The 69,868-nt window shown below is 40.6% G+C and overlaps 6 protein-coding genes across 8 annotated transcripts; 3 read left to right on the top strand and 3 right to left on the bottom strand.

Annotated features, from left to right (window-relative positions):
- Window positions 1-488: 488 nt before the first annotated feature.
- dkk3b (dickkopf WNT signaling pathway inhibitor 3b) lies at window positions 489-5,401 on the bottom strand. The gene is made up of 7 exons (XM_028408381.1): window positions 5,132-5,401; window positions 4,285-4,404; window positions 4,074-4,154; window positions 2,118-2,210; window positions 1,525-1,669; window positions 768-918; window positions 489-688 (listed from the first exon to the last, which is right to left on the bottom strand). Exons 1-7 carry the CDS (start codon window positions 5,297-5,299, stop codon window positions 664-666), a joined length of 783 nt encoding a protein of 260 aa, XP_028264182.1. The 5' UTR covers window positions 5,300-5,401; the 3' UTR covers window positions 489-663.
- A 4,086-nt stretch (window positions 5,402-9,487) lies between these two features.
- n4bp1 (nedd4 binding protein 1) lies at window positions 9,488-24,997 on the top strand. The gene is made up of 12 exons (XM_028407750.1): window positions 9,488-10,014; window positions 13,760-13,987; window positions 14,180-14,353; window positions 15,930-16,435; window positions 16,917-17,271; window positions 17,444-17,779; window positions 18,738-18,976; window positions 21,857-21,987; window positions 22,124-22,220; window positions 22,640-22,747; window positions 23,699-23,800; window positions 23,922-24,997. The coding sequence occupies exons 1-12, from the start codon at window positions 9,703-9,705 to the stop codon at window positions 24,274-24,276; spliced, it is 2,943 nt and encodes a 980-aa protein (XP_028263551.1). The 5' UTR covers window positions 9,488-9,702; the 3' UTR covers window positions 24,277-24,997.
- Window positions 24,998-28,120: 3,123 nt separating this feature from the next.
- On the top strand, window positions 28,121-33,251 carry arpin (actin related protein 2/3 complex inhibitor). The gene is made up of 6 exons (XM_028407996.1): window positions 28,121-28,272; window positions 28,966-29,041; window positions 30,334-30,466; window positions 31,118-31,324; window positions 31,701-31,867; window positions 32,424-33,251. The coding sequence occupies exons 1-6, from the start codon at window positions 28,181-28,183 to the stop codon at window positions 32,430-32,432; spliced, it is 684 nt and encodes a 227-aa protein (XP_028263797.1). The 5' UTR covers window positions 28,121-28,180; the 3' UTR covers window positions 32,433-33,251.
- On the bottom strand, window positions 33,038-45,683 carry anpeplb (alanyl (membrane) aminopeptidase-like b). Of its 2 annotated transcripts, none has more exons than XM_028407994.1 (20): window positions 44,549-45,683; window positions 43,983-44,125; window positions 43,767-43,900; window positions 43,548-43,668; window positions 43,129-43,283; window positions 42,934-43,047; window positions 42,437-42,580; window positions 42,193-42,258; window positions 41,342-41,407; window positions 40,329-40,477; window positions 39,632-39,711; window positions 39,127-39,260; window positions 38,980-39,035; window positions 37,769-37,916; window positions 37,579-37,667; window positions 36,932-37,042; window positions 35,713-35,880; window positions 35,456-35,596; window positions 33,827-33,890; window positions 33,038-33,518 (listed from the first exon to the last, which is right to left on the bottom strand). In XM_028407994.1, exons 1-20 carry the CDS (start codon window positions 45,151-45,153, stop codon window positions 33,363-33,365), a joined length of 2,844 nt encoding a protein of 947 aa, XP_028263795.1. In that variant the 5' UTR covers window positions 45,154-45,683; the 3' UTR covers window positions 33,038-33,362. The 2 variants fall into 2 exon arrangements, with proteins under 2 accessions (XP_028263795.1, XP_028263796.1); XM_028407995.1 differs by lacking the exon at window positions 33,038-33,518 and adding an exon at window positions 33,609-33,620 and having other exon boundaries at window positions 33,814-33,890.
- Window positions 45,684-46,052: 369 nt separating this feature from the next.
- Window positions 46,053-50,560, bottom strand: LOC114437883 (uncharacterized). Of its 2 annotated transcripts, XM_028408819.1 has the most exons (4): window positions 50,445-50,540; window positions 50,292-50,346; window positions 48,696-49,332; window positions 46,053-48,563 (listed from the first exon to the last, which is right to left on the bottom strand). In XM_028408819.1, exons 3-4 carry the CDS (start codon window positions 49,257-49,259, stop codon window positions 47,976-47,978), a joined length of 1,152 nt encoding a protein of 383 aa, XP_028264620.1. In that variant the 5' UTR covers window positions 49,260-49,332; window positions 50,292-50,346; window positions 50,445-50,540; the 3' UTR covers window positions 46,053-47,975. The 2 variants fall into 2 exon arrangements, with proteins under 2 accessions (XP_028264620.1, XP_028264619.1); XM_028408818.1 differs by having other exon boundaries at window positions 50,267-50,560.
- A 1,328-nt stretch (window positions 50,561-51,888) lies between these two features.
- chka (choline kinase alpha) lies at window positions 51,889-66,241 on the top strand. Its single transcript, XM_028407844.1, has 12 exons — window positions 51,889-52,307; window positions 52,721-52,829; window positions 54,334-54,387; window positions 58,907-59,020; window positions 59,279-59,412; window positions 60,199-60,303; window positions 60,561-60,619; window positions 60,725-60,812; window positions 63,007-63,115; window positions 63,219-63,325; window positions 63,442-63,523; window positions 64,137-66,241. The coding sequence occupies exons 1-12, from the start codon at window positions 52,072-52,074 to the stop codon at window positions 64,194-64,196; spliced, it is 1,257 nt and encodes a 418-aa protein (XP_028263645.1). The 5' UTR covers window positions 51,889-52,071; the 3' UTR covers window positions 64,197-66,241.
- The last annotated feature ends 3,627 nt before the right edge of the window (window positions 66,242-69,868 follow it).

The following is a 69,868-nucleotide window of genomic DNA, read 5'->3' as shown; positions in this document are numbered from 1 at the left end:
CCTAGGAATGTAACCTGATTTTTGACACATTCCAGCTGCACGCAGCAGAGCAAACATGGCAACTTGTATGTACAAAAACCCAGAATGGCCCCATGTAAAAATGACAAGGACTTAACAGTAGATCATCAGAGGCTACACTCTGAGCTTTTTTGTCTTAATACAGTACATTCTAGATAAATACTTGAATATATAGCTCCTGAACATGCTAACATTTTAATTAAGGTTTACAACTATTACCTTTTATCTGCACATTACTGAAACCAAAAAAAAGATGTAAATATTAGAGGATAAGAAGTTTTTTTCTCCATCTGTAAATTGTGCATGACAAGATAAAGATTTCAAATACTAGAATACTAGAAACGTATTCCATGATATCATGAGTGGGTCTGTCTGTGTGTTATTCCTTGTAAACCAGACAAAAGTTTGCCCTCTAGTGTTCTTTGTGTTGTAGAGAGGTTAACCCTTACAACATTATGCTTGGTTCTCAGTCACAAAAACTAAAAACACGTCCTTTATTTTCATTGTAATATACATAATATGATATTAAGGCATAAATAATACAGCAAGTGCAAGTTCTGTCCTCAAGCCGTAGATTACAGGTGGATCGTCTTTGGTGGGTGATCAATTTGATATATCCTCCTGTGCAGCTCTCCACATCCAGCATCACTCCCCACACACTGATCCACGGCTGCAAGAGGACAAATTAATGTTTCATAGAAAAAAAAGAGAGAGACATCTTAACCTCATTTTACAGTGTATTTCCTCACCCATGAGGTTGGCACTGTAGGCCGTCCACACAGGGACAGTGGTCCCGGGGCCCCTCCTGGTCCCAGGCCAGCATGTCCATCAGCAGGTTAGGGTGGTTCAGACAGGACTCACCCTTCTCTGGTTTGGGGTTACATACCGGAAACAAAAGCTCTAATGGAAGCAGGGAAGAGAAAGATACATTAAAAAAATATTAACATGTTAGCCTGCTCTGCTATGCTGAGTCCCCCAAAGCAGTGTGTGCTGTTGTGGGCTGAGTTTAGAGTGTGGTTCTATATTATGAATCCTGTATGTGGTTTGACTGTATTTTTAACAAATCAGATTTATTATTATTTATTATGTACAAAAATATGTGGACAGCCAGTCACCATATGCATTTCCTGTTTCCGTTCTTCTGGTTTCCTGTCTGCTTTTTTAAAAAGCGTTTTTAAAGTCTCATGAGGGCCAGGACAATTGATAATTAGTCAATAACACAAGCAATCATCAGCTGTAGATTTAATAGACTGTAGCATTAAGATTTCCAGGTATTAAAATAAAAACAGACAAGCAGGACGCTACTGGGGCACATGTGCGTGTCCATTTATTTTTGGCCACATAGTATAATACAGAATTTTAACAGTAGTTGGAAAACTATTTAAATGGCTGAGTTATTATTTCCAGAAATATTTAACGTTACTGATATTACTAGAGGTCAGTAAGAAATATGTTTTCAGGGGGTCTTTTCAGTAAGTCGCTGTATTATTTTAGATTGGTGCTTACCCCGTTGAAAGGCACAGCAGAGGTTGGGCCTGCAGTCGCTCTGACCCTGACAGATTGTTCCCTCTGTTCCTTGGGTGGCGTTGACTGTACACTGGCCCCACACACACATCTGATCTGAGCAGCACTCTTCATCCTTAGTGCAGGGCTGCACAGCATGCAAAGACACATTATTGGGATACTGGCAGGTATAATTTCTTTCAGTGGCAGATGTTTGTGTTCATATGAAATTTTGTTCCATGTCACTTCATGAATGTCCATTCATTGACATGTGGCTTCAGGTTGATGCTAATCACATGGCATAGTGTTGGACAGAGAGAACTGCGGTTTGCAATTATATTTTATCACAATTTTAAATCAACTTTCAGACAAAACTGCCTTATCTTTTTATGTTTGGCTCCCACAAAGTCCCTAATACATTTGACATGCAATATACACAGACAAATATAATGGTAATTTTTATGCCCTGGAAATATTTATTCACATTATTCTGGTGAGATTAAGCTTTTTGAACAATTTTGTCGTGATCAGTTAGACTCCCAAAAAAGGAAAAACACCAGAAATCTCCTTTAAGGGAGCAGAGCAGTGACACCCACCATATCTGTTGGAATGCAGGGGAGGCACTTAGAGTTCTCAATCTCATACAGACAGTACTTCAGGTCACCACAGTCCTCATCCACCATGCATTCCTATGGGAGATATGAACAGTTACATGTATAGTTAGTAACAGAGCACCAATGTCTAATATTTAATTTTCTGTTACAGTGTGGCACCATTAAGACACACATTAACAGTTATTATACATTATTTCTAATGAACTGGCAGTGTTTATGAGGTTTCTGCCAGCCTGTTTGTGTCTCCATGGAAACTGTGTGATGGACAACATCAGTGACATTTGAATTATACAGAAGGGCAGGAGTCATTCTGTTCCCAGTTTTCAGAGGATTAACACATAATTGGCAAAAAAAAAACACACAAAAAAAGTCATACACAAAGGTAAATCATTTTCTTTTTAGAGTGTATCACCTCTACATACATCAAACTGCATCTTTGTGTTGGGACACAGATAGTGTTGCAGACTTTACTTAGAAGGATTTTTCTTTATGCTAATATTTGATTTTTAGTTTGAGTCTTTGCCAGTGGTCAGAGGAAACCCTGTCTGCCAAAAACAGCAGCAAACATTGTGGCTCTTTATCTTTGTGCTTGAAGCCTGTGGGAAATCAGCACAGAGTCAGAGCCAAGTCCCTGAAGCAGCACATCAGACCGACTGGATCTGCTAGTCATTAAGCTGTATGATGATAATGATGTATAGGTCATATGTTGCTCTAAAACCATTCATTCTGCATTAATGAAACCTTTATAGATGTGCACTACAAACACTCTCTTTGTGTCCTCGTTTAGCCTGCCTGTTGTTTCTAAACCATGGCACAACTAACTTCAGATGAATTTCAATATTTCATTCTGTTGGATAAAACGTAAAAATCATTGTCTTTGCTGCAAACAAATTGCATAAAATGATATTTTTCACCTGCCAAAAAGTGATTAAGGCCTCTAAAGAGTCCCTGAGTGGTTATTTCTGCCTCAAAATTGCTTGAATTCATTCCTGTCTGTGAGGATCCCCTGCCTATTTCACTGTTACCCTGTGCTTCTGGGTAAACCCAGATGAGGGCAGCAATGAGCTAACAAGACATTGAGTTAAAGAGCAAAATAAACAGTATTTAATCAGTGGAGTTTAGCTTACATTTTCAGTTTTTAATACTGAGATAATGAGAAACAAAACCTACATTAATGATATATTAAAAGACATATGTGAGGGGTGATTGATTTGCAGGTGGAAGGAGTAAAATATGTGTGTATATGTAGAAGTAAGCAACTTCAGATTCATCACAATGGTGTAAGAGCTCTCTGTTGTCCGCTTCCCACGCAGACTTTTCATAGTTGTTTCAGAGATCAGTGTGGTATGGCCCTGTGATAGTGTGGCCCCTTATCAGGTAGATGTCAGACCCCACTGATTCCCCATTAAAAATGTTCGATTAGTACACAACTGAATGTGTTACGTCCTGTAGAACTGTAGAAACTTACAGTCACACTGCAGTGATTTTAGAGGGGAAAGGGGAACATTACCCTGCCTGCACAGTCTAGCTTGCAGGCTTACTTGCTTCCTTTGGTATTTTTTTTCCAGCAGTGAGCTCCATTAACAAAACCACCATCTGTACAGCTGCCAGGAAAGCAAAAAGATCAAAACCACCATTGTAAAGTAAAATGGCAAAACAGGCTGCAAGCTGCAAAAATGACCTCAATCCAAAAGTCTCCTGTTGGCTGGAACTATGAAAAGTATACAGTAGGTCTCTCTGCTGGATGAGCTCATTCTTAAACGAGTTGAGACAATGCAGCCACAGTATGAGACAGAGCTCCACCTCTTTCTGTCTCTCCTTACAGTCGGTGAACAGATTACATTAAAATGATATCAACATCACATAATAGACCATTTTTACACTGCACACTGTCACATACAGCTTCATATCAGATACGAAAACAAATAAAGGACTCACATGATTCACGCTGTTCCACTGGCCAGAGATCTCCATGTGGACGTGTGACAGATGAGTCTCTCCTGTTTTATTATCGGTTTCCTGCACATGGCACAGAGGATGACGCAGGTCAAGGAAAGCTACGTTTTGTTCTCATGTGGAAATAAAGGTAAACAGTCTTTTGGTTCCTTGCACATACATCACATTCCTCAGAATGTATTTTTTCCCATACCTTGTCAGTTCTATCCAACAACTTAATCACTCTATCTCCAGTGTTTATCATCTTTGTGGTTGTGTTGTGGTAGTCAGTACGCAGATCCAATGAAGCTGATTTGGCACTCTCAGTCGTTATCTGTTGTATACATACACAAATAATATTATACATCTATTATCCACAAAGGATGGATATGGTAACAGACACTAATCTCCATTTCTTGGATGACATGAAGGGGAAAAAACTTAGACGTGAAGCCTCATAGAAGAAAAATAACAGATCTAGAAAAATTATAACTGGGGTTAATATTATGATTAGAAAGTAAAGTTTTAGCAGGAGGAGCCACAAGCTAGGATTTTTCATTAGTGAATATCCTGCACCTGGATAATAATGATTAATGAAATATATAAGAATATACAACAAAACATTGTAATTAGACCGCCAATGTTATCATTTATGCTCTTCAAAATAACTATAACACAAACTTGAAATTTATAAATTGTGACTTTATATTACATACAAATTTAACTATATTACAATCAAGTAAAAATACTTTAACAAGAATTTAAAAAAAATCACATTGGAGTTACAAATTAAAAGTCGTTTTTGGACTTAAGGCAGTGGTGCCTTTTATTCAACTGACTGAATAAGCCTTGATATCATGATGACTGAATGTGGGTCAGCCCTTACTAGACATGGAAACTATGTGTAGTGTTACAAGTCTCATGGTCAAAAGTAACCCGACCACCTAAACAGCCCAATCCTATCACATCCTATCTCACAGATACATGTCCTATCATGAACTCCTACTAAAGTCCTCACCACAACACCAGCTTTGTATAAATGGATAAAATATGACGCAGACCTGGTCCACTGCCTCCTCAAGTATGTGCTGGGTGTCCTCCATCAACTCCTCCACCTCTCGGAACATGTCGTTCAAACTGAGCGTACCCCGCTCCAAGGTGTCACGGATACGTTCTCCACCACCACTCGCCCAAAACAGGCACAAACTTAGCAGCATGATGCCGGACATCTTTCTTTCTTTCTCTTCCTCCTGTAATCGCTGCTGCTGACTGTGTGCGTCTGCGAGAATAGCGGAGCGCTGTGACGCACGGAGCGCGCACCGCTGCTCGCAGCTGGATCCGTTTTATTTGGAAAGTATGAGGTGTGTGTGTGTGTGTGTGTGGAACAGATCAGGTTTAATAGTGTGGAAACAATCCAAATGGCTTTTTGTGAAGTAAATTTCAAAATAAAACGGTTGTGGCGAAGCCTGTAAAAAGACATCAATGAGATTAATGCGCAGCATATAGTTACAACGGATGCCACGTGTGAGGCACGATAGAAAGGCTCATTTCAAATAAAAAGTCCAACATTGATTTTACAACATGTAACCTTGGCCTACATTCTAACATAGACATTTACTTTTGTATTTGATAAACTTTTTTATTCACATGATTTAAATTGAGATAGGTTGTACTTCCAACTAAAAACCAACAGATGGTACTATTTTACGCTCCTCTCTCTAAAGGCCAATTGGTAAAATAATAATAACCTTTACTTTCATAAAAGCGTCAAACTCGCGTCTCTATCTCTCTCTATCGACTTATCTGACGCTCACATCAAATCATTTTACACTGACTTCACATATTTACCTGTTAACTTTGATTTAACCCTCAGGCGCAATTGTGGACTTTTTTGTCTCTTTTTTTTGCCTCTTTACCTGGCCACCATTTTATCTGTTTTTTTTTTTGTAACAAAGACTCTCTCTAGACACATTTTAGAATTAAAATTTAAAATTTTCAAATACATCACCAGAACATGGTGAAACAAATTTACTACCCTTTTGTGTCATTTGTGGACAAAAACGTCCACTTCCAAAAAACTGCTATTAAAAACCTAACAGATTAATATTTTTTTCTGCTTTTTCTGCATAAATATGTTAAACAACTTCAGCCCTGCTCAAAACTACCAAACATTAAATCATTTTTAAGAATCTATATTTTCTAGATAACAAGTAAAATCTATTACTCCTGAAATAATGAAACAACAGCTCTGGTTGTAGGAGGACATTTTCTGACACAGATATTTAAATTTTATTCTTTAGTCGACAAATTCTGACGTTCTTTGGTGTTTTCTCTCCTCAGAGGATGTCCACTTGGACTTCGAGGGTCCCGCAGGAGAGGACATCGCCATGTACTTTAAGGATTAGAGGTCTTTGGCCGAGGCTCCACTAAGAGTGGTTTCGAGGGTGTCTGTGTAGAGCCAGACGCCAAAAGACCTCGCCTCGAGTGTGCAGAGGAGTCAGAGTCTGGTTGCACGACCAGGCGGTCCGAAAGGACCGCAGAGGAGGACTGCTGGTACTCTCCACCCTCTGGTTCAGGTCTCAGCTTTGCTCCAGCCAGGACCTGGGGGGGGACTACTGGTGTTCTACACCCTCAACTTCAGGCCTGAGCTGTACCCCAGCCAGGACCTGGGTGGAGGGGCAGGACTACTGGTATCCCACACCCCCCACTTCAGGTCTCAGCTGTGCCCCAGCCAGGATCTACCAGGAGGAGGACTACCAGTGTTCCGCACCCTCCACTGCAGGACTCAGTTCCTCCACAAACCTGTGGTGGGCACCTGCATGTTCCTAGCTGGTGGTAGGACAGCGACTCAGACTCAGACTGAGATCATCATGCTGGGACAGGAGGAACACCTGCTTATGATGAGATCACTTTTTTATTTTTAACATTTAACTTAAACAAAATGTTCATTCTACTAACTGTGTTTTATAGTCTCTCTCTCTCTCTCTCTCTCCCTCTCTGTTTCCAGGCAGCAGCAGCAGTTCAGTTCCATGCAGAGGATGAACAACCCTGATTCTGAGCAGCACTGCTTCACACTCACCTGCAGTAATGACTCACCTCTTCTTGAAACATCACCTCAGTGATTGGACTGCAGACCAGTAAAGATGTTTTCCTCTCACAGGTGTACTGTTGGTGGCTGGCACAAAAACACTCAGGACTCCCATGATTACAGAAGACCAGAAGAGAAGGATGGAGGACCACGGGACCAGCTGGAGAGGAGTGATGGCCTGTGTATCAGTGGGTAAGTAATCCCATCAGTAAGACCAGAGAAGAAGTAGTGAGAAGCTAAAGCTAACAGCACTGACTGTATGTTGATGATGTTTCTCACAGCATCAAAGCAGTCCACTGTGTAAATAGAGAATACGCCTCTATCCATGCCCTCTCCAGCCTCCAGCCACCAACAGGATGAAGAGTGTCCTGGGGTCACATGTGGTGGGTTATCAGGCTTTTCTTGCTCTTCAGATTTGTTCTTCCTGTAATTGTTCAGACTGTTTACAAACTAAATCACTACATTTGTGTGCAGGCTCCACAGACATGTGCTGTCCAGATGCTCCACAACAGCCAGGCGTCTGGACAACATCAAACGTTGGCTGGCACGATGGTGCAGTGGTTAGCACTGTGCCTCACAAGAAGAAGGTCAGTAAGCTATCTGCGGCCTCTTTCTGTGTGGAGTTTACATGCTCTCCACATGCCAGGTGGGTTTTCCTCTGGGTTCTCTGGTGTTCCCCCACAATCCTAAAATATGCACGTCAGGTTGATTGATAAAGAAACTGAAATTTAGGTAAATAAAACACTTGAATGCTACTCATGATGTCATCATTTCATTAGTCATGAAGGTAATCTTTTCAGTGCTATAAATGTTTTAATTGCTCATTATCAAATGAATGTATGTGCTGATCATCACCTTGAAGAGATCAAAAGACAGAACAACAAAGATAAAATATATAATATATACATATAATGTACATGTAATGTGTAAAGTTATTTTAGGCAGAATAAATAAAAATAAGAATAAGCAACAAGAAAAAAAAAACAAAACATGCAGTTCTTTTGCAGTAAAAGATCAGACTGACATCATCCAAAAAACTATATGGATGTTTGGGAAGACACTTTTTATGAATGGTCAAATGTGGCGATATTTACACCAAAGTGTCATTTGTAGACTATACCATGAACATGGTGTATGAGTGAGAGAATGCTATCTGGAAATGCACAGACAGTAGTTTGACTGCACAGATGTGTAATAAAAACAGCAGTGTCAACAGATCAGAAATACTTTAATAGCTTTACTGTTTCCATGTTAGAATTACATCTCCTGTAACATCAGTAAATTAGCAACAGATTTTGAGAGATTTAATGTCTGTCAAACAAGACATTTCACAGTAGTGGATCAGCTCTACTGTTGCTATGGAGAACTAACAACATCAATCTTCCATCTTGTAATACTTTATAGCCCCATGTTAGGAAATGGATGAAAATGAAATAAACGAAAATGAAAATAAAATGAACATAGTGGGTATCTTAATTATCTCAAAGCTGCATATAACTGGTAAGATCACTGTCTACTTCCTCTGTCAGTGTCCTTTCTGTTCCTTGTTTCCACACATTAGTTTATATACCACATTCTCATTAGCAAAGTCTCAGTGATCCAAGACTAAGCTAACTGCCAAACTGTGCTGAGCTGAGAGCAACGACTTCTCACAACCACAAGAGGGCAAAGCAGCACAAATCTCTTCTGCTGTAATATCTGCTGGACACTGTTTCATAACATTCAGCCACACATCAGCAGTTTGTAGGTATTCTCACATGCACCATCTCAACACCTATTATTAATCTTACTATAAATCTTTTTGACTTTTTGACCTCAATCAAGTGAAAACCAACAAAGGCAATTAAAAAATTAAACCCATGTGAATCATTTTGTTTTCTCCTTTTTGTCCTGCTACAAACAATTAAGTCATTTTTGTCAATGACAGCAAAATAGCAGTCTTTATCATTTGTTTTCTTACAGCTTGACATGGGTGACAAAGATACAAATAATTAAAACAACATTAAAAAATCATTTTAACATAAATATATATTTATAAATATATAGAGCTGCTTGGTATGCAGGCTACAACTGTTAACAGGTTAATGTACAGTCAGGTAGCAGCTCTGCTAATTAGCTAGTTGCAGGTGGCCTCAGAATTAATAAAAAGCAATGAGTTAAACTGTATTCTAATTACCGCCCATTTAATTTAGTTACTCGCAACTAATAACAGTAAAAAAATGTAAAATTTTGTATACAGGTCACTTTGTGTTTGTTTTCTCCCTTAACTGATACTAATCTTTGGACTTCTTTGAGCTGCACACTTACTCGTCGGTCTTTGATGACGCCATCACTGGGACTTTCCGGATACGTCATTCGGAGCTTCCGAGTTATTTAGCTAGCTATAGCAGTGAGTTAATGTCGTTAGGCGGTGTAAACGTTACTGCTTCACTCTGGGGCACATACTTAAAGAGAACATGAAAACGCCAAAGATTCCGAACAGTGTCAGAAGGTGTGAATACTGAGACGTCTTCGTCCGGACCATCGGTCAGCCCGAGACGCAGAATGTCAACAACGCGGCCCCTCCTCGGAATGAGGCGAGTCACCGAGCTAACGTGCCCGGAGCAGCCGACAAGCAGGCTCCCTGCGTCAGCCAGTAGGCAGCAGCAAGAGGCCCTCACCGTGGACGAATTTACGGTCCTAGAGGATAAGGAACAAGAGCTGAAATGTGCCAAGCCTCGAGTAGAGCAGGTTTTTAAAGTAACGTTCACCATTATTGGTCTGTTGGACCACACAGGACAGCCGCACGGCAGCAAAACATTACGACAGATATGGCTACAGCTCAGAGGAAACAGAGACGACGTATCAAAGGCAAAGGTGAGGTTGTCTAATACATTAACTTGCTTTTTTTTTTTTTTACAGATAAATAATTCACTGAGACCAATAGCCTTTTAAAACAAACAACGACTACATAACCGGCTGCACCTGTTACTGTTAGATGAACGTGTTTGTCCTGAGATGACATCAGTCTCTTCTGTGCACTCAATCAAACTTACCTAACATTGTGTCATACAGTACCGAGAGTAAATAACGTGTGAAATATGTTTGTGATATCTGGGTTTTCCTGGTCTGCACTTCAAGTTTGTTGAAGTTGGTTTAATAGCAGACATAAACACTTCCTTCCTAACCACTGCTGATTGCAACACAAACACTACATCACCCACTCCTTACTCTCATAAAACATTTTCTGAAAGTAACAACAGTCATAACATTACTAAAATATCATTACAGTATTTACATAGTGGTCTCCTGTCTGTTGGCACAAATGTCGTGACATTTTGGTGTGGTGCTGTCAGCATCAGACAGGTCATTATATAAGAAATCAGCCTTGTCTATGACATATGCCAGATGGGTCATTTCAGTTTCAGATTGATTTGAAGTTTGTCTGTACAGTCCTGTGAAACCAGGGTATGTTATAATCTTTACAGGGGAACATCAGTGTGGCCCTTTTTTGTCAGGCCACCAAATGTCATCATTATATGGAGGTTTAAAATGACAGAATATTTTTGTATGTTTAGAAATAATTGCATTAATAATTTGTATGGTCATTTAAGTCAAACAGCAGTTTACAAACAGAACCTGTTTGTGACGTTGAAGCTTTGCCTGTTGCAAGCAAAAGATATATATATAATAGACTACATTTAAATATTAAAAAGTAATCAAAATTAATACATGAAAGTTAGTTTCAAAAGGCTCAAATTCAGATTTTGTGTTTTTGTTTTGAGTCGACGTTCCTAACTCATGTTAAATATTCTTTGGCTTGAAAGTGCAATGGGATTTTTGGACAGGGGAATCTCCATGTAGAAAGTAATGTTGTTGCAACTAGGTCTATTCTTCTATAGAAAAAAAATATAATGTTTTATGTAGTCAATTATTTATGTCTGCATGTGTGTATACATACACCTAAGTTGAAGACCTGTCCTCATAATTAAGTTTCTCATATTATTTATTTGACAGGCTTCTCTGAGCACTGCATGATTTTAAATGAAAAAAAAAAAACTAATTCACAGACCCACCCAGTCCATTCCTAGTGACTCAATCTGTTTGAAAGTCATGTGAGCTTAACATGCGTACATAATAGCTGTCACCATCTGAATCAATCAGATTTTTTTTTTATTTCTGTGATTTCCCATTGAAGAAAATCTTTCACACTTCTGCAAAAATGTCTGCTGTCTTACGTGGACTGTAGCAGCTGCTCCAGGCTCTGCCAGTCAACCGAGAAAGTGAGGTGGAAATGGTAAATTCAGTCATCTTCTTAAGCTCATTGTAAGGATGAAAACAGCATAAATGGCTTTAAGGGTACTGTGTGTCCTCTAGTTTGGGAAATCACTACAGGTATTCCTATGACAAGTGACTCCTATGACTTCCTATGATTTGTTTCCCCTCCATAACCATGACATGTGATACTGATCAGAAGTCAATGAGGGTTGCTTGTATCCTGGTTGGTTTTTTTGTTGTGTTTTCCTGGTACAGTCTCACATTAGTCAGTCGGTCATTAGTCACCTATTGTAAAAATCTATTTTTAAATAAGTTTAGACAACAATGGGTTAAGGGAAAGAAATATTTTCTTGTTTGTGGTGGGGTTTTTGTTGAATTTAAAAAAGTACACAGTTTAGCTGTGAGTTTGTTTGCCCAGGTTTTAAGGTCATCTATTTTTTACGATAATAAAATAAATATAAAATTCAATGAAATTCAGTTCTGCTGACAAAACTACATTTAAAATGGAAATGATGTCCCTTGTGTTCTTGTTAACTCACTTACTATCAGCTGTTTTTATTAGGACTTGATCTTTGGTAGAAACTAGTATTAGTTTCATTCTCTTTTCCTCAGATACAAGTGTAACTGTGCATATTCTATCGTGGTGGCCAGCTTGTAGGTATATTCTGTGTTTAAATGAAATACAGCATGGATCAGTAACCAGTTCATCATTGTATTGTCTCGTCAGCAGAATTTTGTCTCTGATGTCCGTTTTGGTTGTTATAGATCTCACAGCAGCTGGTAAGTCTCTCTCTGACTTCTGAGGAGTACAGACGTGTTTCTGACTGCTTCCGTTGCTCTCTGCTGGCCCGTTTCTCTCGTTTTGTCTTGTGACTTTTTTTTCTCTTGAATACCCTGCTCTGCTATTCTTGGGATATTTTTTTGACATGGAGCCAATCAACTGGTCTTTCAGTGCATTGGACAACATTTTCCCACGAAGAAAAGTATCACCGGGAGAACCACTCTGCCCTGAGGGGACTTTCGCTGCGGGATATATCCGTGATGCCTGGGACTCCTGGCATCTGGTATGTCTTGATGCGCTGTCCCTAGAAGATGTGGAGGATCTATATATCTATTGGACATTGATAGCTGGAATACTACTGATAGGCCTGAGTATTGTCCTGCTGTATCGAAGAATTGGAAAAGGCTGGCAAATTGGCACAACCGCTAAGCACGGACACAAAACAAGACCTTGGTCTCATGGGAATTCGGCTGACGGAGTTACATCTGAAGATGGGCCGGATTGAAGGACTGATGTGTTACATTTCAGTCCGATCTGGGGAAGAATGGAAAGGGATTGATAACATCGAAAGACAGTCCGAACACCTGATGATATCGGTGGAAGGACTATCTGTTAAGCTGGAGGAGACGTTGAAGTTTCTCCATGCACCTGTAAGAGATGAAGAGCACTGAGGCCAGACTGATTGATTACTGATCTGGGCAAATTGATTGCAGATTGAAAAATTGTTGTCATGACTTTGGCTGTTTTACGTCTGCCCCCCCCCCCCCCCCCCCCCCCCCCCCCCGGCCTTGAAGAAAAGCTCAGCAGCTGTGCTCCTATCAAACTCCCAAGCAACTAATATCTCCCTTCAAGGACAACTGAGGAATTGGCCTGTAAACATCTTGGCGGTCTCAGTCATACAATTGCAAACACTCTTCATGAACTGATGCACATAACATTCCCTTCCCACCCCCCGCCCTCTCCTCATGCCTGCCTCCGTATATTTTGTTTTTCTCCCCTCACCTGTAGTGTCCATAAAAAAATCCAGCATGTTACCATGTGTACTGTGTACAAATGTCATGTCATTATGTGATTGTGTTGAATGTATTTTTTACACATATTTCCCATTGTGGGACATTGTGGGTTTTCTTATTGGTTGCTTTATTTCAGAAGCCACACCCAGGTAGTTACGATCAGGTTCCCTTTCAAGTTTGACATCCTGCCTGTCTTTTCCCACTGTGTCATTGTTGAAACATGTTTTATTGTATATTAGCCTGTGTAGTCTAAAGTAATATGACACAGTATCTGTTAGTAAGACAGTCACCACACCCACCTGCAGCTGACTCATCCAAACATTTGCCACAGCCAGGAGATTCCCCAAATCAATGACAAGTGTTCGATTTAGCACGTGTCAGCTATACTGCTCTACAGTGATGGGTGGGGCACAATATACTGTATGTGTTTGCATTGATCTTATAAAGTACATAAAAGGACTTAAACTGTGAGCCATGTAATTTTTGTTTTAATCAGTGACACTGCTGTTGAAGACGTGCTGTTATACATTATTTTCTGCTTGTTGTGCAGGAATATGTTCGTGGACTGTGCGACCCAGAATTACAGAAAGAAGAGCGGTACCCTGTGGACATGCACTGTATCTTTGCTGGTGCTCGGGGCCTCTTCTTGGACAGACTCATACGGGACACAAGTGCTGAAGTTGTCGTGCCTGAACCAGGTTGTCTCCGGCTATTGGGTCGGGCTGAACCAGTTGTTATGGCCCAGAGCAGAGTTCAGCAGTTTGTAGCACTATTCCACGTAAGGCACCTCATAAGTTATTATGAAACAGAGTGGTATGGTAGCTAAATCTAGTATATTGATGAAGATTGTTTTGACTTGAAAAGGACAGACAGCTATCTTCACTTAAAACACCAAAAGATACTTTTGAAATGCATACATTGATTAAATTTAGTAGCAGTACTCAAATATGTCTGTGTGTGTTTTGCCCAGGAGAAACGAAGTCTACCAAGTGACAGAGAACCGACAGTGAAAAGAGCATTCAAGTCCTTTGTGGAGGAAAGGGATGATAAGTACACTATGGAGCTCCTGCTGCTCCCCAGTGCCCTGAAGGAGGAATTACTGGGGCTGGTTCACAGCCCCACCAGCACAAACACATCTCCTCTGGTTAGTGTTTACTTTTGTCACATAAAAAATCACAGTGTTCAACAGATACCTGAATAGCTCTGAGGGCCCTTGAATGAGTGTAGCAAATTTAAATTATGTCTGCTGTAGGTAGGATTATACCCTTCAGCCTCTAGTATTTGTAGGTGGAATGTTGTCCTGTTTCTTCTTTGGTACACTTACTCACAAGGTGACAGTGTGTTTTCCCTGCCTTAGCTTAGAATTTAGAAGTACAAATTATTAGTGGAGTAGGCAGTGTCTTAAGCTGCAATACTGCTTCCTGCTGTTGTGCAAAGGCCCCTTGGTCTTTGACAGCTCATAATTGAAACTTGGATCTGATAATGTGGCAGTGTCTGATTATCATCTCACTTGTCGCTGTTTTGAAAATGAAAATATGATGTAAAATAATTTAAAATGTCAGCAAGTGTATAGGAGCTTGTGGCATGATTACACTTTTAGATAAAAAGTGTGTGCTTGTTTTTAAACGGGCACCACCCAGAATAGAGAGATGTTTCAAATGAATGAAATATTTTACACATTAAATAAATCGATCTCTGGCTCTCATTTTTAGTGATTTTACTACAAAATAAGTATGATAGGATAACTATAGAGTAAATATGGGTAGATAAACTTAAAGAAATAAAAGATAAATGGTGTTTGAGTGATGGTGAAAAGGAGAATGTTGTGAGGCTAAAATCTAAGTATGCGAGCTGAGCTGGATGCAAGCTAAGAATGCAGCCAGGGTGCTGAAGGTGTTGCATGTTGCTAGGTAGCGGTTCTGCCAGGCTTAGTGCTTTGCAGCAATGTAAGGTTGAGCAGAAAGTTTCAAGAAAAAAATACTACAGACATTTACTGTAACAAAGAAAGTAAAAAGTTTGGTGCATATCTTCTAAATGGAGACAACCAGTCTTCTTTCTGCCCAGAATCAAGTTACCAACGAACCTTTGTCTCAAGGTAATGTCCTGACATCTATCCAAGGTTTTGACATGCTAAAGATGCTGTTTCCTGGAAAGTCTATTGAGAGCAATATTATTGAATGGCAGAGAGTTTTATGGCTGAGGCATGTTCTGTCCTCCTCTTAGTTCTTACCTAGGTGCTGTATACGAATCATTAATTGCGAGCTGTCCACATTTCCTGTGTGTTTTCTTTTGCAGATGACTCTTTGAAGTCTCAAGCTTCAGCAATCACTGACATAAATCTTATTGTCACTTTAATGGTGCTCTATCCTAGGAATGTTCATTTTCTGTGGACTGTGGAGTATCACAGTTGGCAGTTTGTCAAGGTTTATTAAAACAATGTTGTCTCTTTGGAAGGAGGTGGAATAAAGCTATGGAAGTGTGCTACAAGCTACATTTAAAAGAGTTACTTATTCAGGCATTCAGAAGGTATAAATTAGGAAGAACAATGCAATAATTTTTGTAATCATGCTCATTTCTGGCTCTGGTAAGAAGAACTGTAAAGAACACATGGGAAAGTACAATAAATCCATGACTATACCAAGCATTTATGTTTCAGGGGAACTTTTGCTGTACTTTCCTAACAAAGATTATTGCCGTTGTGTTTCCCCTTCCGGATGTAGCTCAACCAGGCACTGCATCCCTGTGTGGCAGAGGTGGACCAGGACCGCTCACAGAGCAGCACCCCTGTGACAGAACTCTCAAACCGCATCCTGGACACCAGTTTTGAAGAGAAAGGGACTGCAACATCATCCACTGGTGGAGGTGGTAAAACAGGAGGTGGGATAGGATTAGGTCCAGAGGCCATCTTACTTAACGGCACTCGGCCCTCACATAAGCGGCGATCCTCTGAGAGTGAGACTCGTGACACAAAAAGACAGTACTCTCTGGAGCGGAGGGAGGAATCACCGGAGAGAGCAAGAGAGAGGGAGAGACAAAGGGACAGAGAGGGCCGGGGAAGTAGCAGCTGTAGATCCAAAACTCCCTCTGCTTCATCGTCCTTCTCCTTCTCTGCAAAAGCAAACACAGTCGCTGGGCTGAATATGGTGGACTCAAGTGATGGTGTCTTAGACGACGGAGAGGCAGTCAGCCCGGAAACCAACCTCCGCTGCTTGGTTAACTTTTTCAGGTACAAGTCATAAGAGTCAGATAAATTTGCACAAGTAATGCATGCAATTTTTTTCCTAGTGTTAGGTCTTTGTTGTTGTCATGTTGTTGTTTTTCATGTTTTGAAATTTCAGAATGTGTATCTTTTTACCTAATTACCTAATGTAGTTGACAAATTGAGAGAAGAACGGTAGTAGTTAATTAGTTAACACGAGTTAATGTATTTTTTTAATGGTGACAGAAAAGACGGCTTTGGATTTCTCTGACACACTGGTGGAGCTTCAGCTGTAAACAAAAAATATCTTTATTTACTTCATAACAAAGCAGAGAATGAGCATTACTCCTGGTTTACCTACAGTTCTCACTGACAATGTAGAGATCCTATTTTAGTGTGGACCAGTGGAACAATGACATGGATGAACTAAGATGTTTTAGGACAACCTTGAAAAAAATGTAAACCCATATCAAGTAACATAAATGTTTTTTAAACACATTTCCTTTAGAACCATGGGTTACCAGCAGGAAGTGGTGGAGCGTGTCATCAAGGCAACAGGACAGACAGAAGACACTTTCCTTCTCCTGGAGAAAATAGTAGAGGAAACAAAGCGTTGTGAAGAGGGGTCAAAAGTGGGGGAAAAAGAAAGACGATTAAACTCTTTACATAGCCCAGATGCTCCTTCTTCTTCTGCGTCTTCCTCCACAGTCTCTCGCTTCAAAGAGAAGGAGCGTGAGTTGAGCAGAGTTCTGGTAGATCCAGGCAGGTCTAAAGAGAACATTAGGCCCAACCTCCATGGAGGCAGTAGTAACGGGCTGGGGCACCGGAGACAGTGCAGCAGCAGCGAGACGAGCACCCAGCAGGTATTCTTCATCTTACTGTAAATGACAAGAAATGACTCACCTTAACAATCATAAAGTGACGCAGTATGAAAGTAGTGTGCTTGCTTTTGCAAGATAAATTGTATATCTTTTTCTTCTGCCAGGAATGCGTCATATCAATAATCATATTTTCCAAAAAAAAAATCTTTTTCAGGCCATCACCATCAAGAGGAGCTCTAGCGCTCAAGGAGGAGCAGGAAACTACGAGGTTATTACTATCGACGATGACGATGATGTCATCCTTACAGAAATCAAAACGGCAGACAGTAGAACATCCAGGGTGATGACGGTGGCACACCTCGACACACAGTCGGGGTCCAGAACAGACTACTTGGCGCGGGGAGGGGGTGGCGTCTCGCAGAGAGACTACCTGTCTCGGGGTGGGACTCAGACTTTGGGTGGGTCAGTGAAAGTTGAGAGCGTGACAGCACTGCGCAGCACGCCACAGTGGCTGACTGCCACCACCACGTCTTTGGCTTCAACACCCAGTGTAAGTATCACCCTGAGGTTTTGTACTGTTGTTTTTGTAATACTTACGACACAACCAGTTTTTTTACTTACCGATGAGTATGGGTATGTAAGTGTGGTGTGGAAACTAGAAACTTCCACTGCACAACACCAAGTGTTAACCTTCACAAGTCTGGGCCTATTCTGGCCATTTATGAATGCTTTTGGTTTTGTCTTAATATCCCACATTGAAAATATTACCATACCCATGTTTGGTATCCTTTTTCAGCACAACCTCACCTATAAGATCTGATCATTATTTTTAGGTTTAACCTACTTTATTAACATATTGGGCCCCAAAACAAACAAAAATCACTAAATCCGAATGGAAAAAAATACTATTTATCTACTATTTATATCTGACCGACTTGTAAAAAGACCAAAATTGACGAGTACGGCGAGAGAAATCCAACGCCTGCCGAGCGCTCTGATCGCACTTTTATGCTCTGACAAATACTCGAACTAAAACGTATCGTATCTCTGGTTTTACTGGGTGTATCAACATAAAATAAAAACTGGGTGAACGTTCGAAATCTGCACTTTCCAAAGATGGAAAGATCGATGGAAAAGATCGACAGCATTGTAGATGGCAGGGGTTTTTCTGTTACGACGTGTTGAAAATGTCACGTAATACAATCACGCCGGTGTGATCTGTGAGGATTCTGATGAGGATAGAGCTCCTGCTGGAAAAATTACAACATTGCAGGACAATTAGTCTGTTTTATTCTGCAGTTTCTACAGAGGAAAAACTAATATATAATAGTCTTTTTATAGTATTTTACACACTAGTGAACACCCTAAATGTAATCAGTTGTTTTTTGTGTTATTTATGGGTGGTTATTTTTGTTATATTGAATGCATCCACACATAGCAGGCATAGAGATGTTTTGTTCTTAATCATAACACAAATCACATCTTTCTTTGTTTATTGTCCTCCCCAGTCAACTCAGCCAATCTCCCGACCCCCAGCCTCTCCCTATCAGACCATCCACGGCCACATGGGCTTTCATGGTGGTGGAGCATGGGCTCCTCCTGCCAACGACCTCCCTGCCCCACCGGTGACGGGCTTGGCTCGTTTCCATCAGTCTCTGAAGACCCCCTTTACGCTGAAGCTGCCAAACGAGCCAGGACGTCCAGAGCTCAGACACATTATCATAGATGGAAGCAACGTGGCCATGGCGTAAGTCTACACACACAAAAAATAAAGAAATAGGACAATTTGATTCTTCGCTTGTAGATCAAATTGAACAGCTAATGCTGCGCTCTCAGTTTGAGTTTTGATTCACGGAATTCAGACTGTGAGCAGAAGCTTTAGGTAAATGTGAGTAAGAATCCCCGTTCAAACATATTACACCATTGATTTTGAGCACTTGCATCTGCTAATCTTGCAGTTGTAGCTGTCCTCTCCTACAGATCTAATCTGCATGCTCAAAGGTTGTGGTGCTGACTGAGCAGTGATCAGATTTGTTTTTGGCCCTCAAATCTTTTTCTGTCATCAGTTGGCATTCATATTGTAACACCGTTGTGGGTTTTTCTTTGGATTTATCTTATGTAGTGGGATGTGAAAGTAGAAATGCAGAAACATAGGCCAAGATGTGATAAAGTTATTTTGCATTTTTGATTCTCGTTGATATCGGAGGGGATTATTTTATATCTGGTTGAACTAATGTAGACCATAACCTTTTTGAATAAGATGGCCTTGTCAGCTATATAGATTGTTTATCATAATTGCTGCACATTACTTTTTTCCATTGAGCTGTAACTCTCTTGTTACATAATTACAGAATGCGTTTGAAAAGTGTAATTTCCCACACCTGTATTACATGCATCACCTTTTCCCCCCTTTTTTAACGAAGCCATCACCCTTCCCATCAACATCGGCATCGTCATCAGTTAATGTCACATACTCTCATTCATGAGCCATACAAGCCATCTGTTGCAGCTACAACTCTTATTGTGTAGGTGGACCAAAACTTTGCCCACGCTTTCAGTATAATGTTGTTACTCATCATTCTTCATGTGTGGTTGTGGTGATTGTGTAGGTGTAACAACATAATATTGACGTGTGGGTGTATGTCATGGAGGTGTTTTTGAGAAGAAAGGTCTTTTCTAGTAAGAATGTGTTTTTGTAGCTTCTCATTTACCCAGTAATTGTGGAATGGTTTTGTGAGAAAGATGGGTTCAGTTTATTGTTTTTATCCTTTTTTTGTCATGCCTTCACCGTGGATGACCTTGTCCTGACTTTTCACTTTTGTAACTGCTTCCTTTCACGTTTCCTCCTCCCTTCTTTACCAGAAAAGCACAGGTCACTTCTGACTTATAATCCTACAGGATAAACAACAATGATTTCATCATTATTTTGGATATTTAGACATGCAAAATCAATTACACACATGAAGGGATTTCTTACTATATTTATGGTTCTTCCTTATTATTCAAACTGGTCTCAGATGCTTTAAATTAATAGCGATGTTACCAACAGAGGTTTGGGATGTGGCCCTGATTCAGAAAGTCATTAGCTTATGTAAAGTTATTTAATGAGCCTGCAGATATTTTCCCTTGCCACGTTACGTTTCCACAGTAATTTTACAGATTACATAATCTCTTCCTGCTATGTTGTCACTCATCACTTTCTCTTTCAACAGTTGGTGGAACTTCCCTTGTGTTTGCATTTGGCTCTGACCTCAAGTATATAATGACATTGTTGTGTGGCATGTCTAAGAACGTGTTGGTCTGTGTGCTCTCTCTACCCTGTGTTCAGCATATATATACAGCACAAAGAGACAGTGTAGTTTTCTCTGGTTTAGATACTTTAGTGTAAATCACCCTCTAAAAAAGAAATTAAGCTCATCAAACCTAATTAGAGCGTAATCCTGCATAGTTTTAATCCTTCATTTTTGAAGCCAATAAGTCTTTTTTGCAGTTTTTCCTACAGCTGAATATGCTAATCCTACCTTGCTGCATCATTATCCATACTGTAGATACCCTAAAACCTCTTGTAGTTTGTCGTCAGACTAACGTCACTACATCGGAGAACTGCCTAATATTTTGTGTCACACCACTATGCAGCGTAATAGTCACCTTGCTAGGCTGTTGATTGTGCGTGTCTACTTTACCACTGCTCATGTGAGGGCAGATCTTTGAACAAGATAGTAACCCAGCACAGGGAAATAACCAGCACACACACAGAAATGCACATGATGAGAAAAGAGAGTTAACAGAGGCTTTATTCATAATGTTCTCATTAGTAAAAAGGCATAAAAACTAACTGCAATGAAGTTTTGTTTCTCTGCCCTTTTATGCTTTGAACAGTGATTAGTTTCCTCTGACCCTGTTCATGTTCATACAATTTCCCCAACATAAAAAATAAAGTAATACTACTATTGAAAAGGCTGTTCTACCTCTCTTGAAGTTATGGGTTTTTCAAAACTTACCAGCGAAGCAGATTTTCCTTTTACACACACATAGTCACCTGAGACCATAAGATAAAGTACCAAAACAATTACAAAAATATATCCCCCACTCAGACCCAACTACAGATACATCATAGCCTGATGATATTTTGGGTCTGTGGAAAGCAGCAGTATGCAGGCAGCTTCCTGCTCAGTGTGGCTGGCTGCTCTCAGGGAGTTTCTCATCTCTGCTGCTGCCTGTTGTTTGTGTTGATCTGCGGTTTTCTGTCCTAACACATTTGTATTACAGCTGCCTGACGTGCGCATGCAGACGGACGTCAGCAGCAACAATCTGGGTCAGCTGACAATGCTGTCTGTATACGCATTTGACAGCTGTGTTGTGACGAGTGCTACTAGTTTATTCATTTGACATATTCTGAAAGTTGTTTATGTTAGACAAAAGTTGCCTTTTTGCATGATTCTGCAATTTTGTAGGGGGAGACTGCATATTGATAAATCTGTGTGACTACTTTTGATCACTTTAATATGCAATGAGACCAGAAAAAAAATCCCTGTCTTATGTGTGCCTAATTGTTTATGACATCTATTTTGGTATTTGTTCTTCATTCTCAATGTGTCCCTCTTTCTTCTCACCCTCATGTCTCCAGTCACGGCCTTCATCGGTTCTTTTCCTGTCGAGGCATAGCACTGGCAGTGGAGACGTTTTGGAAGAGAGGCCACAGGGAGATCACAGTGTTCGTCCCCCAATGGCGTCAGAAGAGAGACCGACTCACAACAGGTACACATGCTTCAAATATAGACAGTTGCTCTCTACCTAAAATATTCTTTTGGTAGAGAGTAATTTTTAGTCAAATAAAAACACATAAAACCACAGACCCATTTACATAATTGTGTAATGCCGTTCTTTCTTACAGAGCAACATTTTCTTAACCAGCTAGAGGACCTGAGGCTGCTCTCGTTCACTCCCTCCAGAGAGGTCTGTGGTCAGAGGATATCCTCTCATGATGACAGGTACTAGGTGACATAACTAGACAGAATCAATTTTATCTCATGGTGCAGACACAGAAGGTCCCCTTATACACTGACAGGTGTACATAACCTCCTTAGTTATGTTGATTCTTTATGTCCTCCTACACAAGCCACTCACTGACCACAGGACAGCTGCCTGTAAGTAGGTGGCATGGTATATTAGGTCTAATAATATACCATATTAAATATGTTGCAGCAGTTTTGAAACCCAGATTTCTCAACAGTTGACAGGTGTTAGTTCATTTTGCGTAATGTGTATGTTTCTTCCTTTATCAGTGCGTCCAAACCAGGACAGGCTTCTGACCTTTGAACACAGGGAAAATCCTGAGTGTTTAATCCACACACACCCTCTCTCTCTCTCTCTCTCTCTCTCTCTCTCTCTCTCTCTCTGCCACTCTCAGGTTCCTGCTGCACCTCGCTGAAAAAACCGATGGCATCATTGTAACCAATGACAACCTGAGGGACTTTGTGGACACCTCTGACACCTGGCGCAGGATCATTCAAGAGAGGTGATTTTTAATGTATACACAGACATACATAAACATAATGTTACTCATTCACTGATATGTTCCATTACCCAACATGATACGGGAAAGTCCACTGAGGCAGCTGACGGATGTTTAAGGTTTATGTTCCATTCACAGCTTGGTTTATTTACATTTACTAGCAATTTCAGAGAGTCTGAAAAGAAGAAGGAACTGAACCTGAATTCATGTTTAGTTACAGCTGACAAACATGTTTGCACCTTTTTCTTTGGATTTACAATGAAATTGGAAACCAGGGGTGCACACTTAAATGTACTTCACATTTTTAAGATTAATATATTTATATATATGTTTTATACATATATTATTTGGCCTGTGTTTTTAATTATAACAGCTTATTGAGGTTCTATTTCCTCTGACAGTAGAAGTAATGATAAAGGCATAGATTGTATGGCTTTATGTTGACCATGGATTGTTGTCTTCCTAATTAAAAAATGAAAGTAGTCAAATTTATCTTTGAGATTCCTACTAGACCATTAGAGCCAGTATCAGTAGAAAGGAAAGAGAGCCATTTGTGTAGGATTTTGTCGCCCTCTGGTGGTTCTTGTGCACCTTAACCATCTCAGATAGAGAGCCACTGGAAACCAGTATGAGACGCTCAGCCAGATCACCCTGTATGTGTGACTGGTTTGACGCCATGCAGCGTTGCTGTCACAGACTATTTCCTGGTTGTGTGTGTAGCTGTACTTCTTTATCTCACTGATGTGTTGGGTCTGGTTTGACACATTCAGCCATTCTGACATATTTTACATTATTTAGGTGCTAAGTATTCATTTGATTAATGTTTTACGCTGGTTATTGGTTGGTTTGCACTCATCTCTGGTTTTCAGCTGCAACAAAAATGCCGTAACTAATAACCTCTGGCCATTGCTGTCCTGGTTATAAGTTTGTAACTTTATCTCTTGTGACTGGTAGGTTGCTTCAGTTTACTTTTGTGGAGGACCACTTCATGATCCCTGATGACCCTCTAGGGAAAGACGGGCCTCACCTTGACTTCTTCTTGCGTAAAGACATCAGGTGTGTTTTCTTTGAGCCAAAAGGAATCTCATCCCCACATGTCATACTTTATGACAAACCTGTGGTGTAGACATGCTCCACATTTAAAACCTTACACACTCTGTCCATCTGTTCCTGTCAGGAGGCCTCCAGTCACTCCTCCCCCACTGAGACCACCAGACTTCCGGTCTGCCTCTCAGCAGCAGCAGCCAGTCTACGTACAGGCCATGCATCCCGCTCCTCGGACCCCCGCCTCCCTGATGCCCCACCCCACTGTGCATTGGCACCACTCTGGCCCCCCCGAATGGCATACGCCACGCCGCTCCCCCTCCCCTTCGCCCTCACCCCCACCTCAGCGGTCACCGGGGGAGACATCAGAGCTGAAAAGAAAGCTGTACGACATCTTTCCAGACCAGAAGCAACGGATCGACCGTATCCTCAGTGACAACCCGTACATGAGAGACCTGAACGCGCTGTCTGGGTTGCTGCTGGGATAAAAAAAAAATAATAATAATAATGAACTGGCTCAGCTAGGATAATCTACAACAGTGTCTCTGCATAAACATAATTTATTTTATCATCTCCTCCAGTCTACAGGACTTGGACATTTTTGATTTTGATTTTTCACAAAGACTGATCATCAAACTAGCTGCTATTGGCAAAAGTTTTTTAGTTGGGATGTTTATAATGTTCTCTCCCCCTCCCTCTTTGGTTCAAATTGAACAACACTGGCGTCTATAGAACCAAATTGTCAAGCAGCAAAGTCTGTAATGTGCACATAGTAATAAAACATTGCAGTTCCTGCATCAGAGTCCAGAGTTTTTATGAATGTGGGACCAGCACTGGGAGACAGATTTTTTTTTTTCCTGGTCTCAGCACGACAATGGCACTTTTCTTCTGAAAAACTTTGTTTAACATCAGACTTTTGAACAACTCTCACAGACTGAGCTTTTCCTTAAAACAGTATGGGACACAGAACACGTTTTTTGTTGACAGATTACTGGCAGATGTTGCATGTTTTCAGATTTTCAATGAACTGCTCACTCTTTTGTTTTGTTCTGGGAAAGAATTGGTTGAATTCAGTGTCTGGCAGCACGGGCTACACACCTATTCACAGTTTTGAGCAGTCATTTGGCATTTGTATTTTTAATCAAGACAGCTATGAGGTCCTTTTTCAGAGAAGTATTTCAGGAAGGATTGCTGGTAATGATTTAAAAAAAAAAAAATAATACCCAAAACGTCACAAAGCAGGAAATTATCCTTCATTTGTGTTTTAGAGCCCACATTGGATGGCTGTATAAACAGGCTGTAACATGTATTTTTGTATTTTTTGTCAATTGAATTTCAAATAGATCCCATCATAATAAGGAAATCATTTGTTAACAAAACATATCCTGACTTCCTCCTCTCATTTATCACTCTTTCTCACACCTGCTGTTTAAAACCGGTCTGTGGAATCGCTGTGCAAGAACCTGAATTGATAAACATTGTTTCACATTTCTGTTTGTCCTAAAAGGAAAAAGGCACATCAGCATTTTTGTTCTGAGAAGTTTTGTGACATCAGGCAGCGCTTTACTGTACAAGGGGTGATTGATAAGTCGGTAACCTGAAGTAGACAAGTTACATACACATGCAGTTTAACAGTTTAATTATTCATCTGCTATCAATGACTTATCAATCACCCATGTGTCAGTCCATCTTAAATGGAGCCAGACACTAAATGAGTTTGGATTTATTACCTTTAAGTTTGTTTTAAAATCAGAATATGGCAGATTTTAAATTTGTAAATTAAAAAAAATGCACTGAACATAAATGAGGGTGTATAGAGAAAAACCTGGTCCTAATAAGGCATACAGTGTTTTTTCTTTTTGGTTTTGTTTGTTTTTTTGTTTTTTTAAAAAAAAAACTCTTACACCCGGAGAACGTGGGCTGCAGCTTGCATCTGAGTTTTGTAATATACAAACACCTCATCTCCGTGTCAGAAAAAAATCTGCACAAAATCAGTTTTTTTCGTACTTATTATGTTGCTGTTGTAAGGATTACTGAAGGATTTCCCCCCTCTTGTATTATAATTCTTTTGTGTATATTGTTTTTTTTGTAAATATAATCTTTTTTTTTGCTACAATGCACATATGGTTTATGTATGTGGGATACACAAAATAAATGCAGCATTCCCCATGAAAGGTTTTTTCTTGCTTTATCAGAGATAATCAAGGAGCCAGTAAAATACAAAAATAAAAGTGCACAAAAATAAAACTTTTTCTTGAAATGAGAAACACATAATTGAATGAACACCGCCCCCTGGTGCCCTCCAGGCGTCTATGTAGCACTAAGACAGGGCATGAAATTAATGGTCTGTCTCATTATTGAGGTGTTTTCATTAAAACAAGATGTCAATCTCAGCATGGCGCAGAAACATCAGTTTGTTTTTTTCTGCCGATTATTCAATAACGCCATGATTATTTAACCATGGAGTTATATTCGCACTAATGACATATAACATGTGTTAAGCGCTATAAGCTGTTGCACAAAACACCGGTGATGCTTGAAAAAGCATTCAAGGAAGCATTTATAATAATTGTTTTAAGTAGACATGAAAATTGTGAGCATGAAGTTATTACAGGTTTCTTGATGAGCATTTTACACTAAGCCTCTTTTCCCAACTGTATAGTAATGGATCATTGAAACTCTGTATTACGGGGAAGTGAGTCACAACAATAACACGATATAACTGGAATACATCGAAAATAAAAGCAGATGTCTCAGCAGTGAGTCTGTTTCTCTGCATGCATTACATTATTCTGGACGTGACCTCACTGAGCCCCTGTAATGTGAGAAGGCTCCACTGCGAATAGGCCCTGCTTTACCACAAATTTAATCATGTGATCTGAAAGCCCTATAGGAAGCTCCCTGAGCAAGGACATCTCCCTTCTCAAGGCCCCCCTAAAAACAATACAATCTATGAATCAATGGATCGCACAGAGGAGCCAGAGGAAACACAAATGAGTGCCAAACTAATTATGAATACAGAACTTGTGTGTGTGGGCGCCCAACAGCAACTTACACATGGAATCAATTATATATTTCCTGCATTTATGGAATATGCAACACTGGGACCTTTTTACACTGACATATATTTATACTTTGTATAGGATGAAAATGTGTTTTTTATATAGAAAAATATCAAGAAGGCATATTTTATTCAATGCACTACTAAACCAGCTGCTCCCAGCTGCAGCTGATCTAAAACATGGCTCATTAAACTGAGATAGTAGATCATGTCACTCCAGCTCTCACTTCTTTACACCGGCTTTCCATCTGCCACAGACTAGACTGATCTATAAAGCACTAAACGACCCATTGCTGACCCTCTATTATGTTACCAATCATCTCTCTGCTTGCTGTTCACATACACAGCTAATTAGACCTTAGTGAAAAAGAAAAACACCCTAGAATAGATTGAAGTGCACATTTGAAAAAAGTGTCCGCTTTTATATTTACAGCTGTTGTTATGACTTTGGCTGTGGAGTAACATCTCTACATTGGAACAATTTCATTCATATAAAGCTGTCAGCACATTGGCCGGGAATCAAACCTCTGAACCACCAGTGCTTGATGATGGTTGTGTAACTGGGCTGACGGAGACACAGACGACATTTGGCTTGTCTCACTTCATGCGCTTTCAAACCTTATGGCAGAAGTGTAATGGTGATTAAATGAGGTGTCCGGGAATGAGCATGGCTCTCGGCCAGTTTGTGTGTGTGTGTGTGTGTGTGTGTGTGTGTTTGTGTGTGTGTTACACAGCTTTATCATTAGAAGTTTCTCTTAGGGTAGTTTCATCTCATCTTCAAAACCCAGCCACATCCATCAGAGGAAGTCGAAGGTCAACCCTGGTTTCCTCATGTCGTCCTATGAGTGAGAAGGGACAGGTCTGCTGCCTGTCCACACAGTTATAAATCAACACGCAGTGCTCCAAATAACTGGAAACTCTCACTAACAAAGAATGGCTGACTTTTCTTAATATTTTTGAACTCTTATTGTGTTAATTTATTGTAGCTCTCAAAAATATTTTGCATTCAAATATTCATTATCAGTGGTTAGCACTGTCGCCTCACAGCAAGAAGTGTGTGGAGTTTGCTCGTTCTCCCTGTGCCTCCGTGGGTTTTCTCCAGGTGCTCCGGCTTCCTCCCACATTCTAAAGTATTAATTAGTATATCTTAAGTGACAGTTTCATTTTTCATAGTTCTCTGTAATTTATACTATAGTTCAAATGGTGTTCCCGCCGGCCCCGAAGGTGTGAAAAACGAGCGCACCTCTCTCTCTCTCTCTCCCTCTCGGCTGCTTGCAGGAACAGGAAGTCAGGAAACAGGAAAAATCTCGGAGAGGAAGAAAAGTTGAAAAATGAGCCGAATTTATTACAACACGTCTTTACAGAACAAACCGGTGCACAACGAGAAGTTTGACGGCGTGTGGTGTCCCTCTGTGTACGAAAGGTAGCAGCTAAAAACCATTTTAAAGCTGCGCGCTAAACATGCAGCGTTAGTTTCCTTATTTTGAGTCAGCTCCAAGCTCCATTGAAAAACCGATGTGTTTTGTTTTTCGCGACAAATATAGGAGGTCATTCTATTTTAAATATCTCAAAATATTATTTTAAAAGATGTAATTATTTCTGCTACATTCGGCACAGTGTGGCTGGACAGTATGAGGATCTAATACAGTAGCTGCAGCAGTAAAGTAGCCCATTAAAACTGTCCAATAGCCCTGACAAGAGGACAAGCGATATTATAAATGCTTCTTAATGTTTCTTAAGATAAAAAATGAAACTTGTGAATGGGGGCAGCAACTATTAACTCGTTTTTTTATAGGTGTTCCTGTAGGTGTGGTGTTTAGGGGAGGCGCTGCCTTCAAGGCTAAACTCAGGGAACAAAAGACGCTTCCTCAGCTGAAATTAATCGTCAATAATCAGATCACAGAAAATATCCTGCAGCTATTTTGACATCAGTCATTTTTCAAACAGACATTTTTAAAATGCAATAAATGTTTTGCTTAAATTGAATCTTTATAAAACAAACACACATTAAAGGAGCTGCAGTTACACACAAGATGTTTTCCCCCTTTTTTTGGTTGCAGAGTTTCATCTAAATGCTGTTAGAATGAATTAGAATTTTTTTTTTATCCCCACACAGTGGCCCTGGGGTTCTTTTAGAAGGAAAGCTGCTGGATGTTTCCAGACATGCCATCAGTGACGCCAAGAATCAAAAGGTACAGTAGTAAATCCAGCCAGGCTCTTATCACTGACGGCCAGTTCATCTTTGTACATAATACAGTCATGTATAAATGTTTGTACCCTCTCTTTTACATCCGATTGTAGTGGGTCTTAGTTCAACATGCCATTATTTATTTATTTATAAAAAATAAAGCCAAAGAGAAAAAAAACATGTGGACAATATGAAGTCCCCCCCAAAGGAGTTGTATGACTTTATCACTCTCTCACATTGTTATGCAGGAATTTTAATCCATTCTTTTTCACAACATTAATTCAGTTTATTAAGGTTTTTGGGGGGCATTAACTCTAGGGGTGAGAGCACTGACAAAATGCAAAAGTGATCAAACATCAGGCAGAAAGGATGAGAAAAGAGAAATGGTCTGTGGTCAGCACCTGCAGAACCTCTCCTTTATAGGACTTGTCTTGATAACTGCCTCTCATTTCCACCTTTTTTCTGTTCCATTTGCACAACAGCAGCTGAAATGGATTCACAATCAGTGTTGCTTCCTAACTGGACAGGCTTATTTCACAGAAGTGTGACTGACTTGGAGTCACCGTACATTGTGTTGTGTGTGTGTTGTTGTTTTTTTGAGCAGTGTATTTTTTATAAGGATTAAATGACATGCCATGCCATGCCATGTTATATCCAAAAGGTCAAAGGTCACTTGACATCATAATCTGCAAAAGCATCTTTAACCCTCAGAACTCCAAAACCCCCCAGGTGTGTTTAAAATGCATGCTTACATGTTCAAATTTAAGCCAAACTATGTGATATTTAGTCCTTTATTCAACATATCTTAATGAAATTGAAAAATAAACAATTTGCACAAACATGTTTTTTTTTTCAATTTTAGCAAAAATTGTGGACTGTTCCTGGACTATGAATTGACTCAATTGAGAATCACTTATGTAAGAAAACAGGCTTATAGCTTGGAATTCTGGGAGTTAACATCAGTTAGCCTGAAACCTTTGACATGACTCTACATCGGAACAGTTTAATTTGTATAAAGCTGTGTATTGGCTGCGAAATTGAACCGGTGACCTCTCCAACGCATGATGATGGTTATGTAACTGGGCTGAGACAGCAGCGTGACGAAGACACAGCAGATATCAGTTCATGCACTTTAAAACCTTACAGCACAAGTATAATACTTATCAAATGAGGCGTCCAGGAATGATCATGGCTGTCAGCCAGCTCAGTGCTCACAGCTTCAGTCTCTCAGTGTTTTAGACAGACTAAACCTAAGCACAGACCAAACTAACAATCAGGCTTTGTTTTGATTGGCAGTTCCGTTTCTACGTGCTGTACATCAAACCCAGCTGCATCCATCAGAGAAAGTTTGATGCAGGCGGGAATGAGGTTGAGCCAAACTTCAGTGACACCAAAAAGGTCAACACTGGTTTCCTCATGTCCTCCTACAGTGAGTAGACGACATCAAACATTTCAGTTCATGTTTGCGTATTTCTTCTCCTCCACAAATGGAACTCTTTTCAGACTGTTGTGTCTGTGGTGTGAAGTTCCTCTTCATCCTGCTGCTGGCTCCTCAAGCTAGCGGCCAGAAGACTTTTCACTAGTACTTTAAACAGCAGCGTAACCTTCAAACTAATAACTAACAGTGAAATTCAAACTGGTGTACGGCTGCAGGGTGTCAGGTGGTACAGAAGACCAAATGTCTCCTCAGAGAAGGTGGATTTACTGCAACTGTTTATGTTCGATTGCATGTTGGCACCATCCTGATAATGTTTTGCTTCACAAACTTGGCCTGTGAATGTGATTTTTCTATGCTTGAGTGCAGGTGGTCACAGGCAGTGATTTGTGTTGAAAGAGTAGTTAAATGTGACTGAAGGGAGGAAAGTCATGGAGTTTCCTCCTTTCAACATCACGCAGATGCAGACTTTGAATCATATAGCAGCAGAAACCGTGCAGGTTTACTGTACGGTTAGAAACTAGATGTGCTAAATACATTGGTCATACAAACATCACATGTCATCATGAACAGAAACCCAGACCTTGCAAGTAGCTTTCATCCTTATAATTTGATTGGCTTCACGGCATTCTTTTGTCTGTGCAGAGGTGGAAGCTAAAGGGCAGTCGGACCGTCTGACTGAGGAGCAGCTGTCAGCAGTGGTAAACAAAGAGGAGCTGGTAAAGATAAGCGACAAACATCGACCCGCTGGGAGCTGGGCCTTCTGGTATCCTGAGTCCGATATGGACAAAACAGAGCTGGAAATGGGACAGGATGTACGACTGAAGACCAGAGGAAACAGTCCTTTAATATGTGAGTCTGCAGTACCTGTCTGCTTAGCTGCCAGACTCCTGAACTATGTCACATTCAGTTGAATTCTCAACTGCTTCAGGCCACTCTTAGAAACAAGTCTTCATTTTTTTTTCTTTTCAAAGTCAGAAATTGCTTTTGTTTTTTTTTATGGTCTTCACATTTGATCAACTCCCAGCTCTGACCTCAGCCACAGCAGGGAGTGAATCAAATCTAACTTGAATTTTGTTTTGCCGGTTTCTTTCACAGTGACCTCAGGAAAGTGAACAGAGTTTAACCTCACTTATGTTCAGAGGAGCAGTGCAGAAACGAAGCTTCTAGTTGTTTTAAAATGGTATTGTGTATATTTTATGTGCTCACTTTCTTCCTCATCTTCCAGTCTCTTTGGCCAAAGTGGACAGCGGCACTGTGACCAAGTGTAACTTTGCTGGAGACGAAAAGGCCGGAGCTTCATGGACGGACAAGATTATGGCTAACAAGGCAGACACCAGCAGCAGCCAGGAACCCGGAGGAGGAGGAGGGGAGGGAGCCGAGGACGATGAATGGGTGAGGACCCCCTACCTCTTATGATGGAGCAGGAGCAGGATCAGGAAATTGCTAACTGCATATTACAATAATGATTTCCTAGAAAGTCTGCTATTAATTGTTAGTCTTCCTTACAGGGGGCAGTATAAACTGGAATGCTATGAATATATAACCATATAAAATGATAACATTTGGTTATATTGGCACATCATTTACTGTTTATCTAAGAGCCATATTTAGCCAGAATAGATGCTGATTATTGCTGACTAACCCAGAGGAATCTCCGTTTAATTTCAGTAAACACATTTCCAGCTGACTAACTCTTTGATTGTTGAACATTCACAGCATGCAAAGACTTTCTTCAATGTTGAAATTTCATGGGGAAAAAAAGTATATAAACTCTGACTGAGGACACTTGACCTTTTTTGTAAAGAAAGTTCCGATTGGAGCTGACAGGAAGTGGGCAGCAGAAGCCTCCTGTGGCCGCGTCTGTTGTTCAGAATATAAACAAAGCAGGTGACATGCTGGACTAACAGAAACAAGACAAAGCTCACTTCTCCTTTTGTTTCTCCCTCAGGAGGACTGAGGAAACCATCTCTGCATCCAGTCTGAACTCTCGGCCTTGATCAAGTCTCACAAACAGTATGTGGTCTCGGGGATGGAGACTTTGCCTCTACAGGCTCAGACTGCGCCGCTTTGTCTTCGTGCTCTTCTCTAAATACTTTGGATTAGATCCACACACTTCCAGAACATCAACCTCCATACCCTGCCTTTAATTACTATCCCAAAAACATATGGTTTTGTGCATCAGTGTATATTACATCCTGACTAAAGGACACACAGTATTTATGTCTTAGCTTTTCTCCACAAACAGCTGTTTCCATCCAACATCTTCTCCTCATGGACATAAGTGTAGAGCTGTTTGCATTCATCAAAATTATTCTTTTTTACATGTGTTTTAGATTAATGGTGTCATGCTGTAAAGAAGTATAACTTAACTGTAAATTAGCATATGCTAGTTAAACATTTTTTCTTGTTCCTTGTCATGTAACTGATTCAGTTTGTGTTACAAAAATTGGCAGCTGAGTCTTATAATGAAGAAAAACAAAACCCAACAGAAACCAGTGCTACGAAAACTAGCTTAGCTTAATGATGCCTTCAGCTGTTGGTGACAGAATGAAAGGACTCGTGTTTATCACAATGTTGATATTTTATTATTAAAAATAATGATTTCAGCCATATAATAACAATAATTAGTTTCCTTGATAACGGCATATAAGACACACGTCTTTCTTTTGTATTGTAGCTGAAGATTGACAGAACCAGTGGACACAAAGTCCAAAAAAATATTAGCTGTGTAAACAGTTTATGGATTCTGTTTAATAAACATCAAGTTTTTATTGAATATATTATATATATATATATATATTTATATAAAGAGTATATACATAAAAACACTGCTACACTTCTCACACCACAGTCTGTCAACACCGACCAACAGCTTAAATAATCCCGCCTACCACTCCACAGTGGCAGTTTCTCCTTCAAACCACTGCAGGACAGTGTCTCTGTTTTCTCTCACCCACTGGATGTTGACACAGGTTTGCTCAATGGCCAGGGAGACTGTCCTGTAAGCAGCACCCAGATCGTAGTCTGCTTGAAAGCGTTCCAGCTGCGCACGCAAACAGACAATACAACAACGTTAGGGCACTGTGCGAACTGTAACATCAGCATGCATTGATTTTCAAACCGTTGATTATACAACATCTTGTTTCTGAAAGTAGTCAATAAAAAATCTGAAACCAAAGGTGAATCAGAGAAATAATAACACTCTATTTATGAACCGACGTCAGGATGAGACTTACGATAAGCTATCAGGGTGTATCTAGTTACTCATTTTGTGTGAATCAGTTATTGGTTTGTGACAGTAACAAGCATCTGCTGTTATCATTTTAACAAGATAAAACATCAGTGACCCACCTCTTCCAGTTCAAACTGAGTGGAGAACCTGCTGCTCACTCCTGCAATCAGCAATGATCCACCCCTGCCAAAACATTAGTAACAGCTTTGTATAATATGCTCATTAGTTTACTTAAAATATGTTGTTAAAGAAACGATAATTACCCAGGCCTCGTGTGGCGCTGTGTGCTCACAAAATAAAACCTCACATCTCGTGTTTATTTAGTTATTTTTAACTATGATGAACAAATCAGCTTCCTGGTAACTGCACAAACACAGACTTTATGAAGGAGAACTAATGATAAAGCACTGATTAAATAACTGACCTTTGTAATTAAGAACATGGTGCATGGTTTTTATGAGCTACTGTTTATCTTTAGTTCTTTTATGGCTCTTCATGTAACTAAACTGCTAGAGACAAGACAAAACAAATAATGGAGTATTGTGTGACCAATAAATCAGTTTGCTGGTGGTCTTCCAGGACCCTGCATTTTTGCACAGTTTGCTAGCCTATTTACTGTGATTAATGTGTGTTGTTTAACATGTGGCAATGTAATCAATGCTACTAAGAAGTAAGCGGGAACATATGACGAAAGTATCCATGCACCATGTGAAGAAGCTGCTTGAGTTTTTGCATTTGTGAAGACAATAAGGGGTGGGAGCTGCTCCAATTTCTGAACTCTGACTTAATCTTGAATTATTTGGGTTTAGCAAAGCTATGCTAACATCTGACAGCAGCTGTGAAAACATATTACTGCTTATTTCAGTAGAGAATGTTTGAATCTTTGTTCTCAGCCACAAGAGAAATATACATCCAATTCCACCGTTGACCTCATTGTTGGTCCCACCCGACCAACTAAAACTAAAAGCCCTGAGCTCTTAGGGTTCTGTGGGGTTCGTCACACTAAGAACGACAACTATCGAGATTTTGTGTGACATGCTTACATATTAGAGGTTCCCATTAATTTAGTGTTCTCCTTGCAAACATGTAGCTACAGTCTGTAACTATGTAGGCAAATTATGCAGTTTAGTGTAATCCCAATCTAAAACTAAACAAAATCTGTTGTTGCCTAGTAACACACACATATCACTGACAAAACAGATAGTAGTGTGTTATTTTGTAGTTTTGTTAAATGAGAGGAAACATAACAAACGCATCAAGGTCTGTAACCTAACTTGCAGGAAGGAGCTAAGGAAATTGCGTCTTGTCTCCTCACTGACATTTGACATTTGACTGTAGATTGAGGCATTTGGAAAAACAACCTGAAATTGATGTTTTAATTTAGCCAACATATTGCAGTGTGAGAATGTTGGTATTTGAAAGAAAAAATACAGCTCGAACTTTAAAAGGCTTCATTTCTCAGTTCTCACACATCTTAAGTGCCGTGTGGACGAGAATCCACCCTGACACGCATATGTTCTGAGGTAAACCATGAGTACTTGTAAACGTGTTGGAATATAAACGGCTAAATTTAAAACACTGATGCAAATACGGCCTATCATCAGCCTCAAACCATAAAACACTGGCATCGTCACATCAGTTTCAAGTCTAAATTGGTTGAAGCCACAATCTGCACGATCTTAAGTACTATTCATGACTCGGAAAAAGGGGGGGTGGATGTAATCTGTAAAAACCAAACAGCAACCTACCCCTGACTGACGTATTCCCAGTGTGCTCTGATAAAGTTCCAGGCCAGCGCCTGCCCTGCCACGTTCCTCCCTATGGAGAAGATAGTGGAAGCGACATCCATCAGACGTATCTTCTCAGGGTCCAAAGTGTACTCCAGGTATCTGTAAGATAAGGAAGGAAGCAGCTCGTCACTCCATACAACTTGCGTGTTTAGGTACCACCTTATCACAGGTGTGTCTGTATATGAATTGTATGTAACCAACAGGGTGTTCCTCACCTGTTGAGCAGCCAGATCTTCCTGGTGCAGGACAGAGCGTGTCGGAGCTGGTCTTTCTCTGAGGTGTCTCTGGAGCTAAGATACTTGTTCCAGGCGAACTCCCACTCTTTCTTTCCACCAGCAGCCACAGCTTGGCAGTAGATTGTAGACCGCAGGTTGGGGTGGATGCTAAGTCACACACACACACACACACACACACACTTTATTTTCCTTCTTTAGGACTCATTTTTCACATAGACTGTTGATATGTTTTTGGCCAAAAATATCCGTTTTGACTGGTAATCTTGTGCAAATCAGCTAGCTTGGCTAGCAGTCGCTCTTCTGTGATTTAAAGACTTCATGTGGTCTGGTGGTTTTGCCACATATTTAAATCAATGAAATGATATTAAGTATGGATGCTAAGGGAACATCAACTGAATATACAGACGTGGTTCCACCTTTGCCCATTGTACAAAAGTGACAGCAAAATTTCTTGCTGGGAAAAAGATGCTATCTTGGAACCAAAGCCTGCGCAATGGAGTTGCTCTTCTGCCCAAACACCCACCCATGTTTTTAGCCAACAATAACTACTAAAACTGGCTACCAAACCATAAGCCATCTCTGAAAAAAATGTGCGGAGTGCTTTTAGTTTTTAGTTGGGTCTGTGCCCGACCAGCCAGCCATCAGGAGGCGATCTAGATGTTATTTGCCTCACGGAAGCTGTCCTGTCATCACTCGATGCATAGAAAATATGGAACTATATAATCCTAATGCCTGTAAACTACGGACTAATAAACTACATGTGTACACAGAGCCTCATTACATGCAAACGCGTTCACACACTTCCATGCATGAAGATACTTTCATGCACACATCTTGATGTAATGAGCACATGCATCAAAAGAAGAGGGGTCTCTAATTTAAAGTTGCACCTGGAAAATTATACTGTTTCAGAAAGCTTGGCACCACTGTTTTGTTTTGTACAAATACTTTGGTCATTAGTAGTAATTGGGTTGTGATGGAGTATGAAATTCCTGCCAAGTGCAGCTTTAAGACAACCACAACATGGAAACAACCACCGACAACTGACACAAAGCAGTGATTGGGTAACACCTACCTTTACTAAATCATTGCCTGGAGACTAAAGCTACAGAATACAAGGAGAGCTTTTTGTAGTTAGAGCATTTTCAGGAATGACACTAAGAGTGTCATTGTATAGTGTCGAGAGGTCACAACATACTTGTTGGTGTTGTTGCTGTTCATCCAGTCAGCAAACTGCTTTTGAGCCATCTCTATGCATTCTGGGAGTCCATTGGAACAAGCCACCTGTATGGCATTGATCTGGTTGTGCCTGGAGATAAAGCACATTTTTAATTTTTTTTATATGATACAGACAATAACGCAGAGGTGTGTCAGTTTGACCAGGTGACATGATGACGCAGCATCTTGGTGTCAGGTTTAATGTAGAACAGTATTTCAGTGTAATCGAGAAACTAAACAAATATCTTGCTGGACTGTTAACTTGAGAGATTTCAGTAATATATTTGGGGAGGTTCCACACAAACAAAGGTCTCTATTACACAATAATCAGTTCACAGTCATAGTTTTCTCCTAAAACAACCCTCGACTTCACAAGAACTCATGCCACATAAACACACATGCATAGTCCAAGTCCACACATCTGTCCCAAGCATGTGCAGATGCAACGTGGATCAAAACGCCCACATCTGCAGCAAATTGGCACTTTTTTTGGGCTGGACTGTGAATTTGTACAACTACAAACACGTGTAAATCTGTGCACAATTACCATAGAACGAATACTGTATAAATAATAGGATGGCGTTTTACAGCGGGGGGAGGGAAGAAGTGAAACCCGTCAGTCCTTACTGTGACGAGTGATCCTCGGGGACAGTTGAATTGTCTGTGTAGTTCCTGAAGTAGTTATATAGCCCCTTCACCTGTTTCCGGAGGTACGCCTGCAGGGAGAGGCAGGTTTACAGCAGATGTTTGGAAATATAATTAGTAATAATGAACATCTGTTTATGTTCCAATGATCATAAACAAACATAAATCATACCTGCATGGGTCCATTAACCTCAGTGCGGTCAAACATAAGGACAAAGTACTTCAGATTCCTTATTGCTGACTCCCAGGGAAGGTACTCTTTCTCTTTACTGAGGAAGCGGGTTGAGTTCAGAGCCAGAGTAACATCAAGGAGTTTGGCCCTGAGGAAAAATGAAATTACACTTTGGTAAGAACTTGCCAAGCCTTGGAAGAAAAAAAAACCTGGCCACATGCAGCTGGCTGCAAAAGGGAGAGTCAATCCCCATCACAGACTTGTGCGTCATGATCCCTGACCTGCCTGTTTTGCTTTTGTATTTATTTCTGGACAGATCTTATTGATCTGGTTTCCTGTTTTATTTTGAAATCCCTGGTTCCTTGTGTGTCCCCTTTGCTCCTCTTGTCTTCGCCTCCTTGTTGATTGCCTGCCCCGCCCTAATTGTCTCCACCTGGCTGTGTCTCGGCACCATCACCCCATGTATTTAAACCATGTGCTTCTCCATTGTCTGCCTTGCTTCTGTGTTGCCACACAGTGCGTTTTCCCAGCATCTGTCATCCAGTCGGTTCCTGTTAAATATCTTTTGTACTTTGTCAACATAGGTTGCTCTTCTGGTTTTTGTTTCTCACCTTCATTTTTGATTTAGTTAAATAAAGCTTCCTTAATCCTCCTTTGATGTGTGCTTTTGGATCCTTCCTCCCTGCTGAACTCAAATCCTAACACTGCATGTAAAAATGGACGACACCTCCAACTTAGTGAGGCCAAAACATCTTTCCATCGTCGCCTCTTGGTGGCTGGCTGCAGTAGAAGCCATTAACATTAGTCGAGTACTCCCTCAAAAAATTCCCAGCGGGGGTTTTATGGCTTGTCAGCTAATTCTTATCACACTGATCTGAGTCCAAATGCATTTAATTAGTCACTGTTGGCTAAAAGGCTGCTTGAGTGAACCACAAACACACACCTGAATCCACCTAACTCAAGTAGATCCAAACGGTTAACGCAGGTAGATGGCAGATTGGGATTTTTAGTTGTGGATTGAATCACGTTTGGAAGCAGCCCTCATATGGCCATGGGAGGAACTGCAGTTTTTGCTACATTTCTAAACCTTGCGCTTTATTTTTTTTCTTCTTTTTTTTTGGTTTAGTTTCCAGTTTCACTTCAACTTTTAATACATTGTCACAGCATAGTGTGTACATGTGTGTGTTGACGGTGCAGGTGACATTCAGTACCTTGCCAAGTTAAAGGCATCATCAACGAGCTGCCCTCTGTTCATCAGTGGGATCCGCTAGAAAGAAAAACACCAGATCCGTTCAGAGTGTGTTGGTTTTTGTTCAGTTCTGTGATTTGATACTTTGTTATTTGGCCCCAGTACTCACATGTTGATTTGTCTCCAGCTGAGTCAGGAGTCGTTGCCAGTTTTCTTGGTTGTAATTTACTCTGTAGTATCCTGTACAGTTGATGTTTGCTAGAATCCATTCTCCTTTGTTAGAAATGAATTCTTCGTATTTCACTGTTTAAAGACACATACTGGTTATAGGGGTTATATGGAAAATTACACAGAAAACTCCCAAACCCACAGCAGATGCATGGTGTGTAAACTGATGGATTAGAGATTGGTTGCCACTGTGAGAGGGTTTGTGATGCTAGATTGATGTTCTTTTTTTGTAGCTGTTTTCTAACTGTTTGTGGTTGTTTTGTATCTCTTTGTCATTTTATATCTTTTTGTCAAAGTTGTGTATCTCTATTCTATTTCTGTGTCTTTTATTGTTATTTTGTGTTTTTTACTTACTTTGTGGCTATTTGGAGCTATTTTGTATCTCACTGTAGTTTTTTTGTGACTTTTTACAGCTGTTTTTTCTGCTCTTTTTTGTGTCTTCTTACCTGGTCCAGTGGCATACAACCAGACACGGGCAGACGCAGACACGTTTGACATGTAATTGATGGGGATCTTCCATGAAAGACTAAACACACAAAGGACACAATACAATAAGTACATGGACAAAGAAAAGTAAACACATCTAAATCGAGCAGTAAAACCATTAGTAAAAACCTGACAAAAGTACAGTGATCCATAAAGTGAGTGATCCCCCTTCATATGAAAACCACAGTATTTGCAGAACCACGGCCCTTGGGTCGAGCTGTTTTTGCAGGCGGGACATGGATGAAGCGACAGTATTATTGCACAACTCACCACGGTCATTGAGACTCACAGTTACAAAACAATGCTTGAAAACACTGTGCTGAGCCAAAGGTGTAATCAACTGTAATCAGCCGCAATGACTTCATGGCAGACAAATACAAAATGGCATTCATGGTGTAGCTGACTTTGTTTTGATAACTGAAACAGCTGTGAAATATCTAATGAGCTGAACACAGCTTTTCTCTGAGGGAGTCAGAGATGTGATAGTGAGGGTAAAACAAATGAAATGAGAACATTTCCACAATCTCCCACACTGCTGTTTAACACTGACCTCAGGTCTCATATCAACAGCTACATGAAGGCATCACTCTGTCAGTCTCAAGCCTTTCAACATTAGCTTATGGTGGTTCAGGTTTCAGGTGATGACGCTGCACATACCTGGACTCAACAGAGTGATTGAAGAGAAACTGCTTCTGGTAGATTTCTCCCGTTGTGGTGTTGATGGTGATGACGGGGTAGCCCATCTGATTGGTCCAAGGATGCATCAACTCGGCAATGTTTTTGGTTTCACGATTCTCATCTTCAGCCTGCCATCATACACAATAAATCATTGTGTGTGGTTCAGATTCGCAGTTCTTTCTACTTACTAATAAATAAATGCAAAATAGCATTTCACTATCATAACCTTCCACAGGATAAAACTATATAACTGACGGTTTATTTTAAAGCTGCAGTGCAGAATGTTTATCTCCCCCTTCTGGCGGTGAAAGAAATGACAGAAACACACAGTTGTGTGTGACGTCTGCAGGTAAGCTAATCCGACTCAGGAGCTGGATCAATGGAAATGTGGTCCACTTAGGCCCAGTTCACAGTGGAGAAAGTCAATCCAGCTAGAGTAGGATTGTATCTGGATAGCCTTTAAGCTGGATACGTTCAAACCTATTTTCAGGTCCTGAAAATAAACTCGGGGCAAAACTGTTGTAGTTCGACGGTTGTTTACACACGACTTTTGTACACGACCCGGACACTGTCCCCACCTCTGAGAGGTAGAGAGATCTATCCAGATATATCCAGATACGGCCTGAATCCCGCTCTAGCCGGATTGACTTCCCCAGTGTGAACAGGGAGTTAGATGTAGAACCAGCCCACATTTTTAAAGCTTGGTGTCGAGGTTTGTGTGTCATCTGAGAAATTCAACCGATAATTCATGTTAGATACTTTCCAGATCTTCCTTTCTTTCTTTTTTATCTACAGCTTCAGAAGCCCTTTATACTCTTAGTATATTTCTCCCTATTCACAGCTATAGGCCTGTTCTCCACTTCACTTTGCTAGCGTGGGAGTGTTACCACAGACAGCAGGTTTCGAAACAAAGTCAAGTTCTGTACTTAAAATTAGAAACAGATTCTGTTGCAAAGTAATTCTTCTTTCTTTTTTTTTCCCCAGGATTTCACCTTCTGAATAAAGTCCCAGAGGTTGTTGTGGTCTGTGTTTTCTCCTTTGAAGGCCTTGAGGTACATCTGAAACATAGAATGACAGTAAACACAGTTTGATTGAGAACTTGTTTTTTTTTTGGGGGGGGGGGTCATCCTGCTCCCCCCCCCACAGGGAAAATACTACACCCTCGCTGATTTCGATGGAGACAATTGGGAACTACAAGCGGATCAGACCATCTGTCTTTTCCATTTCAGCAGACATAAACCAGATGTGGAGATGTTTGACTTCAGAGCCACAGTGATGGAGATACAGTCAACAGATATATATATATAAATAAACTTACAACATGACCACACTGAAAAAGTGGCACCTGGACAGAATGCTTCATTGTGATGATGGGATGGCAGTTATAGAGTAGAAATCCTGCAGTATAAAAATGCTTCTATGCAAGTTTCATTCTTATATTGTAATACAGATAGTTTGAACTGCACTGTGTTTTTTCTAAATAAGCATAAGTGTGTGTTTTTGTGCCCATATCTGGCATCACTTATGGTCAACCAGATCTGCTCCTCTTCCTCCATCCAAACACTCCATGATACACTGGCAGCTGTATAATTTGTGAGGAAAGCCTAACAAATGATATTTTCCCCCTCTCTCTGCATTCTGCAAGAAGGGCTGCTAAGCAAATCCAGGAACACAGACCAAAGGCTTTAGGAGACTTTGCCAAATAATTAACAACTATTAGTCAGTTGTGATGACTCTGCACTTTGTGTCAGACTGTCAGATCTATCACCTCCGTGTCAGAGGTCACCTTTATGCCCTGCCAGAGGTATTATAGAGGTATTACAACAAAGGTTTACTGACTTACTTTGATCCCTTTATTGAAAACAGTTTCTCCAACAACATCTGCCAGCATCCTCAGCACAATGGCCCCCTACACAAACATGAATAAACACAAACATCAAGGTTAATATTAACAGAATTAGACGTTTGCTGTAAAATAAAATAAAAAAAGATGAACAAACAGGACAAATGGCTGGTTATGAAAAGGACCAATCACAGCTCAGAACCTTTACCTAACAAAGGTTTCCATCATAGCTTTGACTCCTTACCTTACTGTAGCTGATGGCGTCAAACATCCCGGTGATCTCAGCAGTTGTCTGGACGTCTTCTGCCGGTGGACTGAGAGGATGTGACGAGGCCAGAGCGTCCTCCTCAAACGCTATGTGCAGGTTATCCATAACAAACAAGTCTTTCTATAGAAAGAAAGGTTTCACAAATGGAAATGAAAATGCACAGGTGACAGGTTTTTGGGCTTATGTAAACACACAGATGATGTATATTTAAACATTTGCCATATATTATAAGAAAACTTCCCCCCACCTGCTATTTTCTGGGCTACTATGGTGACAACATAAACACCGGTTGTTTAAATTAGGTTCAGATTAAGCACGGCTGTTGCTCTCGTCAGATGGAGGTGATATGACATGAAGGCACATTGGAAAAAAGATTTCAATAACAACATGCTGTGGATCTAATTGCAGCTTACTGTTAGTGGTAGTGGGATTATAAACAGTTCCTGTAAGTTCAGGGTGAGAACTAAACTTACTATATTAAATGCCGGCTCAACAGCGTTCACTGCGAAGTCAGACATATAGGTGGCGAAGCCCTCATTCAGCCAGACTTCATTCCACCATTTCATGGTCACCAGATTTCCAAACCACTGTCAACAAAGCTTTTTTTATTATTATTTATGTACATGAATATTGTTATTACAGGAAGCATACATATGTGCCTGTTTAACCTGGTGGGCCAGTTCATGTGCGATGAGTTTGGCGATCTCTTCCTTGTGCAGCAGTGAGGACACTCCTTCCTGATACAGCAGATCTCCTTGCTGGTATGTGACCAAACCCCAGTTCTCCATGGCTGAAGGGTTCAAGTCAGGCAGTGCAATTTGGTCTGAAGAAACACACACACACACACACACACACACACACACACACACACACACACACACACACACACACACAGAGTTAACTGCAGAGTCTTGGTTATGTGGCTGTAGAAGGTTATATGTGTCGTCAAAACCTGCAAGTAACCCTGAACAACGACAATGTCTGGTGCAATTTTGCAGGCATCAAAGCTGCTTGGTTAGGTTTTAGAAAAAAAATCAAACACACAATAAGCAAAATAAATAATTTTACAGGGCAAAGTCGCACGTACCGAGCTTGCTCTGTTCGTAATTTATTTCAAAAATCTTCTCGTAGAAGCTGAGGATCTTCCCGGTAATACTGGAGGCGTATTGAGCGTGTCCTGCAGCAATGGCTTCAGGCCGAGCATAGGTCTTAAAAAACAACAACAAAAACACAGAGGTTTATGCTTTACAGAATAAACAGTGACTTGTGAACCCTTAGCTCTCCTCATCTACAGAAGTAAACGTACTTTTATTTTCACACGTTCGTATGAGGATTCGACGGATGTGAACTCTGACACGGTGAAGGCCAACAGGTAGGTTGACATCCTCGGCGTGACATGAAAACGGGTGCGCTTCCATTCATCGTCAATAATGACAGACTCTGAGAGGAGACAAAGCAGCATAAATATGAAAGGATACACCGTATTTTATTATCTCTATTTTGTGTTTTTTTTTTTTTAAACCTTGGACTGCTGCATTTCCCAGAGCAGTGGTATCACGCCTGTGGATGATGGTCACATAAAACACAGCCTTCATTTCTGGCTCATCGAAACAAGGAAACAGTCTCCTTGCATCTGTTGGCTGCAAGTTGGTGGCAGCAAGGCATCTACAGAGAGAGAGAGAGAGAGAGAGAGAGAGAGAGAGAGAGAAACCCATCGGGGTCAAAACATATTTATCTAAATTACATTTTTTAATTAAATCTGTATGTGTGAGAGGGGTTTTGAAAGCAGGACTTTTAATCATAATGGCATATTTAAGGTTACTTGTGTCTATTTTTCTCTTTTTTTGCTGGTTTCTTTGTAATCTTGACCACTAAACTTCACAGAAACTTGACCATCCAGACATTTTATTGGCCTTTCTTTAAAACATTATTTTTTTCTTTTTTAACTGAAAATTTGTAATAGTATAAAATGAGAATATTTTTGTACCACTCGGCCTACATTTTTTTTTTAACGGTAATGTCGAATCAATTCATTTTGTTTAAATATTCCGCCACATACATTTAAAAGCTTTTTCTTTTTTTACATACCTCTCTGCATTTGGATCATCTTCATATTCTGGGTTACCTTCCACATATGTGCTCAGGAAGAGTCCTTCCAAATAATCCGATATTTCTCCCCTGAAGGCCAGAAACAAACTGTAGTTCCCTCCTGCCTCCAAAACATCATCCAGCTGCACCTCCAGAAAGTCGGTCTCATCTCCATGGTGTTTCACAATCGACCTGATCCTCTCGTTTGTGTCCTCATTCCTCACCAAAGGATCTGAGACCGTCAGGTCCCTGCTGTGAAGGTAGATGCTGAATGTGTTTTGGACGCAGTGAAAGTGGACAGTGGAGTTTCCAGTGAACAAGAAGGTCTGGTTGGGGCTGGTGACGTTCACCTCCTCGATGATTCGAGTGTAAAGGTGAGGCTGGAAGAAGATAGTGTAGCTCTCAGGTACCAGGCTTTTAGGCAGTCTCATGACTGGCGGTAGTTCTGTGGTGGTGGGCGGGAAGGTCGGACGGGGTGTAGGATTTGCTTCGGATAGATCCATCTTGTACAGAATGACCATGGCAATGGTGCCACCAATGATGCTGACAGTCAGGGCTACGAAGATACCGGCAAAAACCTTGGACATGCCGGTTTGAAACGGCATGGTGGTGGTGGTGGCTGCTTCCTTTAGTCAATTCTGAAGTTCCCCTTCCTTTCTGGTAAAGTCGCGTCCCTGAGCTGGTCTGCACTGATCTGTACGCAACCACCCTCTCATAAACCAGGCTTGGCTCAGCAATTAATAGCCAGCACTTAGATTAAGCATTAACTTGGGCACTTCCAAAAGAGCAAAGAGTAAGTGTTGTAGTGTGAAGAGGGCGATGTTCATTGTAAATAATCAGTCACAAACATCTGGAGGAGGTTACTGTGGTCTTGCCACTAACGCAAGGAGTTAGGTAAACCTCAAGCAACCCTAAATCCTCACACTGCGCTCTGCAACTCATCACACACTGTCTCACATTCCCTTTCCAAGAACACACAGCTCTATCACAGCCATCCAAGAGGATCATTGAGGAAGATCGGTACATCCAGCGTCATCCCGGAAGCTGCAGCCCGTTCTCCTCCAAATGTTTCCCATCCACAGGTAGAAAGGTCCTCGCTGCAGGGGAGATTCACATCTACACAACAGATCCTGTTAGACTGACAAACAAGAGGCATATGAAGGCAGCATGTTGGAGTGGGCTGGATAAAAGAGAAGGGAAAAAAGAGGAGGAGAATAGAGGAACAGATTTTGGGAAGTCACTGGAAAGACCCAACCTCAGGAGACAAACAGGCAAAAAATGGGAACAGTGTAGGAAAGCTTATTTGTTCTGAGAACAGAAGATGAACCATCACTCCAACGCAGCCAGAGTCAGGTGGAGGAGCAGCTGAGGCAGCAGCGGGGGCCACATTCCCAATTTTCACATTATATCTATTACAATCAAAGATGAATGAGCTGCTAGGGACACGACCGTGTCCGTGACACGTCAACGTCTACGCAAATAAAAAAAACGGCACAAAGGATTCTCTGGAGAGAACATAACAGCAGGCTAATTTTATTACATGAAAAAAAGTGGACCAGATGTTACAACATCTGTCTAAATGTCAGCACCTTCTGCTCCTATGTGGAATGATATATTCCTTTAAAAAAAGCAGGAGGTAGGTTATCAGTGAAATTACTTTGAATTCTTTACGAGGAAATGTCATAAGTCTGAGGAGCACAAACATCCCCACGGGCACATCATTTAACCCGACGGCGCAGCTGTAAACACAGCTGAGAAACCTTCACTGTGAAATCTTAGAGAACAAGGACCTCTGCTGATTAGGATGGTAACTGCAAACATACACATTCAATTTCTCTGTGGCTGAAAGTAAGGACACATCAAAATAAAAAACAAACTGCTCCCTCACTCAAGCTTCTGTGACAGAAATGTGCAATATCAAGAACTGATGAATTCCTTCACTTTAAACACCCTCTCTGCAACAGTACACACACACACACATAAACAATACAACAATCCCCTAGACAGGCATAATTCAAGATTTAAACAAATGTGGTCCAGCACTGGAATTAACAGTAATTTCACATTCCTGGCAGGCTAAGATTAGAATTAAACCAACATAAAACTGGCTCTCTGACTGTTCAAAGTACCCAGCATCCTATCAGCCTATCAGAGCAGTGACACAGAACCAGGCTGGATTTTTTTAGCTCAGTAAGGAAGATTTTCGATCCTGCACGACATCATTAATATATTCTGATTGTTACATTGTTAATACATTATTTTACAATCCAATCAATATGTTCTATAAGCACGTGATCAGATCGATTTTAAATAATTACTGCATATTCACATTGATCACATTTGTGCAATTCTCTAGAACGGGGGCTCATCCAACTAATTACTGCCTGGCCCATAAATTAAAAAACAGATGTCAGCTGATAAATACAATTCAATGATTAACAACAGGAGAATTTACAGTACAGTACAAGAGAAAAATTGATCCTGGTGATGTCATATCAAGAATAAAGGCAACATATTCTAAGAAAAAAAAAATCAATATTTTTTTACAGCTAAATTAAATTTTGGAGAATGGATTGTAATATTGTTAAGAATTAGGTTATATATTCTGAGAATTAAAATGACAATACTAATTTATAGATGTATACTATTTAACAAAATATACAAACTTGTGAGGGAGTGGCGTTAAATATAAAATGTATATAAAAAATAAATATATAAAATGTTATGTTCTGATTGTGTGTGTGCATTTACATTCTAAAGCACAGTGAGTGTAGCCCAATGCTCGACCCCTCCCTCAGTCATATACACACACCATATAAATCCATGACAGCAATAATCTAAGTAAATAGTAATAAATGTTTACAGCCTGGTACATATACTGACAATACACTATGTGTTTGCAGTAAGATCCTTCATAATATACTTTTGTTTTGTTTATTATTTCTTTATTGCTGACTTTATTGTGATTTTTTTTCTTTTAATATTTTGCCTTTTTCCTGGATATACCATCTTTTTGAATGGTCCCTAGTATAAGAGTTCTGAAATAACTTGGAATAGACACTACATTTTTTCCCCCTCCGGTTACACACAAAGCTAATGTTACAGATGTTTCCAGCACAGAGTACAAAGTAGAAATGAATCAGAGTAATCACAAAGAGAGTGAAATCAATATGAAGCACCTTTGCTTATTTTGAAGGAACTGGACACAGAAGATCACAGAAGAAAACATTTACTGACACAGTGTCCATCATTTCCTTGTCAACGTCTGGGAAAATGTTTCCAACTCAAATTTGGAAACATCAAGTCTTGTAAACGTCTGTTGTGTTGAGTCTTTAGGTCAGTCAAATCTTTACAAAATTGTGATGTGTAAATATTTTGCTGTTCTGGAATGTACAATCTGATGAGCAGATTAACATCGGTCTGTTGACTACCAAAGCCAGCTGTCTAGATGCTGCACACAGTAACAGGACTGTTCCAGGATAGCGGACAGCTCCCCGTAACTTTGCTCTCTCCATGTTGAAAGGAGCCTCTCATTGTTAAGGGCTTGGAGCTTTGGCGTTCCCTCTCGAAGGACATGGTACAGGCAGGGCCACCGGCTCTGGATTTGCAACCTGGTCCTTCGATCCAGAGTGATACCACGGGCAATCTTCTTGGCCCGAAGCTCGCGTAGGGCAGGCAGCTTCAGGCAGGAGAAGACCAGGCCCTGGCTGGGTGACACGTCCAGGTATTCGAGAGACTCAGACTCAAGGGTGTAGGAGATGCCAAGGGTCCTCAGAGGCACCACCATGTGTAATGTCAGAGACTTCAGGTTAGGCAGGGATTTGGTTAATGTCTGCAGCGTTGACGGAGTCACTCCTTTAAAAACCCAGAAGTATTTGAGCTCTAGGACCTTGAGTTGCTGGAACTGGGTGAGCAGTGACACAGACAGGTCCGACCAGTCGAAATGTAAACGCATCTTGGAGATGCGTGGGCAGCTGTGGGTAAGTTTGCTCAGCAGCTCCTGAAAACTGGTCACCTGACACACCAAAGGAAACACAAGTGACAGGAAACACTATGAGTGAAGCTATGGTGAAGACTCTTTTCTCATTCCAAATCTCAAATACAGTTTTCTGAGATAAACAAAAAAAAATCAGTAAAAACAAGTTACCTGGTCCATCTTAGTTATGCTGTCCTGGTGTGAACTGGAGCTCGAGTGAACTCTGAGGTCCAGCGGCTCAAGGAGTGTAAAAGTCCAGTTCAGGTCCAGGTGGCTAAGGTCTCTACAATGGACGTTATCCAGGAGGTGGCTCAGCAGCTCGCACCACTTGTTGCAGCGATCTCCCAGGTCAAAGCTTGCCTTAAGCGTGAGCAGGCTAGCCCGCCGGGAAATAAGGTGGTGTGTGTAGTGGTGGACCCAGGCCTTCCACCTTTCAAACTCACGGTTAGAAACAAGAAGGCCTTCCTGGCCTAAATGGAAGACACCGCGGCGACAATAGTCAGCAACCCGCCACAACTTCCATGAGCGGACAAGGCAGCTCCAGCTCAAGCAAACCAAAGCACAGCTACACTTATCCACCTCGTTCAGAAAGGACAGAACGTGCAGCTGGCACTCCACCGGCAGGTAGTTGAAGGGAAAATAGTCATCTGCTGCTTTCCGTCGGCTGCTTACAGGCACCAGGGGTCTTTTTCGTGGTGACATGATGACAGATGAGGAAATAATGTTCGTGGTCATTGGTGGAGGTCAGAATCTCCACCGGGTGGTCTTGTGGTCTGGTTTTGCCATAAATATTTGTTTCCAGCGAAGCCTGAAAGAAGAAAATTCAGATATTTGGGGGGGTTTCTTCTTCAATTTGCAGACAACATGCAGAAAAAAAATAATCAAAGTCAGACTGATTCACAGCAGACATCATGGCATACATCCATGTTTACTTTCAATCACTGTAAAAAATATCCCTCTGTTTCCCTATGTGGTGCCTGGATTGAGAGCCCCTGTTAATCCAAATCCAGAGTCCACGCTCAAGTATTTTAACAATCTCATGCCACATTCAATACAACTCAGAGCATCAAGACATTGAAGGAACAGACTGCACAGCAGTCATGTAAGATGTAGGGTTTCTCAGTCTTGATTGATGGGAGCAAATACAAGATTTTTTCTCTATTTTTTTTTCTGGCTGTAAACACAAATTCAAAAACCGAACTGAATGATGCACTAATTCCCACTAAACAAAGGCAAGTCTGCACCGTACAAATGCAGATCTTGAAACAACTGGCCTATACATGTTATGTAAAGAGAGACTGGATGATTTTACCAACAGATATAAAGGATTTACAAATACAGTACTGGTCTATAGACAGTTCTGTTAATAAACTTGGTGTTCCTTGAAGATTTTGCAACCGGATTTAAAACCCTAAACTTTTTACAGTAAACCTACTGGTTTTTAAACTCAACTTAATAACTGCACCTTTTTCCTGAAAGGGTTATATAACAGTAATAGAAGTAGTTCAACAAGTATTACGCTCAGGTAATGTGATATTCACGTGCTCTCCTATCGAGAAGTTAAATAACAATGGAGTTAATGACATCCGCTTGTAACGTGACTCGGGCTCCGTTACTACCCCCCCCCCCCCCCGTCACTTAACTTCCAGTTTCCGTCTCGATAACAGGCGCACATCAAGAGACCTTATGCTTCTGCACAGTAAAGCTGTAGTAGAGATCAATTCATATTTTTGTGCACTTACAAACAAACAAATGTCGAGTCGTTACCTTTAGACGACACAGGCTCCCTCCCGTTTTTAGTTAAAAGCTAAACTGCTATAAGCTACCAGGGGAAGACAAAGGAATTCATAATTAAAACCACTTATAACGCATAGTTCATGTTTTCACAGATTTTGTATCATATCCGGATTCAATAATTACATTAAAAACAAAAACTGAAATCACAAGAAACTGCTGGAGACTGCGTTATGAGACTAGGCCGGCTAGCTAGCAGCCGAACAGCTGAGCTGAGGTCTGTTGTTGTTGTTATTGTGGCTCGCTGCTGATGGCGTCATCAAAATGCGCTTGATGCACGGTTTTAACACCGGTGCTACCCCTACAGGGCGGAGCTTAATAAAAGCAACTAAAATGGAGAAGAAGAATTATTAACTTATGCAATTTACCAATAAATTGTACATTTTAATTATTAAACGCATACAAACGAAGATACGATAGGGAAGGACAGGGTTTAAGTTAAGTAATAGTTTGGTTGAAATATATAACTGTAATTATTTTTTACGATTTAAGTGTATTAATATATTTTCTGACACAAATAGCCTATATGTGGACAGTATTTGTTTTTAAAACCGATTTTAATACAAGCTTGTGTTTTAATCTATCTAATAGTTCTGTGTTTAAAGAACAAACGTTTAACCAGGAGATGGCGCTTCAAATACGCACCTACATCTGGCCTCTTCAAATTTATTAGTATTCTTTGAAATATATGTACATTTGATTGAAGAATAAACTTTCTCTAACAACAACTTCAGCATCTTAATCTGGGCTACAATAAACACAAGCTGACCTGTGGCAGATGAATTCAAATCAACACCCATATTTATATACAGTAGCTGTGATTAGAACAGAAAATTGTTTCTGATTATATGACAGATGTGAGGGAGAAACGTGACATGTAGTGATGAAGATGGTGTTAGAAATGTCTTTGCAGACCCCATACATGGCAAATGTCAATTTTCAATTATAATAAAACAAATAAAAGACCGTGTGGGCTTCTTTCTGGGACATTTTTGTCTATTTGTGTCCATTGTAAGTCTACTTGTGGTCTGCTTGTCATTTTATGGTTTCATTTCATTGTGTAGTTTATTTTGTTGTTCTGTACTTTTGGACCTTATTCCAAACCTCCAAAGCTTTTGTTTCACCCCAACTTGGTCTCTGCGCATATGAAGCAATATCTATATATATTGTTATATAATCTAATCTGGTGTGTGCTAGTTTTGTCTGTGGTAAATTTGCGTTTTTTCTGTTTTCTTTTTGTGTCTCCTTTGTTTATTTGGCATCTTTTCAATTTATTTGGAGCTTCAGTGGTTATTTTGCATGTTTTTATTGTAGGTTTGTTTCTCTTTGTGAACATATTGACTTTATGATCATTGCATCTGTTTAGTAGTTTGTTTTGTATATTTGTGCCTGTGTCATTAGTGTTTAGCAGAGTTTGTTCGACAGTCCGTGAACGCATCGCGGGGTTTGTTGTGGTCCTGCGGGGCTGTGTCCCAGACAACCAATAAAGAAGGGCGGCTGCGATGTCACGTGACCTGCCCCTCCGGCCCCGCCCACCTCTCCTCCCTGATACTCAGCTTGTCCGGACGCCTCAGTCAGTTCATTCTCTCTCGGTGAACGGTTCTCGTCGCTGTGTCTTCTGCCGTCTGCGTCTGCTACAAAGCTCAAGAGTAATAAAGAAATAAAGTGCAGCCCCCTGTTCTACAAATACTGAAAATAAGTGCTCCTGCGACACTAACCAGCCGCGTGTCTGTCGTCTTTCTGAATTGAAAAAATGAAAACCAGATTTATCAACGGGGTTTCCACTTCCCCCTCCATGTCGCTGGGTCTGCTGGTGACCGAAAACGCCCTGCAGGTTCAGCCCGATACCCAGGAGGACTGCAAGGAGCTAGTCCGCGTCGACCAGCCCGACCCAGACACACGTCGCAAGGCGTATCTGTGGTGCAGGGAGTTTCTGCACGGAGCGTGGAAGAGCCTGGCTGATGCCGACTTTCACATCACCGTCATAAGGTACACAGTGTTCAATGTGCGTGTGGTAGAATTTAAAGCATCATTTCTGTTTACATGTGAACCCGCGCTCCCTTTAGCCTGTAAAGATGAGCTCATTCTTAGGCTGGGTCACAACAACAGCGTGACTATGTTGACTGTGAACACATGAATACTTTATGTTTGTCCAGTTAGGATGAAACAAAGTCGTTTTTAACCCACAAGCGAGAGAAATGGGATGTTTTGTGGTTAAAATTGGGCTCCACAGTGTGCTTTGTGTGTTCAAGCAGATGTTTAGACAATATTTACTGATCTCTTTCTGATACTTTAACCAGGAGGTTCTGTCCTTAACGTGATGACTCAGTAAAATAAAGCGACTAAACAAATGTCTCTAATCAGCTTGACATACAGACAACTAATCGTTCCTGTTCTTCCAGGGGCGGTCTGAGCAACAAGCTCTTCCTGTGCAGTCTCCCCGACTGCCTGGACTCTGTCGGGGACGAGCCGAGGAGTGTCCTGCTGCGCCTCTATGGGGCCATCCTGCAGGTGGGAGCCGCAGACTGTTTCACTGTAACACGCACACACACACAAAAGCAAACACTTAAAACATTGTGTGAGAAAGTAGTTTCCCCTGTTAGTCTGTGATTAGTGCTTCTAATCAGCTGTAAGATGGAGGGGTCAGAGGTCACTTATATACAGACAGCTGTGTGATGTGACAGTGCCACCAAAAGAGGTTATTGTGTGTGTGTGTGTCTGAAGGTCATATACTTAGCGTATGCATGCACATGTAGTTACGCCTTCACATGCGTGTGTGTGTGTGTGTGCGTGTTAGCCATTGTTGTACATGGTGATGTACCCCCATGGCTGTACATGCATGTGTTCTTTGCCGTAGGCTTCCCAAAGGAGCGTGCCTTGGGCACTCTATTCCAGGTGAACCCACCAAAATATACGGTACAGTATGAGATCTCTGAAATCTCAGCCTAATACAAAAAAGATGTAACACTCATGTAGCGCAACATGGGGAGGATTCAGTGTTGAAGGGAAACAAAGTGCTGAAAAACACCTCTCCTGCTTTTGTTCTTTCTTCTCTAAATCCCTGTCTTGTGATTCTTTTAAGAAGTCAGCCTCGTTTCTGAGCTAGAGCGGACACACAGAGAAGCCTGACGATGATTCTGCACATTTGCACCTGAAAAAACTAAACGGCTATCACTGTGTGTGTGTGTGCTCATTGTAGCCTCACAGTTTGCACACAAACACACAGATAAAGCACTTTCCTCTCAGCGGCTGCATTTTTTATCTTCTTTAGCATGATGTGGCCGGTGAGTCCAGAGGTCACGATCCCTGACTCACCCGGCAGTTAAGTGTGACAGAAACCACTTCAAAGCTCAAGTCACCACAAATACTGGAGTGGTGAGTTTAAGGCACATCAGACAGTTTGCACATCATCATCTGTTTGCTTCAGCTGGCTGAGATAAATATAACAATGTCACAGAGATCTGCTTCGGCCTCACAAGTTTCTCATCTTCATGCGTGCATTAAACCGCAGGTGGATGAGACCTGCATTAAGTATTAACTCACTTCTGTGTAATTGCTAATACACGTGCAAAGTGGTTAGCTTTTATTACTAGTGAGAGTAGAAACGCTGTGTCCTTCACCAAGGTAACTGCAGCCATCTCAGGACGAATTACTGATGTCTAATCAAAAAGCTAATATGATTAAGGGAACTCAGATGTCTTTGTCCGAGCGCACTGCCACTAATGATTAAACCGAGCTTAACTGCACCGGAGTCAGTGTATCTCAGCAAAGAAGATATGTGAGCAGATTCATTTAAAACATCCCACAGCAGGTTTCTTCTTTTCCTCTGACTCTCTGCTCTCTCTGTTTCTCTGTAAGTCAGGGGGAGTCTGTTTAACAATCCAAAAAAACTTGGTGTGTGTTTTTGAACATGTGCTGTCTGCACCGCAGGCACAGACAGCCTGGTGTCTTGATGTTCATGCGGGGGGCTTCCTTGTATTCATGGATAGTTCTTTCCTTTTTCTCTTGTTGATAGATGTCCTGTAATAAAGGAGAATCTCGACAGTCAAACAAAGAAAATCACTTCCAAGTAAGTAACTGGTGACGGTGCCACCATACAGTGCACTTCCACAACACTCCACCCCCTCCCCACTGATGGCTGCTTTCCTAAATCCTTGTTGATGAGGATCTGTCCGGGTCCTCTGAGGCAGCAGACGTTTGTGGGGATTCACAGAGAAGGCTCAGCCTTTTTTTTTTTTTTTAAACTTAAGTATTGATTTAACACCTGTCTCCCCTTTCTAACCTCCTGACGCCGCATGACTGTAATGTTGGAATGGAAATGTTATTGACCAATCCCTGTTTTTGTTTGTTTCCATTTCCGTTTTTTGTCTTTTATCTGCTCTGTTTGAGTAGATAAAAGTCACTTTGTGATAAAAGTGTGTACACAACAGTCAGTTTTTCTACCTTTAGTGTTGTTGATAGTGGAGCTTCTGTGTACTTAAACATAAGCAAATTACTTTTTTCCTCATAAAATACATGCAAAACTGTGTAAGACCAGACCCAAGAAAGGTAAACAAAAAAAGTATAAAAAAGTCAGTAATGTATTAAATAGTGCAGAAATCCTAATAAGGCCACTATACAATTAGAAAGGATGTGATATTTTTGGTGAAGTAATGTTTAATATACTTAACATTCCAGCCAAGCCTCATACCCGCCGGCCTAGAAATTCCTCCACGTCGTAATGTGGTTGCGACCTTTCACCTTCACATTAAGCTGGATGATGACTCTGCGTCATGCGGCGGCGGTGAGGTCATCAGCCAGTTAGCTATTGTTAAAACTCTGAATGCTTTTACGCAGCATTCTTCTAGTAAGATGTCAGTGTCTTAGGATAACCTCGCCTGCATCTGCCTTCCATAAAAACAATGCTGTCTGGTCAGGTTCAATCCTATTTGGATTAGATGGGGATGACGGTGAATAATCCCTGTGGGGAGTTTTCAGGCTTCACCACAGCAAAGTCGCTCACATGTCATTAAGAAGACACATGAATTGTTTCCACTCATTGCTCAGTTTTGAGATAATGTAATGATACACTTTCAATAATTCATTGAGAAGCAGAAACAGTTGAACAAATAAATAGTCATATTTTTAAAGGTTCTACTTGTGGGATTCAGAAAACCCTGGGTAACAGTGACACCTGTGGCCATTGAGTGTACTGCAGTCAGTTTTTCCCTCTTTTGCACTCGGAGCATTCAGGGTACAACAATTCAATCAAATATGTTTTGCTAACAATAGCCAGCTATGCTAAATTAACTAGCTAATCAATCCACCAACAATCCAACCCGACTATCAAGGTATTCTGGAGCGAAATGTGCTGCCCATTGTCAGAAAGTTTGGTCACAGTTGCGAGTCATAGGTCCTATGGCAGGATAATGACCCAAAACACACATATAACACACTCGGAGGAGCATAAAGGTCACTTTATAAATATTTAGAGGGTAGAGATGTCAAAAACACTGACACATAAATCAGAATATTTTATATTGAGTGCAATAATCAAATCGGTGAACTAAAAATCTGATCATGAGCTGTAAAGATATAACTTTGGACTTGTTATTAATGTTCAATATTTTTATGATAGTCTTAATGACTATTAGAATGATTAATAGAAAGAAAAATGACAGTCATTGTCACACATACATGCAGCCTGGCAGATGGGTGTTACATAACAGCGTATGCCCTCATTTCGGCCCCTATCAGTGACTGCTGACACGAGTTCACCGCTGTAGACGGATGACTGGAACATGTCACACCGGTTCTTCTCAGTTCAGATGGATTTGACTGGTCTGAACTTCATTAATCCAACCTCTTACTGGCTTGTTGACATACATAACAGTAGAGATAAGTATTGAGGTTAAAGCAGCAGCAGCTGTTTGCTGCCCACAGTGCACCTGCTTGCACGGCTCCAAGGCCAGCCACTAAATACCTCAGAGCAGAGGAGCAGCACTGATAGGTGACCATTGTTACATTGTTAAAATTCATTTGTAATCACTCAAATTCCAGAGCGTCTATGTGACACGCAGGGTTCAAGGATATTCAGATTTACTCCAGGAAGTTTCTGTTTCCTGTCTTAACAGCAGGAAACCGCGTGAGGGAGGCGTACATGACAGATGTTAAAATTCTTCTGTGTGTGAGCAGCAACTTCTATTGACTTGTTGATGGTTAACTTGTAAAATTAAAGAAGAGTTGTGTGTAGGTGTGTGTAAGAGAGAGTGAGTCGAATCAAACAAAGCACTATAAAAAATACTGGCATTTAAAATAGGTCAGAGGAAATAAAACATGGAGGACTGGAGGATGTAGGACTGCAGAGCTGACAGACTGTCGATATGGGAGCAGCTGGGTTCACTATGAGTACTGATGCTGCAGCAGCCTCTAAAACAGCCTCTAAAATGAACACATATCTGCTTATTTAGCCATTAATGTGTAAATAATGAAAGATTCTTATAAACTAAAAACTGCATTTGTAGTGAGGCATTGCAGGAGCAACCTATAATAGCCTTGAAACAATGCGTGAGTGACACTGATGTCATTGAACCTTTTCTAATAAAAGGCTAAGCTGCAGCTTCGATGTGACGCAATACAGCCTTGTCTGTGAACATGTCGCCCACAGCGGCCTTCTGATGATCTGACAGGCTCAGATGGTTCTACACTTGAGGGGGACCCCTTGGCAAGCAGCTCTATTTGCCCTTTTCTGTGCAAGGTTTAATATACAGGAGGTCAATCTGCATACATACATATGTAGGTCAAACTGAAACCCCTGACTGGATATATATACTCGCTGACTCACTGGAATGCTGTGATCCATCTCATAAGCAGACCCCGCAGGAGCAGCAGCATGTGTGTCAAGATGATTATGGTAATGTGGATAAGCATTCTGCAGATAAGGAGTTACGTAACAACAGGGAGCGTTCACCCTGATTGAACGGCTCTGTGAGTGAAACAGAATTAACTGAACTCCCATTTTTTTATTTGCTCAAGCTCTTCGTGAGGTTTTTTCCACTGTATGTTCGTTGATGGAAACATCTAAGCAGATAGGATGGTAGATATTTAAGTCTGTCCAGGAATTCTTCATATTCTGTTTAATTAAATAAAAAAAAATCACCCTTTTTTAATAAATAAATTTCATAGTACATTTTAAACATTCTGCCAGGAAAGAGGAACATGATTGTTTTTTTGATGAACTACTATATTTTTTAGTCACTTTCTTTGACATATATAACATCACCCATATGTTTCTGAAGAGTGCTTGGAAGCTTAGTGTGGGATGCTCTGGACATAAACTTGCTGATTTTTGCTGGAAGCTTATGGCAGTTGCTTCAATTTTTCAAGGAATTTCAAGGAACTGCAGGTTTTGTCAATCCCATATTGACATTCCCTTTTCATGTCCAGGCATTCAAACTCCTTGCTGACTTTGTCTCTTCAGAGATCACTGCTCTGTTTTGAGAGATGTGGTCACAGCATGGTTCAAAATAATCCAGAAAATAATCCAGCTCTTAACAAAACGGTATTGTTTTGTTAAGAGCTGACTTCCCGCTGGACTGTCCGTATGAAACACATTCCCCTGGCTGATGGCCAAAGACCTGGAGCTCGGATCCAAATCCCTGCAGCTATTCATCTGAAGGTTATTCACTTAAGAGTGGATGGATCGCACCACACAACACAGCGCTTTTTACTGCAGCCTCTTAGGTTTTTTTTTTAAAGAGTGCAGAATGCAGCACAATCTGACTACCACATTATTTATATTAAATGGGCAATCAGCAATTTGGTTTAGAGAGATAGGCTAAAAATAATAGTACAGTGAAGACATAACACAGTGACTCCGTCAGCCGTCCCTGCTCAGTACACCGGTCAGCTCTGCAGCACTCTCATCGCCTGGTGGTGCATGACTCTTCTGCACTGACACCTGTGTGTTTGCAAATGAATGAGCTCTTTCTCTCCTCTGCCAATGACATCCTGCCTGTTTGGTGAGAAGCCCGAGTTTTCTGCCTGCTCCACACAATAGACTGGAGGAGAATCAAGTGTGTGAGAAGCCAGCACACAGCTTTCAGTCTTTCAGGCTCCAGAAGACATGTTTGTGTTGGTATGAGAGAAGGTTCAACCTTGAACCCCTGTTGGGGTTTACAGGCTGCATGTGTGGGAGTTTTGTGTATCTCTAAGATAAAGCCAGAAAGACAAGGCTGTCGTCTCTGCTTCGGCTGCTACAACAGCGACTGCTGCTCTGAGCCGGCCAAGACTTCCTGGAAGTTTGAATCTACCTCTTGTGTTCTCCTCTATCCACTCTGACAGGCAAAGCCAACTAACCCTAACCACAGAGTTCAGTGCTCTTCCATCCGTCTCCTCCACCCTCCTTTCTTCCTGAGCCCCTTTCAGACGTGCATACACAATGCTGTGGCATCACACGTCACAGCCCGTCCTTTCACTGTAAAGTAGCTTCTTACTCAGACAAGATGAGCAAATGTACAGTTTTATGTTGCATTTTTACACCAATGATGGGGGTAGTAGAGATGGTGGAGGTGTAAATAATGTGTTACTTTGTGTGTGTGTGTTTGCAGGGGGCGGAGGCCATGGTGCTAGAGAGTGTGATGTTTGCGATCTTAGCGGAGAGGGAGCTAGGACCAAAACTCTATGGCATCTTCCCTCAGGGCCGCTTGGAGCAGTATGTCCCTGTAAGTCACCATGCATGTGGTAACGTGATATAAAACGAAATATTAATATTTTATGCAACTTTGGGGATGAAAAATCATTTTTTTTCTCTGTTTGTTTTACAGTATTAAAATGTGTTAAAATATATGTAATTAATAGCAAATAGCTATTAAGGTCAACATATTTTAGAGTGTGACCTAAAATATGCTGAGTCATGAATCACAGAATGATGCTCTTATAAATAAAATAATCCATTATTAATAATAAAATCCTGTTAACAGAGTCGTAAACTGGACACCTGTGAGTTAAGCGACTCCAGCATCTCAGCAGAGGTCGCAGAGAAAATGGCGAAGTTTCACGGAATGACAATGCCCTTCAACAAGGAGCCAAAATGGCTGTTTGGAACAATGGATAAGTAAGTCATTAAGGTCTTTGAGTCTTCATGTAAATACCCTGTTAGAAAGCTGCCTTTTTCAAAGCGTCAACAAACACTGTCGATTACATATCAGCTCTTATCGGGATGCACCTCCGTTTGAAATGCGGATGTGTTTACAGGGTTGTGCGCTACCTTGCGCAATGTGTGTCAGCGTGTGGTTATAAAGTCCATTGTTCCATTCCACTAATATTGTGTGTATCTAAATACTCACTTATCACTGACTGAGTCATATAGAATGAGCATTTTTTTGTTCGTTTTCCAGGCGTGTAACTGAATCTGTAAATTTCCACCTTTACAGAAACACCAAATATATTACAGTAACAATATTGAGGCAAAATTTCCTGGAAAACAATGCCTTCTTGAAAATTTACCTGTTTACAAAGTGTATTCTTGACATGATGGGTTATCTTAAAGGCAGATTAATAAGATTTTAGTGCTTAGTTTTTGTAGGCTGTTTTTATGTGACATGTCATACTCTGCCTAAAACAAGCTTTAGTAAGATTGCACACTGCAGTTCTCCAAATGGCCACTTGAGGCTGACTCCAAAAATGAGCCGAGCTCCAATAAATCTAAGATATTTACAGCCTGTTATAAAAACGTGTCCACAGCTGACTTTCTTGTGCTAATAACAAGCACACAAAGTGCGACAAATGTATCAAACACCTGGTTCATAGATAGAGAATGGAAACTGTGCACATTTGCTGACACAAGCTGCCTCTCATTAAAGTGTATTAAGTATTAACAGCTTGATGTTACCGTCATCAGGTACTTGAGCCAAGTCATGAGACTGAACTTCACCCGGGAGTCACATCTGCGCCGTTTCAACCGACTGCTCGGCTACAACCTCCCACAGGAGATGGAAATGTTGAAGTAGGTTCCTGTGCACACACACACGCATACGCACACACATTCATAAACCATGCATTGCATGTGCTGTTGTGTAACACATGTGTAGATCCTATTATTCTGTTTTTTCATAGAAAATGACAAAACATCAATGTTATTTTCTGAGATTGTGTCTCCACTTGGTATCAGCTGATAAAAACATTTGGGTAATTTTAATCTGGGGCGAAGTCGGTTTCTGTTTACGTTGTTATATGATGATATCATTGTTTTTGCATGTTCAGGTCTCTGCTGGAATCCACTCACTCTCCTGTGGTGTTCTGCCACAATGACTGCCAGGAAGGTAAAACACACAGACTCCACAGTTCCTGTTATAGTATTCAATATTCTTGTTGTTGTGTGAGTAAACTGTTGTTTATACATGTGTCTGTGTGTGTGCTGCTTATAGGGAACATCCTGCTGCTGAAGGGCCGCCAAAGCTCCGACAAACAGAAGCTGATGCTTATTGACTTTGAATACAGCAGTTACAACTACAGGTACGTTACTGACAAAACGCTCACCTACACCCAAGGGTGTCATTCAGTTCTTCTTTACTGTGCCATAAGAGTATATACACACAAATGTTGAACAGCCAGGCGGGGGGTGTACAGACAATCAGGAAATCCTCGGGGGGACTTCCAAAATAAAACAGGAAATACAACAGAAACTAACAACAAAAGCCAAAAATGTGACTTTTTTATTTTTACTTGGTTAATTAATAAACAAACATGTTAACAATTTGGAGTTTAAGTGATACGAAAGTTTCTTTCACTTTTGTATCACCATGAATTATTTATAGTTTTAGATGACTTTCCTTCATGTTGAACCTTATCAGTTTAATCATGTGTTCAAAGTACTAAACTTAGGAAAGATAGGAGTCAGAAACTAGGTCATGGAGAAACTAAAGGAAAGTGAACAATTTAAAAAACAATCAGACTCTCCCATTTCAGTCAAACAGCCTGACTAACCAGTTTATTCTGTTGAGTTGTTGATGTAGGGAAGTGAAACTTAGAAGACGAGAGGAAGGAAGTTTCAAACTTATCTGGGACTTTTTGTCCTTGTCCTTTATTTTTTGTTCTTACAGAACAGAGACTGTGTGCTGTTGTCACATTATGTGGCATTCGTACAGTTTGTCAGTAAATAGAAGATGTTTGGGGATATACCGGTACTGTATATACCCTCTAGTTTGTATTAAATTACTGGGAAATCTCTGGGATGCCTAGACAGAGTTTACTTTAACTATGAATCCCTCTCTGTGAAGGCTCAACATGCTTAATATTAGAACAAATACACATGAATAATTACTAGTATAATGATGATTATAATATGATTGATATAAAAATAAGAAAGTGATATTTAATATTTGACTATCCAATGCTTGTTTGTGTCATTTTTGACACTCTGGGTCTCTGTACTTCATGTTTTAAACAACGTAATGTATCAAAAAACACTGCCTGATCCCAGCACTCAGACAGACTATGCTGAGGCTTAAATCTGCGTCAGCTGCTACTGCTGCTGCGTCACCATCACCATCATTCATCCTCCTGCCAGTTATTTTCCTCCCATCTAGCTGTCAGTGCTCTGAAACAAGATGAGAAGGGCAATACCAAAAAGAAAGACAGCAAAATCAGAGGGAAAAACAGCATATATATATATATATATATATATATATATATATATATAGATAGATAGATAGATAGATAGATAGATAGATAGATAGATAGATAGATAGATAGATAGATATAGAGAGAGAGAGAGAGCATCAATGCTCTGCCTCACTCTGGCCGTCGTACATGGCCTCCTTACTGTTAAAATATTCACTGCAGCTGTTATGTAACCAGAATTTGGCTGGTTAGTGAGGATGCCCAGGATACAGGCGACAATGGAAACCTGTCAGTATTACTAATGGAGGCCATGATGCACTCAGACATAGACTATGATGCATACTTTGTAAAATGAAGTTTTTGTGTGACTGAAGGTGCACTTGTTTTTTTTTTGTTTTTTTTTTAATTCTCTCAACGAGCTATGTTTGAATTCCTAAGCGCCCTCCCCCCTTAGCTCCCTTTAGCATGGCCCCCTTTAAATCCTTTCATATGTTGCTCAGCGTACACGTGGCCATGTGAGCACCGGAAGAACACGCCCACCAATAAGACAGATTCTGGGAAGGACACAGGCAGGATGAATGTAGTTCATTGCCTTCATATCTGCAGAGTGAAGGAGGGAGGAACAGCTCCCAGTATCCTGATAGCAGCGTGGATATCATTGTGCTACCTTCACTGCCATCACATTTGAATGCAGTCTATTGTGATGACCATAAATGCTCCCTCTATGTGGTCTCCATATATTTTGTGTATATAATGTATTTTTAAATTAATGGATGTATAAAACAATAGCTGTTAAGGTTGTAAATGCATTGGAATATTTTACAAAATGTTTTAAAATTGAAGGAACTGGCCTCTGTAGATTATTTTATAAGGATTTTAAATGGGGATGTGACTGCTTTGCTTGATTGACATTTTAATTTGCTTATATCTGTGTCTTACGTGCATTATTTATATATTTTGAGTATTGTTTTAATATGTTATAGTCTGTAAACTTTATATAGTTTTGTTAAAGCTGCATAGCCACGTGTTCATCTAAAGGCCTCACCAGTCTCATAATGTTTCCCTCTTCATCTGTTAACCCTTTCAGGGGATTTGATATCGGCAACCACTTCTGTGAGTGGATGTACGACTACAACTGCGACGAGTTCCCTTTCTTCAAAGTCAACACTCAGAACTACCCTACAAAAGCCCAGCAGGTGTTGTACCGACATGTTAGCTCTGCTGTCATCTTACTTCATTTATTTATTTATGGTTTTTTTTGCTAACGATCTGCTGTCTGCTGTGGTTTTTTACGTGCAGCTTCACTTCATTGAAAGCTACCTGCGTGAGTCCGATCAGGGGTTTGACAACCTGAGCGCCGAGGACCAGATGAAGCTGAAGGAGGAGCTATACGTGGAGGTCAACAGGTGAGCTCAGGTGTAAAAAAACAAAACAAAACAAAAAAAACAGACTCGAGGTCACTCGTGCACAAGACTTGAAATACAAAACTAAATGTCTGTGTTTTTGTTTTTTTTAATGGCAGGTTTTCTTTGGCCTCTCACTTCTTTTGGGGCTTGTGGTCCATCATCCAGGCCCGGCTGTCCACCATCCAGTTTGGATACCTGGTAAATATCAGATTTTATGTTCTCCCCATGTATTCCTATTAGCTTTTTTGAGTGTCTGTAGACAGCTACAAGACAGGGGAAGTATTGTGCTGGAGGGTGATATATATGGTCAATATTTACTGTAGAGGAGGTCAGATCAGGCTGCCATGTTACACTGATAGAGGAAAGTGCTGATATAGTTCACTCTTTCACAGTGTCCTCTTAAAAAGTTGGCCTTTCCTGGCCTGCTTTTAGAAACATGGCTGGAAATAATTACCATATTTTCCGGACTATAGGTCGCACCAGCTAAAAAAAAAAAAGGACGCAACCCGGTGTCTATTCTGTTGCTGACCATGAGAGGTGGGCCTACGTAAATCAAATAAGCTGTCTGGAATTAGCGGCCTATCGACCAATCAGAACATAGAATTCCTTATCATAGCCAGGTGCGGGGTCTGATTCTCAGCTGCAAGCACACTTTCCATATATTTGTAATGGGACGCCAGGACACAAGGCTAACAAATGATATATTTCAATATATAAGTCGCATACCCAGCCAAAGGATGAAAAAAAGTGTGACTTATAGTCTGGTAATAGTCTGGTCAGTGGCCTGACCATCAGATTTCCTGTGTTGCAGGAGTACGCCCAGGCCAGATTTGATGCCTACTTCCAGCAGAAGAAGATCTGGGTGGTCTAACAGAATCGGACGATTGAATAGATCATCACACAACATATTCAGCCCAGAACGCAAGAGTGACATACTAACCTTCATCACAGTTCAGAGGTTGCTCCCTGCTTCTGCCTTCCAACCATATCGCTAACACAAGCGCTTTGAACAGGAGGAAAAGGAGGAGGATGTTTTTTGGGAGTTCCGGCTTAGTTTTGAAATGTTAACATTGCATCAATGTGTATGTATGTATAGATCATTCCCTGATGGAAATGCTCTGCGGGGGAGAAAAAAAAAAACAAAATGCAAACCTCCGGGTAGATTTTCTGCTCACTGAAGCGGCCAATTGCTACTTATGTACGTATATTATATATAGATCTCAGTGTGCCAGTAGCTCCTGGTCCTGTCATTTACTGATGGGCTTATTTGTTGTTGGCTAGAACGATAACTTGGATCGACAGGTCCAGTTTTCTTGATATTACACAGATATTACTGTTTGTTGGATTTTTCTGTTTACTATTTACCTTTAGGCCACAGCAAATACACTTATTTTATATTTTTAAGTAATGTGAATAGTTTCCTTTGGGCCACGTACTCCACCAAAACAAAGAGACAAATCAGGCTCAGGCCTGGTTTATTTGTGGCTTCTTTACTTTAATGCTGTGACTTTTTTTTTTTGCTCAACTGTGGATTTACGGTAATATTGTGGATCACTGTGACAAGTAGATCTCTGCGTAGTTTACACTTCGGTTCTGCGTGCTCTGATTTCGCCCCAGCCTGTTTTGGCTGAACTCTTGATTGGCACTGTGACAGCGGCTCGTTGTTGTGGTAATGGATGCTGGTGCCACATCATGGTAGCCACAATCCATTTAATTATGTATTTAACTGGACCACTCTTAAGAAATTCAACACTGGAACACACAGTGTTTGACAGACAGTCAAACTCACCTAAAACTGTGACTAATTCATCCAATCGTTCTGAGTCTACCTCAGTCTGCACCAAGTGCACCAGACACTTGGACCAAGCTGTAGTAGGCTACACTGACTTATCACCTGCTGCTAACACAGCCTTAACATTGCCTTTAAATGGTCATTGGGATTTTATTTTTATGCAGGCCACTCTCAGCTACAGTAGCAGTGCCTATTAGACGTCAAAGCCTAAAGAGACTAAAAGTGACTTCATGCTAAGCCCCACAAGTTTACAAGTTTTTACTGTACAACAGCAGTAGTTTGAAATCGAATTACGCACTTTGTTGGCTTGTGCTAAAAATACCAATGCTAAGGCCAAACATCATCTCGTCCTACAGAACCAAATCACACATTTGGAACGTGTTGTTTTTCAATGTTCTACCTAAACAACAACGATTGCACTCCTGCAGTAAAGTACCTGTAGGAAGTCAATTAAATATGGTTTTACAATGTAACGCTTTGGTTGAGCAGCTTTTAAACAATATTCCCTGTTTATCTGTGAGATTTATGCAGCATGGAAGCCACCAAACTATAACGGATCACTACAGCAGTAACCCGATACTGGCCTTCGAATGTCTACCGTGGCACTTTTAAGGATACTTAAAGTACAGTGAATACCTGTGGGTCGTTGACATTTTAGTTTTTATAAGTGTATTTTATAGTATATTTTATTGTTATTTCCTGTTTTGTGTTATATTTGCAGCGGAACATGTGGTCCAACCGTAGAATGTGCAGTGGATTATAACGGACAGTTTAAAAGTATTACTGGTACATCTTTACAATCTTAGTTTTCTCTTCTTACTTGACCAGAATGTGTTTTTTTTTTCTTTCTATCTTTATGATTTTTTTTTTAATGTAAGTTTTGCACTGATCTGTCACTATTCTACATAATATCTGGTTGACACCATATAATTGTAGTACATTCCATGATACTTACTTTCAGTATCACACACACACTGTGGACCAAAAACTTCACTGTAATTGGTTCTTTCAGTAAAAATAATAATCAGTCTTTCGTATAGAGAACAAACACACCGTCACTGTATGTATAAATTCACGACTATATAGAAAAACTATCCAAATATAAACAACAAACTTGTCTCTTGTTACTTTTACGACTGTTCATTGTGTTGATATATTCCAATTTTTTTTTTCTTCTGTGACCTCTGATAACATTTTGCAGTCTATGCAGCTATAGTGGATGCATATGATGAACTCATAACTTGATATGATACATTTGGGTGAACTGCAGCAGCACAGAAAAAGGACGTTGGCTAATAAGTGTACTGCTTTGCACAAATAAAAAGTCAAAAAGGAAAAAAAAAACAGCTGATCCAGTACTTTTGTGTTTGAACATGTGTTCATGTGCTCGAGCACCTGTGACCAAAGGGGCATTTCCTTATAGGTGCCCTTTTTTCAGGAGTTCTTGGAACAACAGTGGAAGTGAACTTTGGCCAACACTCGTACCACCTCGCACATAAACAACATGGTCAGTTGATTGGATCTAATCTGACTATGAGTGTGTGTGTGTGTCTAAAGGCAGCTAAAGAGTCCACTGAAGGAGGTATAAATTGGCTGAATGGTGCCGATAATTTGCTCAAGAGTCTGGACTTTCAACCAGGGAATGAGGTGACAATGAATAGCACTTGTGTAACTGGCATTGAGTACTTGTCATGTAATATATAGTTTTATTCACACCGACATGAAGCGTCCCAGTTTTTCTGTGAAATATAGATAAATCAGTAGCCTATCCCAACTGTATATGGGTGAGAGGCAGGGTACACTCTGGACAGGTCACCGGTCCATCACAAGGCAACATACAGGCAAACAACCATACACACTCACACCCACGGGCAATTTAGAGTGACCAATTGACCTAACAAATACGTCTTTAGAATGTGTGAGGAAGCTGGAGTACCCGGAGAAAACCCACGCAGGCACAGGGAGAACGTGCAAACACACAGAACACAGAAAGGCCCCAGTCATAATCACAGGATCATATTGTATGATAATCCGATAAATGCAGTGCATGAACTAACACTCAGGAGTCTGAGGTTCAAGTCGCCTTGAAACCATAAGCAGTTTTGTTTTCACCTGCAGTTAAGTTTTATTTATAATTGAATTGACAATTGAGTTGGAAAAAAGACTGGTTAAGGTTAGGTTTCAAAAACAGGCTAAAGCTTTGGGTAAAGTTGGTATCAATGTGTCGTCATTTGCAGCTGCTATAATTGTGAAAGGCTTCAAGACCGTTGTGAATGTAGCTTTCATTTCGTTTTTTTCCCTTACAGTTGGGTTAGCCATTAAAACACAAGAAGTTAAGGTCAGGTCTTATATATATCGGGGTACAACTTTAGGTTCTCATGCTCGCTGTCACAAAAATGATTCATGTTCATATGCACAAAATGATACGGTCAAAATGATGTGAAGTCCAGAGCGAACCATCTCAACAACTAATGCTACATGTTCATGTTCCCCAAAGGATGAAGCTTACAGACCTTTAACCTTTTATCTAAAGACACCAAGAGGTTAAGGTTACACACAACAACTAGTTCCTGAAATCTATTAAACATGGTACATAGTAGCATATACAATACATGATGTGGCAGAAGTTAAAGTGTAACAGGCTAGAATTTCTTTCAATTTTTTGCAATGTTCTTGTTGCTGCAGTGTGTTTGACGCAGTCAGAGCAGATTTATGTGGAAAGCTCATTGAGATAATGGACACTGAGACGAGTGAGACGGCGGAATGCTGGACTGAGAGTAGTGATGAGTCACACTTGGCCGCGTGGAACGAAGCTGTAGCCAAATACAATGTTCATACACCACAAGATCACCTTTGCTGACGTCACACCGCAGCCAACGACAGCAGGTCTGCAGTTTCAGTGATACAGCTACTGTTCATCTGGCTCTGTCACTCTTTCACTGATGGCCTGTTGCTTCAATTAAATACAACATTGGGCAACAACAACAAGGTTGTGTGTGTGGTTCATATCGTGATGTGAGTCAGATGCCACTCTGGAGAATTATCAGTGTTTGGGTGAGTACTTTGCCCTGTCAGGACCCACAGAAATGGAAAAACCCAGACTGGATCACAATACATTAAGACAAAATGTTTAGTAGTGTCATGTCCAGATTGTGGGCAAAAACTAGATATAACATCTAAAGTAAACTACATGACATACAGGTTCAGGGTTATTGTCAAGAAAATGTGGCATCAGCCTATTGTCTAAGGTGTCTTTACAATGAGTCTGGGACTCACAAAGGGTCATGGTCCAAATGGATTTAAAATACTTTTACAGAATCAGGTGACCAAAATCATGGCGCTGTCTTTACCCATATTGTTGTGAATGAGTATTTGTGCATAGGTTTGATGTAAAGGTTTAAGACACATGTGTGTGAATCAAAGGCTAGAAGCAGTTAGCTTAGCTGAAAGACAGAGCAAAGCGCTAGTATGGAACTTCCAAACAAGTAACTGCTAGCTAAGTTAATGTAATACTGTGACATACAGATTACTGATCAGGTAAAGAAGTGATATTTTAGATAACGAATGAATGTTTTCCCTAATATTCTCTTCTTCTTGTGTAACTACAACAACTGCATGATGTACAGAACACATCATCCAGTCATCCAGAGACCAGTTTTCTACCAGGCCCCCAGACATGCTTAATTTCTGCTGTGAAGCTAAACCTTTTTTTAAATTTATTTTAATGGAGGTTTTATTTATGAGCAGTTTTCGGAAGCCAGGCTCAAGTGGCCACTTAAGGAAGTGCAGTATTTTTTTGGAGCGTGTGTGTACAGATCAACAAACTGTGAATCAATGCTAATTTGTGAACAAGAGTAGTCAAATGGCAGCGTTTTAATCAAAGGTCAAGAAGCAGACATACAGATTTTTTTTAGAGAATGATTCATTGTTACTAGCATAAGAAATACATGTAGTTGTGTTCACAACTTTTCAGATGTTGCTAAAAAGTCCATTCTCCCCTCAAAAAGAATAAGGAAACAGACAGATGACAGCGAGACTTCTGTAGGTGTTGTTATTAAAAAGAAAGAAAAGCTAGAGATACAAAAGGAGCCATGGAGGTAACAGGTAAAATAGTGGAAAGGGGTCTTACTCTGTGTATCTGTGTTTGTGGTTGTGTTTAAGACCGAAAGGAATGCGAACCCCCCAGCAAGCAGAAATGGAGGAAGGGACAAAGGTCAACAAGTGTTGCTTAAGGCTCTCTTTCTTCAACCTGAAGAAACAAAGAAAGTGTTTCATAGTGAGACAAAGACACATCTTCATGGTTTTTCTCTTCGTGATTGTAGCACATCCAGACACGTGACAATAACATTTCAAACATTTTGGCCCCGAACATGTGGTGGAGCTACGAGGAAGAGCTTTAGTGTATCTGTCACAGACACACAGAGGTTCCCACTGCTGACACAGAGACCAACAGCACGACAAGAATGCAGTGCAGAGGAATGTTAACACAAAGAGTAGTGGGGAGGCTAAAAGTGTTGGCATGGTCAGCTGGAGAGCTGAGGCTTGTTTACATCTATGTGACCCACCTGCTGTTCGTGCTTTAAAAAAAAACAGACACTCAACTGTGACAGCAGAACTGACGCTGGGTGTGTCTTTGACTGGCGGCGACATAACAGCTCATCACAATGCAGGCCTGAATCTGCAAATACACAAACAGGCAAGACGTTCAGGCGGGAGGAGAGAGAGGTCAGGTCAGAATGATGGACGAACGT

Source organism: Parambassis ranga, chromosome 6, assembly GCF_900634625.1.
Source record: "Parambassis ranga chromosome 6, fParRan2.1, whole genome shotgun sequence".
NCBI lineage: Eukaryota > Metazoa > Chordata > Actinopteri > Ambassidae > Parambassis > Parambassis ranga.
Note: the sequence above shows the minus strand (reverse complement) of the source record. Positions and strands in the feature narration are given on the sequence as shown.

Coding starts and splice junctions, on each gene's coding strand:
- dkk3b (XM_028408381.1), bottom strand. CDS start 5,299: ATGTCCGGCATCATGCTGCTAAGTTTGTGCCTGTTTTGGGCGAGTGGT. Junction 4,405..5,131: donor TTGAGGAGGCAGTGGACCAG/GTCTGCGTCATA, acceptor TGTATACAACAG/ATAACGACTGAGAGTGCCAA. Junction 2,211..4,073: donor AGTGGAACAGCGTGAATCAT/GTGAGTCCTTTA, acceptor TATCTCCCATAG/GAATGCATGGTGGATGAGGA.
- arpin (XM_028407996.1), top strand. CDS start 28,181: ATGAGCCGAATTTATTACAACACGTCTTTACAGAACAAACCGGTGCAC. Junction 28,273..28,965: donor TGTCCCTCTGTGTACGAAAG/GTAGCAGCTAAA, acceptor ATCCCCACACAG/TGGCCCTGGGGTTCTTTTAG. Junction 29,042..30,333: donor GTGACGCCAAGAATCAAAAG/GTACAGTAGTAA, acceptor TTTGATTGGCAG/TTCCGTTTCTACGTGCTGTA.
- LOC114437883 (XM_028408818.1), bottom strand. CDS start 49,259: ATGACCACGAACATTATTTCCTCATCTGTCATCATGTCACCACGAAAA. Junction 48,564..48,695: donor GCATAACTAAGATGGACCAG/GTAACTTGTTTT, acceptor TTGGTGTGTCAG/GTGACCAGTTTTCAGGAGCT.
- n4bp1 (XM_028407750.1), top strand. CDS start 9,703: ATGTCAACAACGCGGCCCCTCCTCGGAATGAGGCGAGTCACCGAGCTA. Junction 10,015..13,759: donor ACGACGTATCAAAGGCAAAG/GTGAGGTTGTCT, acceptor CTTGTTGTGCAG/GAATATGTTCGTGGACTGTG. Junction 16,436..16,916: donor TGCTTGGTTAACTTTTTCAG/GTACAAGTCATA, acceptor CATTTCCTTTAG/AACCATGGGTTACCAGCAGG.
- chka (XM_028407844.1), top strand. CDS start 52,072: ATGAAAACCAGATTTATCAACGGGGTTTCCACTTCCCCCTCCATGTCG. Junction 59,021..59,278: donor GCTTGGAGCAGTATGTCCCT/GTAAGTCACCAT, acceptor TCCTGTTAACAG/AGTCGTAAACTGGACACCTG. Junction 63,116..63,218: donor ACCCTACAAAAGCCCAGCAG/GTGTTGTACCGA, acceptor TTTTACGTGCAG/CTTCACTTCATTGAAAGCTA.
- anpeplb (XM_028407994.1), bottom strand. CDS start 45,153: ATGCCGTTTCAAACCGGCATGTCCAAGGTTTTTGCCGGTATCTTCGTA. Junction 43,669..43,766: donor ACGAACGTGTGAAAATAAAA/GTACGTTTACTT, acceptor TTGTTTTTTAAG/ACCTATGCTCGGCCTGAAGC. Junction 39,036..39,126: donor AGCTGGAGACAAATCAACAT/GTGAGTACTGGG, acceptor TTTTCTTTCTAG/CGGATCCCACTGATGAACAG.